This window comes from Neopelma chrysocephalum, unplaced genomic scaffold, assembly GCF_003984885.1.
Source record: "Neopelma chrysocephalum unplaced genomic scaffold, ASM398488v2 Primary Assembly neopelma1_60, whole genome shotgun sequence".
NCBI classification, from domain to species: domain Eukaryota; kingdom Metazoa; phylum Chordata; class Aves; order Passeriformes; family Pipridae; genus Neopelma; species Neopelma chrysocephalum.
The window spans coordinates 11406813-11463442 of NW_020897715.1; the positions used below are offsets into that span (position 1 = coordinate 11406813).

The window sequence follows — 56630 nt, forward strand, 5'->3', positions numbered from 1 at the left end:
CAGACCCTGAATCCTGTCCTGCCAATTTAATCCCAAATTATTGTGTATCTGTAGATAATCCCTGTCCCACCTTTTGTGCCTTCAATTCTATCTGCTGCCTACTTTCCCAACTCCACAGTAGGAATCCAGTGAGACTTACATACCTTTGACTTAACTGCCTCTATGCCTGCCCAATAAAAGTCATCATAACAACTTAAGTTGCTATTTTTGCTTTGATCTTTTTATGAGGAAAATGCACTATTAATTTCTATGGTATAAGATTCAGCATTTGTTTCTACAGAATGTTCCAACAGAAATAGAAACTATCAGTGAGGGGTGTATCTCTTCAGTAGCTCACAGAGTTAGTAATTTAAGGTGAACTTCCTCAGTGCATTTGTGTATCTCACACCCTTTTTGAAAATCTTCGTCTCGATCCAGGAAGGTGAGGTGTGACTTGGTATTAAAGTATTACAGATGTTACCACAACTGTACATGCTTTCCAACATCACTGATAGCATCCTGTTCTGTCATGTTGGTGTGCCTGTTTCAATTGTAAGTTCCTTAGGTCAAGGACTGTCTACAGGTCTCTGTTTACGTGGTAATTACTAAATCTTTATCCATCTTGATTAGTCCTTGGACATTACAATAATAACAAAGCAGTTAGGAATCATCAGGTACCTCAGATTTAAGTCAGAAGCATAAAGGCAAGGCCTCGTCATCCCTTGTGCCATTCATTCAGTCCTTTTTCAGCACAAGTCGTTTCCACCACCTCTCTCCCAGTAATCCCCATCCCTTCATTTTTCTTTATGTGGCTAAAAAAAAACAGGTAAGAGAATAGCCTTAAAAGCTCTTGGAACAAAATTGTCTTCTGAGCCCCTTCAGGTCCTTGACAACAACACAAAAACAGAAAAGTTCCTACAGAAAAGTAGGAACAAAAAAAGTGTCTGGTTTGGCAAAATGGTTTTGATCAAAACAGCTGCTATTTGCAAGGATTAGATCTGGTCCACTGTCCTACAGAGGTAAGAATTGGACAGTAACTCTTTATGATTTCACAGCCCCCTGTGTAGGCTGCCAAACTAAGCATGTTTTGGATGAAAGTCTGAAAAAGGGGGAAAAAAGAGCTGGCATCAAAAAAAGTTCTGGTGTCCACTTCCAGCCCTAATAGTTTTCCTTTAATCTTTAGCCAGGTCATGGGAAATACAATCTCCCTTCATTAAAAGCATTTAAGAGATCCTCTATTGGACTGTATGTGACTTGATATTTGCCCCCTTTATAGAATGAATAATGTGCATGGAATCTGGTTATAAGCTGAAAAATTGCCATGGAAATTTTTACAAACTTTCTCTCCTCTTTATCCCCAAAAGTAACTTGTTCATTTCTAGAGCTATTTTTCTTCCTTTGATGGTATGTGAGGAGTAAAACAAGGACAGCATGTATCTACCTGGAATAATACCTAAGGATTCTTCAAAGTTGTCCTGTATTTTAGTTCCCCAAAGTTCTCTTTCACTGTCATGTGGTCATCTAAGTTATTTTCTGTGTCCTGTTGTATGGTTACAGATATAAAAAGGAAAAAATAATGGTTTGCTTTCAGCTGGTGCAATAGAGCTTGAAATAATAAGTGAAAGCAGGTGATGAACAACTAAAATCTCAGTACTATACATTGCTTTTGCAGGCTTTTTCTTAGTATTTTTGAAATCCACCCTCCCACCCCCACATACATGTGGCGGTGTTTGTAGATTTTCAGCCTTGGGAGTGTTAGCAGCTGAGTTCTGTGTAAACTTTCCACTTTAGGGCATGAGCTCATCAACTTGTACAGCTAAACCACTGCTGGGCACTGGTCAGTGTGAAGTGAGGAGACCATGGGAAAACAAACAAGCAAACAAAACCCAGTGTCCTCTGGAAAGCATTACCTAATAAACAGACAAAAGAAAGTGATTTATTTGCTGCTTAGTGACATCTTAAATCAAATAACAAATGACATTAAAATTCTGTCCCTTAAAAGCTCAGTATTATTCTCTGTAAGGATATTATACACACTTCAATGACATGGTGCAAATGGGAGGATTGAAAGACAGCTTGCCCATCTGAAGTCAGGCTGTCAGTTTTGGTTTGATGGTACAATTTTCACTTTCTATTCTCTTAAAATAAACTCTTAAATAAATTTGCAGTTTTCACAGCTTTCTGTGTTCAGGCTCAGAGGTGGCTGTGCTTTGATGATAAAAGTAATACTTAGTTTTTACACACTATCTGTCATCAGTGGAAGACAATGCACTTCACAAAGTAGGTCAGTATCATTACCCTTTTACCTAAAGAAAAAGTGAATCTTTTAGATTTGAAGAAATTTGCTTATGATAATTAAAGTTGTTTTTTCTGTTTTTGTTGGTTTGGTTTTTTTTTTAACTGGGATTAGAGAGTGCTAATTATGATTTTGATTTTTTTCCTTATTCTTGCAGTAGATCTGTCCTTATTTTTGAACAGCCAAATTGAGGTTCTTGGTGATTGAGTGCAAATCACTGAATCCTTCTTTCTCTTCATATTATTGTCTATTTAAAATATTGATGGTAATTTGATTTTAATTTTAAAATATGATAAATATGATAAAATATGATAGTTCAGAGGAGATTAATAAAGTTAAATTTATAAGTAATGGTGAAGTGCTGTAAGATCTTTGCCTAGGAAGTGTTTACTAAAAGGCAGAGCAATACTATTCATCTGCTACAGCATTCTGGACTGCTCTTAAAATACTGATATTAAGCCCAGAGAGCCATGACTGTCTATTCACATTGGCCTCATTGGATTAACAAGGAGTGCTATTTTTTAAAAAAATCACTTTTTTATTATCTCCTATGCTACTCTGCTATGGTACTGGCAGTTTCTACATCTGCAGCAGGATCTTGGTTTGGATATTCTCTAAATCAGATTTCACCTTTATAGCAGATCTGTAATATGCTGAGTTACTTTCCTGAAATGGAGGTCCTGGAGCTGGAAAGAGGCAGCTGCACTGCATGCAGCCAGTGATAAATACTCCTAAAAAGCGTGTTACTACACTTGTTCCTCTATAAGCCACCTTCATATAACCTCTCCTAAGGCTTCTACTGCAGTTCCATGCTGGTCCTACAAGCAACAGGATTAACTAGCCCAGATGTCCCCGTTTTTTGCTGGGACCTCACACCCACCTACTTCCCTTTCCTGGAATAGCATGCCAAGGAGCATGATGGATCACACAAGTCCATCTGTTTGCTTTCTGTTTGGAAAAACAGCTTTCTACATCATATAGCCTTGTGTGCATATCCTCAGACATCTGCAATGTATCTGAAATGTGATGATACAGGAGCCTTATTTTGGCAGCATTCAATATTTTCATCAGCATTTCAGTACTGAGAGGTCTGAGTGCTTGCAGAGAGGGGTGGGTTGAACTGAGGATATAAAGTAGTTACAAGAAATGTGAAGGGATTTAAGGTGTGTGACTGTGATGGGATGCAAACTTTTAAAAATAATTTGATCCCTGGTTCTCACTGTGGAAGAGACATAAAGGTGCAGGGGAAGAGTCAAAGGGCTGGTGAAATAAATATTCCTGATGGGTGTGTATGCCTATGTTTCCCTGTGATCAGAAATTCTTAGCCACTTTTGTAGGATTTCCTCAAGAAAGAAAGGCCCCATATGGCAGAGTGGTAACACATAGGTCATGCATTCAAAAGGCAGGGCCAGCATGAACTCTCCTTAGTTTACAAGGCACTCCCTAGCTTAGTCCTTCATGGAAGCACAAAGTGACCCCTACGTGCTTTCTCCATTATGTTTTCCATTAGGTTTGATCACAATTACCCACTGGGATGGTATGTGGTGATCTCTCACCCATTTCTTTTTTCCCTACCCATATTAAAAGATGGAGATTAAGCCTGATAAGCTTTACTGGAGGCATGGGACCTCTCCTAAGGTTTCTGCTGCAAATCTGTGGTTTGGTCCTACCAGCAATAGGACTAAATAGCCCAGACATCCCCGTCCTTTGCTGGCTCCGAGTCTGACCTCACACGCACCTACTTCCTGTCTTGAAACAGCAGCCCAGGAGGGCTGGGAACAGTGAGGTCTGCAGGAAGGAATTAGCTGCTCTGTGGACCCCAGGTAGCAGACAGATTTTGATACCTATAAAAAAGAGAAGAATGAGCCTGACCACTGTGAAGCTGGAGTGCTGAAAAAGGAGAACTCTTGTTTCTTACTGCAGTCCTTTGAATTCTCATTAATCACTCCCTCATTTTCTCCCTAATTTGCTTTTTACCACTCCAGCCTTAGAGACCCAACTGACTTTTCCCTATCGTCTTCTCCATACCCTCAGAACCTACTTACTACTGCACATGTGTATACCGTGGAGATATCTTCAACGATTTCTGAATGAGTTTCTTGGTGTATAGTATGTTATTTTTATTATTTTTTTCCTTTGAATTGCCATATTTCTTGTGATATTATGCACAGAAAAACTTTTTTTTTTTGTGAGAACATCCTGCCATAACTGAAGTTACAAATGTAGGAAAATGAATCACTAGAATCCCAAATCTAATAAGAGAGTATGTGGAGAACTAATACTTCTCCTGTGGCAGTGTTTTTCATAGAGTGAGGTAAAACTGTCACCTAGTGGTCATAATAGTTGTTCCTGAATTACCATTTTCATTTGGATATAGCCAGAATGTTTCTTATCCCCAGGATGTATCACCTGAAAATATTAAGCTAAAAAAAATATATGTATCTGAAAGGCTTTTAGGTGAAGGGAAAAACCCTGGAATCTTTGGTAAAAAAATAAATGAATTTATGACTTTTTGCAGCGGAGCTGTGAAATCCCATTTTCCTCTCTCTCCCACAGTTTACCACAGTGACATACCACTTTCTGCCTTACTGAACAGCTGTGGGAGGCTGAAGATCAAGATAACTGAAACTAAAATAGGGCAACAAAAGAACCTCTCTTATTAGGTATTCTGCTACAGTCATTTTGCAAGTCGGTCTCAATTCCAAATTTCCCCTTAAAAAAAGCAGTAACACTTCACCCTAACTCATCCTAGAAGGTCAAGTTCTGTTACAGCATCAGTGCAATGCCACTGTTTTCAGTTGGACAAGCACAGATTGTGGGGGAGAATAGCCTTCAGCCTAAAGAAGTAGGTCTTCTCTTGTGCATTGACTTCAGCAAGTTGTAGTAAACCTGCAGGGATATATCAAGAAAAAGCAGGCCTCTAGATCTGTGTAAAAAGTGGGCCTCTAGATCTGTGATTACACACCTCTTTATAAAAAAGCTATTCTGCAATAAGCATATTGATTCTGTCAGAAGAGAGCTATGTGCATGCTAATGTACTAGTGTTTTGTGGGTGGCTGATTAGTAAAGGTGATACAAACACCGAGATAATGATGACTGGAGTGCAGCAAATAAATGTGAAAAACAGCAGGACAGGTACACGGTGTAATAAGAATATGCTCTTACAAAGAGGAAAACAGGCAGAGCAAAGTGCAGTGTTATGAGTTTGATGATTCAGTGGAGTATTGCTGCATACCATCAGCACCTGCATCTAGTATCTGTGATACTATGGACAGAAGAGGCTGTGATTCCCAGATTTTTGTATGAAGAGATTCATGTGTACTCATCAGTGAGGGAGCTTTTATGAAGCAATATCTCCTGGAGCAAATTGGCTAATATAATTCATAATACTTAGCAAAAAAACTTCCTGTCTAGTTCAGTTTGCAGATTCTGTTCATTATTTGTATTTCCTCAAGGTGTTGGACCCCCAGTTTTCAATCAGGATCCACTTATTCAAGGTGCTTGAAAACTCACAGCTTCAAGACAGCATCTGCCTTGTAATGCCTAAAGTTTTAAGTATATTTTGAAGCACAATGCTGACAGAGGCAGATTATGGGGACCATGAGGAAATTACAAGGCAGTCAAATCTGTGTAACCAGCAATAGTTTCATCATGTTCACACTCTTAAGAATGTAAGTTTTATTGAACAGGTGTCATTGAAGAAGTTAAGCAAAGACATTGAAAAAAAATGAGGTACCTTTCTGGATGTTTGTGAAGTTTCCGGACTGAGGACAGTACCATCTAAGGTAAATGTCAAAAAGCATGAGGTGAATTATTTTTAAGCTTAACACATGTTTAAAGACAGCTGTTATCTTTAGCCCAACAGAGAGAATAGATTTCTCAACAGTGAATGCAAGGGAGAACAGGTTAGGCTGTGAAAGCCTTTTTTTATATTCATTAGTGAAATATATCATAGAATCATAGAATCATAGAATAGGTAGGGTTGGAAGAGACCTCTAAGATCATCAAGTCCAACCCCTGATCCAACTCCAATTACTATATCATGGCACTAAGGGCCACGTCCAATCTCTTTTTAAAAACCTCCAGGGATGGTGAATCCACCACCTCTCTGGGTAGGTTGTTCCAATGCCTGAGCATATATTTAGCAGAGAAAATTCTTTGTTTAATATTTTCTGTGAATAGGTTTTGATCTGACTGCATAGTTTCCGTGTAAATGTATTTTTTGAATTTCCTTTCTAGTTATGACTAAATGCACTGCAGAGTTTTCTTTCCCTCCCAGTTAAATATGAATCAGTTTTTACTCTGCTTATAAAAATTTCAGATTTTTTAAAATTTTTTTTAATAAATTGGGGTTTTAAAAAAAAATATTTAGTGTTCTCTTGCCAATACGCTCATTCTTCAGATTTGTATAAGAAAATACACTCATTCTTTATATTTGTATGAAGAAGTCCCTGGGATATCTAAAGGCAGGTAGCTATGTCAATGCTCCTGAGAAAGTCATACAGCTCTAATGTGAAAACTTAAATTTCTATAGCCAACAGGATGAAAACAGAGGATACTGAAGTAATTTTAATTCATAACTGGAAGTAAGTTGGGCAGAACTGCAGAGCAGTCACACACTGAACCAAAAGGTCTATGATGGACACAGGATTACAAACTAGACTGTAAGTAATAAACCACCAATAAGAATAGGTGATGTTGACAGGATAATGTCGTCGTAAATCCTGAAACTTGTTGGGATGTAGAGATAGGTTAATACCTGAAACACCACTTTTAATGGATTCTATTACTAGGAAAGTTGTTTGAAGGAGGTAAGTGATGATATTTACAGTGTAATCAAATCTTACATCTCGCTGTTATGGGGGATGAAGGGCTTGACTTTGTTCCCATGAAATAACTTCCAATTAGAGATGCCCAAGTATTGATGCATATACAGAAGCTATGCTCAGTCTCAGGATTTGTAATGCATCCACTTTTTAGTACTCCAGTGCCATCCTAAAGATTAGGTGAACAGCTGCTCTGTGGGTGCACAACATCTGCTGGCGTGCTGTGCGTGTGAGCTCGGTGCTTGGGACTGTCTATAGTCATAAGATAACTACATTTATTAACTGCCTGATTAGAGCAGTTGTAAACTGTCAAGAGACTGGAATGTGTGTCAGGGTAAAATATAGCAGCAAAGGTGGGAGATGCAAATTTACCAAAATTAAATATTGCAGCAAGAGATAGCATTGGTAAATGTGGTTAAAGCCAAACCCTTTCTTTACGGGATGAACTGAAAAGTTGCTGACTTTCTTCCTGTGACTTTGCAACATCCTGGGGAGTTTAGAGGGCAGGCTTGCCTGACTGCTAAGAAACAGTCAACACAGCACTTTTGTGTGGAGGATGTCTGCAGCACAATACCAGCACAGTGCAAAGAGGAGTAGCAATTGCCCTGATGGAGAAAGAGGAGTGCAGGAAGGGACTTTCTGCTTTATTCCTTCTGTGCTGCTGAGTACAAAGAGTGTATTTGTATACGTGTGTATACATAAGACTCTTAACTCACATTATTTATCACAGTCCCAAAGTAAAACCCTTTTTTCTGCCTATAGCAGATCTGAATGGGGACAAAGAAAATAATCAACCAGTTAGCTACTTAGCAACATCCAGATCTGGAACTTACATGATTAAGCCCAGTGAAATTGCCCTGTAAAGGATCATAAAACCCTACAGCTAGACAGCAGGTTAGCAGGTAATATACTTCTGTAAACATAATATATCACATATAAACTGGCAATAATCTACCTTCAAGAGCTGATTTGTCATAGCATGAACCCCATTTGTGGACACTGAACAATATAAGCCACTTTCCAGTCCACAGAAAAAAGTCTTAAGAAGTAATGGCACTCTGTTTCGGGGCGGGAAGAAAGATCACTGGACAATATTGTACCTATTTTATGTGGGGAAATTCGGAGTATTATGGCTGAGTTGACTGGCTCTCTTCCTTAGTAAGTCACTGGACACTGAGGTTCCTTTAAAACTTGTTTGTAGCTGCTTGATATTCAGCTTTGATCCCTTGCACTCTAAAATGACATGCAGAAATGGAGAAAAGCAAGACTTGCATGCAGAGAGCACCTGGACAAAAGTGGCTGTTTCATAGCTGCTAGAGAGAGAATAAATAACCAGCTGTACTGGTTTACATGAGTAACATCAGTTTACATTTAGGAACTGCAATCAACTTAGAAGTCTCTTTTCTAAGCACTATGTCCTGGTCCTTGGGAGCTTAGCTCAATAGAAATGTGTGGCAAAAGATATTTCTGTGATCTAAAGGAAAAATCTAGTTCTTCTGATGCTACAATCAGACCAAGTACCCAGTCAGTCTTTGAAAATACTGAAGTAAGAGGTAGTAAAGAGAGATTTGCAAATGTACTCCTTTACTCTTACTGTAAAGCCAGTTCACACTTTATCTGGAAAGGTATCAGTCCAAAAAGTTTGAGAACTGCTATTATATAGAGGATAATTTATTTGACTTATTCCCAAAGGATATTTTGGGAAGGTGAGAAGAAGTCACCTCAACATGAGATACATTAAGATATGTCAGCTAATTTACATACAAAAAAGTGAACTTGCAAGTACATTTAAAAGAATATCAATAAAACATTTAGACATAAGAATGAAAAAATCTTCAATTGTGGTAGTTAAAATAAATATGACTAGAATTAGCAAGCATTTTATCCTTTTTGTACATAATTGCACTCTTATAGAAAATATATTTTAACTTGTTTTGTGAAATATTTTATGTTTGTTTCTGATAAAAGTAGCCAATGAGATTTGAGTAACATAATTATTTTACAGTATTTTAATGCTAATAGTCTTAAGAAAGAGAGAAATGCCATATCTTCAGAGTATCTTACGAAAAAGTAATCATAACAATTGTCTGAAATACAGAATTAACATATTTAGTGGAAATCATGGAATCATGGCATCATAGCATGGTTTGCATTAGAAGAGACCTTCAGGATCATCTAGTTTCGACCCCTCTGCCAAGGGCAGGGACACCTTCCACTAGATCAGGTTGCTCAAAGCCTCATCCAGTCTGGTCTTGAACACTGCCATGCATGGGGTATCCACAACTTCTCTGGGCAGTCTGTTCCAGTGTCTCACCACCCTCACAGCAAAGAATTTTCTCCTAATATCTAATCTAAACCTAGTCTTTTCTAGTTTGAAAGCATTCCCCTTTGTCCTGTCACTACATGCCCTTGTAGAAAATCCCTCCCCATCTTCCTTGTAGACTCCCTTCAGGTACTGGAGGGCCGTAATTAGGTCACCGCTAAGCCTTCTCTTTTCCAGGTTGAACAATCCCAATTCTCTCAAGCTTTCCTCATACGACAGGTTCTCCATCCCTCTAACCACCTTGGTGGCCTTCCTCTGGACCTGCTCCAACATGTCCATGTCTTTCTTGTGTTGGAGACACCAGAACTGGAAGCAGTACTTCAGATAGGGTCTCACAGAGCAGAGCAGAATGGCAGTACCTCATTCCATCTGCCAGCCACGCTGCTTTTGAAGCAGCCCAGGACACATTTGGCTTTCTGGGCTGTAAGCACACATTGCCAGGTCAGGTCCAGCCTCTCATCCACCATCACGCCGCAGTCCTTCTCAGCAGGGTCGCTCTTGATCTGTTCATCCCCTAGCCTAGATTGATACCGTGGGTTGCCCCAACCCAGTCGCAGCACCTTGCACTTGGTCTTGTTAAACCTTATGAAATTCCCATTGGCCCACTTCTCGAACTTGTCCAGATTCCTCTGGATGGCATCCTATAATGGTATCCTGAGTTATTGAATATGAAACTAACAAGTAAATTAATCATGTTAGTGAAGACTCTTTCTTAGTGGATGATCTTCTAAATTTATCACTCATTTCCATTTTCAGAACTGGGTCTTCCCTACCAATATCTTCTGCTATTTGAGGTATTCAGTGATGATTGGTACTTGGGTCACTATGTTAGTAAAGTGTGAATTAGAAAAAAGTGGCTGCTGACTGAAGATTGTTTCATTTTAGTTCAGAAATAACACTTCTCTTGTCTCCCAAATGTGTGCATCATAGTGTCAAGTGTATCAAAGTTACATTTAGAAGTGACTGACAAAACTAGAACCTCCAGGGCAAGAACAGTAAAGGGAACACTGGTCACAACATCTATTCCAGGAAAAACTGTGTTATGGGGTCAGTCACATTTTTGCAAGGAATATCACTGTTTCCCTCCCCAAGGAAGAAAGCAAAACAGGGGGAAAAAAATAGACCTATAAAGACTCATGGCAAGCACAGGTGTCTGAACAGACCTAGTGAGCTATGCTGCCCCAAAATCTGAAGAAATCCTCTGAGAAGTTTCTCTGTGTAACCAGTCTTTTATAAAGTATGTCTTTCCTTTTCCAGTGTTGTTGAATTGTTCATGTTTCAGGCCACAGTTCTTGTGGAAGATTCTGCCCCACTGTCAGATCAGACACTGAGTTGTAAATTACGTTTTCCTTCTGCACGTAAGTAGTATAAGGTTCCACTTCCATCGTGTCATTCTAGCAAAACAAAACCAAAAACTGTGAATGCAAGGAGTAGTTTGGTTTGGCAAAACTCAGCAAGCCTTTGATATGAACTGACAAAAATAACTGGAAAATAGTGCTCTCGTTTTTATTCCTCTTCCACTCAAGAAAAAGACTCCTCTATTGCTTTTTCTATCAAAGAATATGTGTTGCTTTTTCCGGCAAAGATTTGGAGGGTAAAACTGAGATATTGGTTCACTTGCCTCCTTTTCCTTCCCTTCTACACCACTTATTTTTTTTCCCTAAAAAAAAAATAATATGCTAAAGTCTTGACTACAATTGATTCCTCCATCAGTATACAATTTTAGTCTACAGACATGCTAATAAAAGTTATGTGATGTGACAGCAAGAACACTGGTACTTAAACCATTATTTTGCATTAACACAACTGCATCTGTCAGCAACAACTTGGAGGTAGGGCAACAGAACAGCAGGAATAATAATAACTAGAACTGGCTAAGTCTTTTCAGAAGCTGAAGCATCTTTTTAAGTTGATGACAGAATTTGAGCCTGGTGTCTACTTGAGGTGCACAGATACAATATAGTTGTAACACATCTTGTCTGCACAGAGATGCTTTTATTTGGATTTGGCAACAGAGAACAGAGAGATATCACTGATGAGTGAATTGCTCAGCTACACAGGAAGCTTCTAATAGCATAGGGAATTCAATAATATCTCCCAGTTTGCAGCTCAGCATTCCTTCCATTGTTTTATAAAATTTTTTGTCTTGAGTCTGGTTGGTTCATTGATTGTGGATTGACCATACTAGATATAGAGGGGCCTTCAAAACTCACACATTATCATTCTGGACATGAAGAGGGATATTCCTTTTCTCCTTCTGTCTGTTAATTTGGTTGTTTAATCTTCTTGTTTACTAATAGTTTTCTTAATATTCCTCAACCCATGTTATTGCCTCCCTTTTTCATTACTGCTTGGACAAGAGTTGTGGTTGGTGTGTCTGATATAGTTAGGAAGATGTGGTGGGCATCCCTCCTTGCTAAGATAAAGAAGGGTAGTAGTTGAGTGTTTGCTGTTGGAACATCCCTCTAGTGCTCCAAGTCAAAATTATGGTAAAATTAAGCTTTGTTTTGTCCTATAAGCAGCTAAGAACAAACATATAGGACACAATAATACCTGCTTAAAGTACAGAGTAAAAATCTATTGTTTTCTCTTCACTGATTATGTTTTCTGGACTACCAGAAGATCCCTGATTTGGTGATGGTCTAATCTGCATAATTCTCCTTACCTGTATAGGATCAGTTTCAGGAGGCTTGGTTTTGTGGCACAGTCTGTGAAAAAGAAAGCAAGTGTTAAAGCAAATTCCTTCCTTAGTCCTATGTTTGGCTGGATCACAGCTAGTTTTCTTTGATCAGAAGCATATGAAAAGTTTCTTTTTCTTGTCTTCAGGAGTAGAGCCATCTCTTTTCTCTCTCTCCCTGACTTTAGATCCTGAAATTATAGCATCCTGACTTTCTTATTTAGGATGCTTTCTTAGCATTATTCAGTGAAGGTGTGTGCAACGCACAGTGTCTGCCGTATAGAAATATTTGATGAAGTTAATTCAGTTATCCATGGCAGCACAGACTAACAGAATCATATGATTTCAAGACACAAAGAGTACTTTAAAATTTCTTCTAGCGCTACACGATTTTTCCTTAGCACCCTATCATACATACCTATTACTGTGGAGCTTGATGTAGTAAATGACAGCCATGAAGGTCATAATGCTCAGAAGACAAAGCGTAATGGAGACATACAGGATAGAGTTCTTTTTGTCTAAACACAAAGAGTTAGTTTGAGTTATATCTTCTTACTACTCATTTTCTGTATTGTTTCAGTATAAGATTAAAGTTGCTTTAGCACATACACACAGTTTCAGCATGCTTGTAAGAGAAATATAATGTCCTTCAGCAGAAGGCAAAGTCAGCAATGAAACACAAATGGAGTCTGTCAGAGACAAAAGCAGATCCCACAAATCCCACAGTGGACACTCATGATATTTTTTCACTAAGCCACACCTGAGCCCCTCTCAAGGATTCAGTATTTCTCAGCACTGCAACTCGTGCATAGTTCTCAAAAGAAACAAAAAAAGCAAAAACCAGAAACCAGAGGTCATAGAGTGTCAGATATTCACAACTCAGAACAAAGCAATTTACTTGTTTCTGCTGGCCACACTAGAGTTGGCTCTCTTTCTCTCTCTTACCATGACATTTAAATTTGCATCTGAAAAAACCTTGCTGATGTTCCACTTCTGGTTGGTTATGACTGCTTTGTCTCTGTTTCCGACAATGTTTTCACTATCAAAAGAATGCTATGACACATATATATCCCTCTTAGGGAAGAAACTATTAGGAAATAATGTCTAGAACACAAACGAGTGGTGATGTTTCTGGTCAAAGGCAGTTGGGGATGGTACTCTTGTCTTTATAGGACTTCACTGGAGCTTTCTATATCTTTTGTAGATTTTCCTTCCTAGAAGTAATGAGAGTTGAACAAGCTGAACAGGCTTTTGAACAGCAAATGCACAAAGGGAAGCTTACCTGAGGGACAACAGTCTATGGACTCACTCCAGCTCCCAGCTGGGTGGAACACCATGCAGGTTGTGTCAGTCACGTTGGTGTTACATGCTGTCAACCTGCTGAGAACAGTCACTGTCCCGTTGTCGTGGCTTTCTTCCTCAAGGGAGTAGTTGCTCTCCAGGAGCCACGAGACCTGAGCAGGCGGCTTCCCTGCCGCTGCCTTGCACACGGGCTTCCCGTGCTCATCACAGAAGAGGCTCAGCCTTGGGGGCACTGCAAAGCACCAGGAAGGGGAGAAACATGGAGTTAGTTTCCTGCAGCTGGGACAGGATGTTCTTGTTCTCTACCCAAAATGAAAGCAGTGAAAAGAGGAGAATGAGGTTGGAGGTGCCATCCCATGGCAACAGTGTGGATCCAACTCACAAGAGACAAAGATCCTGTCTCTTTTTTCCTTTTCATAGAATCATAGAATCAGCTGGGTTGGAAGGGACCTCCAAGATCATCAAGTCTAACCCTTGATCCACTACCGCTGCGGTTACTAGACCGTGGCACTAAGTGCCGCATCCAGTCTCTTTTTAAATATCTCCAGGGACGGAGAATCCACTACTTCCCTGGGCAGCCCATTCCAATGTCTGATCACCCTCTCTGTAAAGAAATTCTTTCTACTATCTAACCTAAACCTCCCTTGGCACAACTTGAGACCTTGCCCTCTTGTCTTGCTGACAGCTGCCTGGGAAAAGAGACCAACCCCCACCTGGCCACACCCTCCTGTCAGGTAGTTGTAGGGAGTGATGAGGTCTCCCCTGAGCCTCCTCTTCTCCAGGCTGAACAGCCCCAGCTCGCTCAGCCTCTCCTCATGGGACTTGTGCTTGACTCCCTTTACCAGCCTCGTTGCTCTTCTCTGGACCTGCTCCAGCACCTCAATGTCCTTCCTGAACTGAGGGGCCCAGAACTGGACACAGTACTCAAGGTGTGGCCTCACCAGCACTGAGTACAGGGGAAGAATCACATCCTTGGACCTGCTGGCCACGCTGTTCCTGATACAGGCCAGGATGCCATTGGCCTTCTTGGCCACCTGGGCACACTGCTGGCTCATGTTCAGCTTCCTGTCAATCCAAACTCCCAGGTCCCTTTCTGCCTGGCTGCTCTCCAGCCACTCTGTCCCCAGCCTGTAGCGCTGCAGGGGGTTGCTGTGGCCAAAGTGCAGGACCCGACTTGGTCTTGTTGAACCTCATCCCGTTGGAATCGGCCCAACTCTCCAACCTATCCAGGTCCCTCTGCAGAGCCCTCCTGCCTTCTGGCTGATCAACACTCCCCCCCAGCTTAGTGTCATCTGCAAATGATGCTTTTGGACAACTTTCCCGCATTCAGGTGAGCCTTACCACAGCCATTCTCCATATCCTCTGTTAGGATATGGGAAATTGTTTCACAGCTCTTGTTTCTAACTAGACAGTGGAAAACACGACAGCAGAAGGGAGGAGAGTTTTGGGAAATAAGGAGAAGGGAGACCCAGAGACACTATCAATGATATGCATGACAGTTTATCCAACAAGAATCACGGCTTTGAAGGGACTATAGAGATCATCTAGTTCCAATGCCCTTGCCATGGTCAGGGACACCTTCCACTGGACCAGGTTGCTCAAAGTCCCATCCAGCTGGGCCTTGAACTTCCAGAGTTGGGGCATCTACAACTTTCCTGGGCAGACTGTTCCAGTGACTCGCCACCCTCTCAGTACAGAATTTCTTCCTAATATCTAATTTAAAGCTACCTTCTTTGATTAAAAAAAAAAAAGCTCCATTTTTACTCCATGTTTCCCCAGTGCCTTGGGAGAGGAGCTTTGTATGCCCAGGCCCAGACAGGGCCCTTTAGAGAACTGTAAACAGGGAAGGAGTTCCTTACCCAGCACAGTCAGGTGGTATGTCCTGTGGAAATTCCCTTCTGGTGTTACAACTTCACAGATGTAATTTCCCTCCTGGGCTATCCCCACTTGCTGTATCTCAAGGGCAGGCCCCAGATCTGGTCTGAATGTCCAGTTCATGCTGTCACTGCAGTTTGTTCTGGCTGTTGTGTCCGTATCAGCCCTGTACCCCAAGTTGCAGGGGCCTCCAACCTTGGGATATATTTTCCACGTTAGCATATTTACATTTGGTTTGAGAGGGCAGGCGAGCACTGAGCTGTCACCTACAGTCACTGACACTTCGTTGTTCCCTGAAGGAGAGAAGGAAAGAGAAGGACGTGAGATGGTGCTTGGGGGTGTCACTCATAGTCCTGAAGTTGAGGTCAGTGCTTCACAGGGAAATGTCTGTAATGGTACATGCCAGCATGAACCGTGTCTGTGCTCATCTGCAAATTGTCTGTCATCTCATACTAGAGCTGCAGATTATGGAGCCAGTGGCCTGTCACAGCCTACCCTCCAAATACCATCAACGAATTTCCCACTGGGGTTCCTCTTAGTGGATAAGGCTCGATATTGAAGGAGGACCCTAATCCTTCCCATTGTCTTGGACAGTTCATCATCTGAAATCTACCTCTATTGGCAAATTCTTCAGATTTGCAACTCCTTTGGGTTGCTCACAGGGCAGTTGCCACTAACAGAAAATGGAAAAAATAGAAATATGACTACTGCATTTGGCCACATGATAATGACTTTTCTCTGGAACTGTTTCAACCAACAGAGTAAACAGCTTTTACTTCTGCATTCATACAAAATCCAAAAGTGTGGGCAAAGGCGTTTTCTGCACCTCTCAGACATGAAAAAAGCACAAATAACAGTGGTGGAGCTTTGTGCAGAGGAAGGATTTTGTCTTGTGTCTCAGGGATGTCTTTTCATCTTCTGAATCTTTGTGAACATACGCATTTACACTATGAGCGTACATAATGCGTACATATGCATTCACACTGTGGCTGTACTGTTTTTACTGCAGCAGTTCCCATACGACATGAATGTAAGCCCTGCGCATCTTTGTGCCAGGCACACAACTATGAAGGTATAAAATGTGCCCATATCCTTGTGCCTCTTGCTTGATAGGCTGAGATAACAGAGGGACCTTACTCAGTTGATGTATTAACAAGTGTTGACAGTGAGTATGGCTTGTTCTTGAATTCTGTTTTGCATTTGCTGGGAAACATTCTTTTTTTTTTCTTTCTAGACACTGACTCTTCTTTTACATTTTAAAAGATGACTATTGCTGGGAGACAGGAAATACTTCTTTTCTGGATCCATGAACTATGCATTTGAAGCCACTAGATGAAAAGCTTGGACCTAGTCCTCTCATTCTTTTTGGTAGTTATTACACTGGTTATTTAGGGGTGGAGAGCCAGACCACTATTATGGCTCCTCTGTGTATTGTGTTTGTTCAAGACTAGTCCCACCTCAGGATTGCTTTTTTTTTCTTATAGGTCCCTGAATTTCTTTTTAGCCAAGAAACTAATTTGCCTGGGATTTCTTCTTCCATAAGCTTTCAGGATGGATTATTTTTTTCACATACTGAACATAAGTCATGCTTGCATTCTTTGTATTGACCAGATTTGGGACACCTCATCTGCCTGTGTCTTCAGCTGACATATCCAAGGGTCAGGTTTCTAGCCCAAGATTAATTTCGCTCTTTGCTTGACCATTGAAGCCTCTCAACATGATGCCACCTTTGGGACAGTTGGTTCTTTTGCTTTGTTTCAATTACTGACATTGAGACCATTTCCTTTAAGAAAGTATTTTGTGATGGGTTTTGTTTGCAGGTAAGGTACATGTGGGTGAGCATTCCAGGATGAGAGGAAAGTTACCTGTAACTGTTCTTCAAGATGAGTTGCTTGTATGTGCATTACCATTGCCTACACTTTCACAGGCAGCCCACCCTCCTTTGTGAGGCACTTGTGAGACAGAGAAAACAAAAGTATGAGGTGCAGGTTGTAAACCAGCGTGAAGAGGAGGTGAAGGAACGGGACTTTTGTGTCCTTGGGCTCCTGCTGAAATTAAAACAAACAACCCTCAAAATTCACAATGTATGTATATGTTTTAATAACCACCTGAAGAAGACTTGTTGCCAGTAAATAATCTTTCTTTTTCAAAATCTCCTAGGTGCAACAATTAATGAGTTAATAGGAATAATACCCACAGCTGTCATCCAAGCAAGCCTCCATTTACCACCTCACTCACTTCCTCCTTTAATAGGTCACTGTTAACCTTTGGGACCATAAACCACTGATGTCTCAGTTCTCTGTGTCTCTGGTGGAACCCGAATTGTTCTTTCCTTGGGCTGAGTAATAGTTTCAGTGGCATTCTGAAAGCTGTATGTGAGGAGAAAATCAGAGTACTACTTTCAAACCATGCATTAATCTGGATGGACAACAGAAGTTATCAAACCTGATTTGTGCTGAAAAATAAGTTTTTCACAAGTTATTCCAAAAATGTTAAACCCCTCCACAAACCTTTCAACAGATATACTAAAGCAGCAATTGAAAATTCAGCTGGATATACAAAAGATTAGAAAGGCTAATTTTTGTGTGATTAGTCAAACCTTTGTCAGTCTTCCTCCAAGGTACCAGACCTGACTTTGTTGTTCCACTACCACCCACCCAGATCTGAAATTCTATTACCTCTGTTGTCTAGCACAATGTGAAGCCCAGTTCCTGAACATTCACAATGCTATAAGAAATTGTCTTAATGAGCATCAGCTTTAAATCATTAGTCAAATCACTGGCCTATTTGAGAAAACTACAGTTGGTTTTACCTTAATAATATTGTCTGAAATCTCATTATCTTCTTGAATCTAGGTGAATGAATCATTCCAGGTAAAACACATTTGCTTCTGTTTGGCTGTGTTCTTGGGAAATGACTTCCAACTTGCAAAATGAAGACAGTTCACTGCATTTTCACTTCTTACACATTCCTTTAAAGGTTTTTGCCCTTTCATTTTGTAGATAAAGTATCCTTTGGGTGAATACACTTCAACTGTTGACAGTGTATTTTTCTGCTTAATGGCATTTCAAGAGAATGTGAGGTGTGTGTCTTAAACTCAGATGATTTTACCAGGAGTGGAACTGAAGGAAGCCTTTTGTCTCATGACAGTTTCTGGATGAGTTCAATGAATGTCTCTGAAAATTGGAGAACAAAGTGTTTCCTCTCCTAGTTTAACATTGCCAAGAGTCTCAGAGCTCCGAGTCGTGCACAGTGTGGCTTACCTCATCTGAAAATGACTAAGCAAACCTTAACATTCAAACAGTTTGTGTGTTGGAGATGGGGGGGGGGGTTGGATAATATGTGCAAAGTTGAGCACGAATGACAGTGTTGTGCAAATTTAACTGTGTACATTTTTATTTACATTTTAAAGCAACATCATTTTACTTGTATTTCAACTCAGCATCTCCTAAAGCAACTCATTGTAATGCCCAAGTTCCTCAAGATAACAGCTTACACGCTTCAAGGCTGTAGAGAAAGAGGCAGTGAAAGTGGTGCTTTCTGCTATGCCTTTCTGTCATATTCTCCTCTGAATGAATCAAGTACCATTGACTTCAAATAAGAAGCCACATCAGTCAGCTTAAAATGTGCTGAATCAAGTTTAAGCACAATTTTAGGTTTACAAGTCATTCGTAGAAGGATTATGAAATCCCCTGTATCTTGTTATCAATTCAGAAGGCTTTTGGTAAGGCAAGAGCTTTTCCATAGATGGTAGATTAATTTGTAAAAAATCTTATTTATCCTACCCTTATACACATCTTTCTACTTTTGTAAAGAGGCCTTATAAACATAAAAGTTTAAATTGTTTTGACTTTACTGACCTCTTTCATTGCTAGAGTGCAGGTAAGTGGCATTAACGCAAATATGAATTGTGAACTTTCTTCCTTGATTTGCTTCTTTTCTCATACATGCTGCTATAAACATGATCTTTAGACTTCTTTTATGGAAGAAGAACTTATATGCCAAAAATTCTGAAAGCTTTGATTTATTTATGTTTCTGAAATGACTTTGACAACCTTCTCTTATGGTGGAACAGGGACTGTTTTTATCTCTGTAGAACAGAAATATATTATTAGGAGGAAGTGTTATCTTATATTATGACCCTATTAGCCTGTTAGCATTCTCCCAAGAACTGTCTCAAACTCCTACTGTCTTAGTTTTAAAGGCAGGGAAAGAAAAAAGAAGGTAAGGGAGCAAGGTATAACTGCAGAATCTGCACCTGTTTTGATCTTCTTCTGGTTCAATGTGGCATGGAAGCATTTTGTGTTGGCAAAGTGCTCTGGATACCCACTAAACTGAGTCCCAAAAGTGGTATAGCCAGGCTGATAGTTCTGCTGGGCATTTGGTCAGTAGCCCTTCTTGTCAGCGTGTAGGTAGTTACAGTGCTTCCATTTCTATGGATGCTCACTCATTACCGTGTGGTGCAGAAATCTTCCAGCATGCTTGCTATTCTCCCAATAAAGCATATGCAAAAAGAGAACTCTGCTTCACTTTACCACAGAGTGTAGTAATAAGTTCAGATAATTCAAGGTTTTGAACTGTGGTGAGCTAAATTCTTGTCACTCACAAGCAAAATAGGACTGGGCCTGGGTAACACTTGATGGGAAGCTTCCAAACCATGAATAATAATGACAGCCATTTTTCGTAACAGTTTCTGATGAAAAAAGGATTTTCCTTTCTTTCTATTTCAAGATAAAATATAATCTCAGAAAATGTCAAAACTTGCTGTTTTTTACTAGAGTTAGCTTTATTTAAAAGCACTGCAAAATTTATATTCTCAGAAATTAATATGTAAATAGCTATGGAATCCACCAGCACAAAGACAGGTTTTTGAATAGATATAATCCTCATCCCTATCCTGTCCTTCCTAGTCAGTTTAGCATTTCCTCCAATTTAGAGATGTTGCTAGGAGAAGTTGGACTGAAGTTGGACATGTTCTGCTCTCTCTTTCTAGTGAGCATACCAAAAGCCATATAAGTCTCTAAAAGTATATTTTATTAGATCAGAAACTAATATGTTAGCATGTGACAGCTCTACAGGGAACCCAGAATTGCTAGCTATACTTACAAAAATGAAAGGACTGAAAATAAATCTCCCCTGCTCTCTGTGCCCCCATAGAACAGGTTCTTTCCCTCATTCTTCTCTTGTACTCCATAAGCTTTTGATGACTTGTCAGGCTGCACATTTTTCACATGATCTCTTCTGAGCAACTTTTCCATAATTTCCATTACTTCTTGTGGGTCTACTCCAATCAAGCCCTTTGCCAGGATCTCCCTATATGCTTTCTTTGCCGTCCTTATGCTGCTTACTCCAGCCTGCACTCTTGGATATGTACTCAGCAGCTCTGAGGGAAGACACAATCTCTCCTTTCCTCCAAGAATTTCACTAAACCTAAAGGGTGTGTATCTACTCTGCAGGCAAACTAAACAAACAGAAGTATTTCTTGTGGTTAAACCCCAGCTGGCAACAAAGCCCCTCACAGCCACTGGCTCCCTCTCGCTCACTCCCCCCACAGTGGGATGGGGAAGACAATCAGAAAAGTGAGAAAACTCATAGGTTAATAGTTAAAGCAAAAGCCACGTGCACAAGCAAAGCAAACCAAGGAATTCCCATGGGCAGGCAGGTAGCTATCTCCAGGAAAGCAGGGCTATATCATGAGTAATGGTGACCTGGGAAGACAAATGCCATAGGTCCTTACATCCCTCCTTCCTTCTTCTCCAGGTTTTATGTGTTGAACATGGTGCCATATGGTGTGGAATTTAGTGTTGGTCATTTGGGGTCAGCTGTCCTGGCTGTGTCCCTTCCCAACCTCTCGCTGGTGGGGTGGGATGAGAGGCACAAAAGGCCTTGGCTCTGCATAAGTGCTGCTGAGCAATAATGAAAACATCCCTGTGACATGAACACTGTTTCCAGCAGAAACCCAAAACATAGCCCCATAGTAACTATTACGAAGTAAATTAACTCTATCCCTGCCGAAACCATCACAGTATGCCACTGTTAAAGAGGAAAGGTTCAGTGTTACAAGTGTTTCAATTCAGACCTGTCACTGCACCGCTGTTTTCTGGAATGGTGCTTTCATAATGTAAAATGGTTAATAGTCATTTGCTGAAGTTTCCTCCATGATAGCTGTTTGGTTTATGACCAGTGCATTAGGGCATATATGCCATACATGTCAGCATTTGTCTATTCAAACAAAGGCTCGGAAACAAACCAGCACATTCCACGGCTCCTTCTTTCAAGATGAAATCCCATTTTATAGCTGAGCTGAATTAACAGGTTGTCAGTGCAGCAAAGGCCTCGTTCTCTGTGGGCCTGCAGGAAACAAGTGATTTGAAGAGGTGTGAGCTATCGGGCTCACTTCTGTGCAGTGCTAACTGTAGGATGGTAGTTAAATGTCAGTACTGTTAACTATTTCATTGAACATAAGAGAGATTAAATATAACTACGTATTTTTTGTAAACAGTTTCTCATTTTCAGTAGTGTTTTTCACAAATGAATTGACTCTGGAAAACAGCAATCATTTTTTCTGTTAACCAAAAGGAGCAGAACTCGGGAGTCCATGCTGTCTGTCACAACGATGTAGAAAACAGACAAGTCAGGTTCTGGGAGTTCTGTATAGCTCCAAGCTGAACCATTTTACTTTGATTGTGAACAGCTTTCACCTTGGAGACTCATCTGACAGGTGGGTAGGATAGAAGGCCTTTAGATGAGGTCCTCTAATTTTACTCCAGCCTGTGAAATCCACAGTATTATTAACATTTTCTCTCCCTCATTTTCTCTCCTTCACTATTGAAGAAGACTTCAAGCCATGTTTGAGAAGGTTCTCAAGCTCTATTCTAGTGCACATTCCAATGCACTGACAGATTCCACTTCTATGTTTGAAAATGCATATATCCTTTCTCAGGAGAAAACAAACTCAGTTGAGAAGCTCACATTTGTGTTTCCAAAATGTGTTGTCATGCTAAAATAACAAAAATATCATCATGCTAAGATTTCTGTAACTTGAAAAGATTGGGGGAAAGACTTTGCTCTATTTTTTTCAGTGTGGTTTATGTAGTGTGTTTGACAGCTGTCATGAATAACTAGTTGCACCAGTTTCAATGCAGCGTCACTTGTTTAGTCATTCCTCCTATTTCCCAGAGATTTTCTCACAATAAAGGAAGAAAGAAAGATTTTAAAAACAGGAAAATTTGATTATGAAGCCACTAAAATTTCAAGGGGAATAACTACAAAATCAGAGAGAGCTACACAGCTTAAAAGTGCTTTTAATTGCTTTCAAACAGGAAAGATTTCTAGCTTCTGTTATTCTTCATAGCAGGTTTTAACCCACAGTAAAACTTTTTCTTGCCTCCAAAATGACTCAAGTTCCGTGACAACCTCTTCTGAAACTTAGCTGCTAAAGAGTTTTTCACACTGTAAAGGGATTGCTTCCTCAGCCATACTTCTCAGACATCCTATTGAATCTTTATTTCTTACAATAACAATTTACCACAGCATCTCCCCCTTACACCCCCTGTGGATTGTGACATATTAAACTCAGAGGTATAATGAACTGAAACAATGATCATACCAGAAGCAAACTACCAACTGTATCTTGGAATGAATGTATTATATGAGTCATAACAAGTCATAATCAAAAAGGCAGCACCAGACGATTGAAAGAGGTCAGATACAACACTGAGTTCTGCATCTGTTTTCCCCTTCTAAGTGCCTGTGACACTTAACAAGGCTTGTGTGGAGTAAAGTGAAAGATAAATAGAAGTGCTTTGTACTAGGGTAGGAATTGCTGACGTACTGGTAGACTTTTCTACATCATAGCTTTGTGACTCTGAAAACATAGTCACAACAGGACAGCATGTAAGCTAAAAACCAGCCCTGTGTTTCGGGTGAACACTAAGTAGTTTGACTACTCTAATTTTCATGATAGAAATACATGAAATAGCTGACCTGAGCTCATATGACTGTTTCTTGAAACTGAGATCACAACTTTTTCAGCATGGATGTATCTTTAAAAGGACACTTTAAGAGACTTATACCTTAATCATTAGTTTCACGCTCACGCTCTTTTATCCATACTTATTATTTCTTGAAAATATCTCCTATTCCCATTTCCTTTCGTTAGGCTTTTTTCTTATCTTCAGATATTCTTTTCTTCCTCATAGTTGAATTCTTATTTTGTTCTCCTTTTAACACATTTCTTTTCTGCAACTATTACCGCATCACTTGCGGTACTTTTCTTGCCCCCGTTACTTTCTTGCTGTTTCATACAAGCCGAAATAGCAACCTTACACACTTTGTCACTGGTTTTCCAATATGAAGTGCCCACAGCATGGCTGGATTTTTTTTTATGTTGCAAACTTCAATATGACTTTATATGTTGCAGAAAGGTGAGGACACTGACAGAACTCAGTAGTGATCCCCAGGTTTCCGTCTTCCCATTCAAAGTGGAATACACCTTTGCACTCGCCAGTTCCAGTTTTTCATTTTTCTATGATCTTTCAATTCTATTAAGCTTTCTCCAGTATAATTTCAAGCAGTCATTCAAGATAGCTAATTTTGAAGGAAAAGAAAAGATGTTAAAGCGCATCTAATTAGGAAATGTGGTTTGATAGTGTCCTCTTCAAAAAAATTAGGCTCAAGAATAGAAGGACAACTGTAGGGAAACATGATGGATTAAGAACTGGATTAAGGAGAGAAAGCAAAGGCAGTGTTAAAAGGAGGTGTCAGGTTGAAAGTAGCTTGCTAATAATGTTTCTCAGCAGATGTTTTTTGCCATAACTGCATTTAACCTTTTTACTAATGGCATTGGCTGTGTGAGGAAACTTGTTAAAAGCAGGAAAAATATAGTGTTATTAGTATAAAGAATTGATATGTCATACTAAAAGGACCAGTTGACCTCGATGAGTAGAATGACAGATGTGTGCTGAAATTCAGCAGCTCAAAATATAATAATAATAAAAATAAATAATATTACAAATTTAGACTGGAACTTAGAACAGAGAATCTTGCCTCAATCAGGATTAAAACCAGCCTTTCAATAAAGTGGGTGCTTTTTTTGGTGCTCAAATTGTTTATGAAAAGTGTTTTGTGATACGTCTGCAAAAAAAAAGAAGGCAATTTAATTTTATTTCAGCACTGCAATTTGATCCTGTAAATCAGTGATTACTCTCAATTAAAGGGGTTATGTCTCAATATAAATATGACTTTCTAGAAAAAAGGATAGATACGCTTCTATAATGAAGGAATTTGTTGGTGTTTAAATGATGTATCAGTCATGCAGCTTAGAGAACAAACACCGTTGGCCAAATCCTCAGCTGATAAAAAATCATCACTGAACTTAACAAGCTGTCACATATTATATCAATCTGGTTGTAAACTTTCAACTTGGTGTGGCAACTTCTATGTGCAAAGATCTTTGTCCTTGCAGAATGTGAGCTGGAATGGATGAGGGGAAAAAGGATTTATACTGGATGTCAAAGTGCCTTGGGTAGTATCTCTTTCCGAGTAGCACTGTGACACCATGTGTAACAAAGTGCCTCCAACTTCTCAGCATAGAAACAGATACAGATTGTTTTATATTTGGTTCTGTATGCTGAACTTGGCCTTTTACTGTCTGCCACATGAGAAGAAAAACAAAATAGTACTGTTTATTTATGCTTGAGAGGCGTTTTCCTGCTATTCTAAACAAAAAATAGATCATTGACTGCAAACAGCAGCTTGTATGCCTTCTTTTTCATAGTTTGCAGAAAGCAGATAAGGGACTGCTGTGAAAACATGGCTATAATCTCACTTTTATATAGTTAAAATCTCAGTCATACCTTGTTTAGTGCTTAGCTTTAGCATAGTGGTTTTTGCCCTAGCATTTTCTTATTCAATACAAAGATAAGGCAGCACAAGAAGATCCCCTATGCTTGTTTTCTTATGAATGGTTGTACTTATAAATACAAAATATATCAATTGTGAGTTTTAAGTAGCACATACCTCTACAAGTGCATTCACAGTTTAAGCAAATCTGCTTGCTTTGTAGTTCATGGAGTATGTGGTCAGCTTGCAAGACTGAACTTCCTTTTTTCCATGGTTTTAACACATCCAGATGCAAATGCATTCAATGTGTTTGGACCACAGTACAGTAAAATGTTGGTATCACAAGGATGTGCTTTGAAGATTGAACTATGGCAATTTAGATGTGTTCTAAGAAAAGTTTTGCTTAGTGGAAATTCAGTACGAAATTCTGTTTTAAGAATTTGGGTGAGAAAACCCATCCTTTAGGATTCAGATGTTTTTAGGGTAAAAAAAGTCAGAATGATTCCAGCACATAGTCCCAGGGGGCAGCAAAAAAATAGTGAAATGGAGACAACTGTAAGATTACCATAATAGTTTTTTTAGGCTATGATTTTTTGTATCTGGTGCAAGACTCCATCACAAACTAGAAAAGAAGGCAACAGAGACAGAAGCACTGAAACATACTACAACAGAGACAGTAAAAATGCAATAAAACACTAGTACCATAGTGAAAAAGAATTTACCAGCTTTATTAAGGAAAGAAACTAAATGACAGTAGTAGCATTCAAGAAGGTTAAGTATGTAGGTAAACTTGAACTGTACCTAGGTTGCTCTGTAAATCGACTTCACTTTTATTCATCTCATGCTCTATAATTCCAGCACTGATACAATATTACTGACTTCGATTTTTTACTACTGATGAAACTGAACAACCATAGAGAATCACATCTCCTTACTGACAATGGATTTCTTGCAGCTTCCTCTGGAGCACTTGGACATATCTATTGTCACAAGATACAACTGCAGATGCAGGACTTAACAGCCCAGCACTGCGAATGTTATTTCAATAAAAAGAGATTTGTTGCATGAACTTCTCATGGAAGATCTTGCCTTTTCTTACCACTTTCCTTTGGAGTATGTACACAACCACTTGAGTGTTCTGTGTGCTAGAAATCTTCAAAGTATTACCAAAAAGATTTTTATTTTCTCTACCACTACTATGAGGATTGCCACAACATGATTGTTAGTAGAGATCATGCATCAGCAGCCTCAGTAGCATATTATCCAATTCTACCTGAGGGCAGATGCAACCATTATGAAGCAACCTCAGCCTTGCTTCTGAGCTGCCCCTTCTGCTGTTGTAAAAACTAACCCAATCGCATAAAACAACTTACTAAGGAAATGTTAAGGAAAATGTTAATGGAGATAAAGCCTGGTTACACACAACAGTTTTTGCATGACCTTATTTAGATTAGAGTAGCTTGCTCTAGTCTTCAGAAGGGGGGACATAGTTCCTTCTGAGCTTCATATAACACTAAAATTCTCTGGATAGAATGCACTAATTGGATCAGCTTGACATATTTAACCTGTGATCTCTGAAGAAAAAAACCCCTTGTCACTAGATCTTGCTCAGAAGAATCACCCTAACAATGAAGGAAACAAGTTTAAGAGCAATGTTAGCTAAAAACTTCCCATCAAATGTGGGCTGCTTTTTATTGGGAGCAGGATGCAGGGTGGGGAGGAGGTTTCAGGCATGAAATTACATTTTAACTGAACACCTTTTTCTACATTCTTTGAAGGGCAATATAGTCGATTAACCAAGACACCAAGAAGTTGAAAACGAAATACCATAGGTGAAAAATGTCCACTTTTTGGCATTGGACTTTTAAAAATATTTCCAGCAAAGTCAGTTTTAAAAAAGAATTTTTGCCAAGTTTATTCCCCTTTGTCTCCCCATTTTCTTCAACATTTTGTGGTGTATTTATACTCCTTTATTTTTTGAGCAGCTATATTCAAAAATGTAGGCTGTCTCTGATGCTTACCATAATCTATCTGCATGATCTTGAGCAGGTTCCTCAGTATTCTTTTGAGATAGTTCTTTATCTACAGAAAAGCGACAGGGGTTTTTTCCTCCAGTGTACCTGTTGTGAGGTTACTGATGCAAAATTTAATAATTTTTGTAAAGTATTTCAATTTTTTCCAATGGGTAGCACTGAGGTAACTATTTGGGATCTTTCATTATCACCCAAACACATTATAGACAGGTATTCTGTCACTGCCAACAATGACTGCAGCTGTTTTGTTTTAAAATATCATGAAGGAGACATTTTTATTTTCTGGCCAAGTGGAATGGAATAACTCATGTCCACACAGTTTAGTTCTTCTGTCTATAATAGGAATGGACACATGCACATTACATATTATTCAGAGATGTCTCTAATTTAATCTGGATCTCACAGACCTATCTGCCTTCTCTCTCTATGCATAGACAATTTAGGCTTCTGGAACTGTTGCCCAAATTCCTAGATCCACTACCAAGTTCCCGGCGTGCTGTATGGCGTCTGGAAGAGCACAAGCTCTAGAAATGCAAGTGAGCAGTATGTGGGAAACATTAATTGCTGTAGCTAGACAGTATTAAAAGTAAGTCAAGTACACTAAAAGACAGAAGCTTTGGAGTGCCACTACCTTTGGCACAAAAGCCTTTCCCAACTTGATACTGGGCATGCCCCTTAGCCTCAGAACAAAATTCCAGAAGCTGCTCCCTACTGTCAGAGCATCAGGGGTCTTCCACTACTTCACAAAAAGACACAAGAGATTCCTGCCCTATTTCAGAGTACCTGCAGCCTCTCTTCAGCCGAAACTGCATGTCCAAAAGCTTCACATTCCCAAAAACTTGGTCTGGCATATTTTTAATATGTTAAAAGGATCAGCTTCTCAGATTATGTGGATTTTGAGTTGTCAGTAAAAAGGCTTTTTGTGACAAATGTTACATTCCCAGCTGAGTGCCACTAAATAGTTTCCTACCTTGAAGTCACAAGGATAATGCCTGGCAGCTTCGTGACCACTAAGCAAAGAGGAACAGGATTGGATATTGGGAAAGCATGTTATAATTGTGCTCCATAATTTTTAGCACTTAATGAGAGCCACAGAACAATGAATAGCTTCTACAGAAAGAAAGTAGCTGTGCATATTCCCCGATCTTACATCCCAATGGACAATTGGTTCCAGTTAGACTCACCTCCTGATCTCATAACAATGATGGTGAGCAGCACAAACATATACACAATCTTCCCAGAAATCTTCATGTTGGTTCCTGCTTTCATGCCTTAGGCAGCTCCGTCACTCCATCCATCCCGACACCAACCTAACTGTGGTCATGGGGAGCGTTTATTGCTTGCCAGTGCATCCTCAGCAGTCAGTGTCAAGTGTTTCCTCTCTCCCTTTCCAACTCCTCTCCTAGCTGTGCACGGTCCTGATCAACTGGCTCCTCAAAGCTGGAGAGGTTCCTCCTTCTGACTTTTCAGAGCACTAGGCTTCCTGTACTGAGAGCCTGGGCGAACACTGAGGAAACAGACTGAGTGATTCTGCCTTCCGTTCATTGGCTCTCCTCGGGAGGCTGATAAGTGAAGATAAACCCTGCAGCAGAGTTCAGAAAGGGTAAAAGCAGAGGAGATTATGCAAGGCTGAGCTTAATATCAAAAAGGAAATGTTAGTCTTGGGAAGCTAGAGAGAAATTTATTCTTCATGTTTGTCATGTCTGTTACTACTACTACTTCTTCTTTAACACTTCTTTGGCACTACCTCCGAGACAATTCTTCCTTATATCTTCCTCAAGAGAAAAAAAAAAGGCAAAAAAAAAAAACTGTCCCAAGTCTTTTCTGTAAGTGACATTTTTAATTATTTCTTTCTTAGCTGCTGGCAGCACAGTTCTCATCTTGAACAACAAGTCTATCCAGATCCTGAGAACAGAAACTGAGTTTTGAGGGGAAAGAAAAGTCTATTTTAAATTCTATTCAACAGAAATGAGACAGAAACTGAAGGTGGCCTACATCTTTCACTTAAAAATTGGTTTGTTTGGGGATTTTTTTCAGAATGCTCTTGTAAGGGTTGTTTTAAAATAATACTGTACCTGTTTCTCCACTTCCTCACTGAGCTACTAATTTCAGATTCAGAGTTCTGTCTCCCTTCTTAAGCCACAGCACTTCCTCAGCACAGTTCTGTGGGTCAAGGAGACAAAAGGCCTCAGCTTTTTGTCTTGTTTGAAAGCTAGGAGTCAGAGTAATTACCACTGAGGACAGAGATATAAGAAGTAAATACAGAAAAGAGATCAAAGTTGGCAGGAAATGAACTGCTTAGGCACTAGGACTGCACACCATGTTTGAACTCTGCTGATGACTGCAGTCTGATATTCTGGTAATTTTGTTTGATCAGACTGGTGTTCCAAAATTGTCTGCATTGATATTCACTGGAACAGAATAGTGTGAGTTAAGGTCTTATGTAAATAAGTAAAAAAAATTTTGATAATGATCATGTAAAGAAAATCATGTAAGACACAAATTTAGTTGGATCATCTTGGTCCTAGGATCACCTCATTGGCTATAGTTTTTTGTGGGAGGGTGTTCTGTATATTTCCCCCCCTTGATTTTTTAAATACAATATCACATTTTGACACTCCTCCGCACTGTTCTGAGGTTTTCAATGTGCTATTTTCAATAACATTGGTTTGTTTTCTGAGTATTTATCATTGACCTTGGAATTAGTAATGTGTGTGAATAGATATCATAGCTGTATCTTAGACAAGGGCATGGAGAGGAAGAAGAGGTCTTCATGTAAGTAGAGATTAAGACACAAGGCTGGAGAGAGAACATGTAATCAGTATCAGGCCTTCAAGGTAAAGAAGTGGTGCTCAAATTTGTTGCAAAGACAAGAGGAAACTAAGGTGGTATAAATGTGCAGAGGTAGTGCATTGGATACAAGATTGATGCATAAATATAAAAATTTAAAATATTCAGTGGGATAGAGGAGATTTTGGAAAAGAACAAACTCTTTTAAACAAGAAAAGTCCTACTTTAAATTGTCATCATGAAAGATCTTTGCTACAGGAAATTCATTCAGAACCAGAAGTTAGACAGATGGATTCTTTTGGTAGGAAAATATTATTTAAGACACCATTAAGACTCTTCGGGAGCAACTTCTGATTGAAGGCAGCAGAACTTGGGAAGTGCCACAGAAGTCTGCGGCAGGACATGACAGGAAACATAAGTTTACCACAAGAAGTGACGAGCACTTTATTTCTTAGTCACAGGAGCCTGTTCTCTAACTTGCACAATGAGAGCCAGGATCCCACGACATAGAATTCACAGGATCCTAGAATGGTTTGGGTTGGAAGGGACCTTCAAGATCATCTCTTCCAACCCTCCTGCCACAGGCAGGGACACCTTCAAGAGCAGGTTGCTCAGGGCCCCATCCAGCCTGTCTTTGAATACAGCCAGGGATGGGGCATCCACAACTTCTCTGGGCAAAATCTGTTCCAGTGTCTCACCACTCTCACAGTAAATAATTCCTTTCTTATATCTAATCTAAATAAATACCCTCTTTCAATTTAAAGCTGTTCCCTCTTGTCCTACCACTACATTCCCTCGGAAGCTCCCTCTCCATCTCTCTTGTAGGCCCCCTTTAGATACCGGAAGGTTGGTATAAGAACTCCCCAGAGCCTTCTCTTTTCCAGGCTGAATAACCCCAACTCTCTCAGCCTGTCTTTATAGTACAGAGGCTCCAGACCTCTGATCATCTTTATGAACCTCCTCTGGACTCGCTCCAGCAAGTCCATGTCCTTCTCATGTTGGAAACACCAGAACTGGATGCAGAACTCCTTGTGGGGTCTCACCAGAGCAGAGCAGAGGGGTAGAATTACCTCCCTCAACCTGCTGGCCACACTGCTTTTGGTGCAGCCCAGGATGTGTTTGGCTTTCTAGGCTGTGAGTGCACATTGATGGGTCACGTTGAGCTTCTCACTCACCAACACCCCCAAGTCTTTCTCCTCAGGGCTGCTTGCCCCGACCCAGGTGTGGGACCTTTCACTTGACCTTGTTGAACTTCATGAGGTTTGCACAGGCCCAGCTCTCAAGCCTGTCAAGGTCCCTCTGGATGGCATCCCTTCCCTCCAGCATGTTGAACACACCACACAGGTTGGTGTTGTTGACAAATTTGCTGAGAGTGCACTCAGTCCCACTGTCCATATTGCCAACAAAGATGTTGAACAGCACCAATCCCAATATCAACCCCCGGAGGAACACCACTCATTACTGCTCTCCACATGGACATGGAGGCACTGACCACAACTGTTTTAGTGTGACCATCCAGCCAAATCCTTATCCATCGTGTAGCCTGTGCCTCTCCAGTTTAGAGACAAGGATGTTGTGTGGGACAGTGTCCTATGCTATGTACAAGTCCGGGTAGATGACATCAGTTGCTCTTTCCTCAGCCACCATTGTTGTAACCCTGTTGTAGAAGGCCACCAAATTTGTCAGGCACTATTTGCCCGTAGTGAAGCCATGTTGGATGTCACAAATCACCTTTTTATTTTCCATTTACCTTGGCATAATTTCCAGGGGGATCTGCTCCATGATCTTGCCAGGCACAGAGGTGAGAATGACCAGTTCCCCAGGTCTTCTTTATTTCCCTTTTTAAAAGTGGGGGTTGTGTTTCCCCTTTTCAGTCAGCGGGAACTTTACCAGACTGCCATGACTGGTCCTGAGAAAGACCAGAGTGTGAGAGAGGATGACCCAGATGGAGAAATAATGCACGTAGAGGAGTGAAATTTGTCTGGGTTTGCTGGCTGCATCAATTAGAAGTGTGGTGTGCATTTGATGGAAAGGAGAAAAAGTGGAAAGAAAACTGAAGCCTGAGACGTAGTTGAGGAGGAAGACATTGTCAACAAAGTGCAACTAAGGATACATTTTCAGTAAGTTCCCATTTCCACACAGCAGTAGAGAAAGTCAAGCACTGTTTGTTTAAGGTGCTATGCAGAACCATCACAGCCTTGCTGGAGGCTGAACTTTCCCTGCCTTCTGAGTTCTGAGAGCACAGAGCTAGGTTCTGCCTGTGGTTTTCATTGTGGGTTATTGCAGAACTATTTTATGTTAATTATCGTAATGTCATCAGATATTATTTGACAGTCTCTGTGATCTGCTCTGTTTGAAGTGGTTTTACGCAGCTTAAAGTCCTTGCTGACAGCAGATTCCATGCTAGTAACTCATTCAGCAAGAAGAGCAGGAGCTGTAAAGCTGAATTTTAATCAGCAAGGTGCAGACAGAAATTCATCCCAGGAACTTCAATTCCAATGGTGACAGGAATATCAGAGTGCTAGAACCCCATCTGGTATAAACTTAAGCTGGCCTGGTCTTGTTGACTTCACCTGAAGCTACCATGACTTTCTCCATGTGTAGCCACTTGTAGTTGGCTTCCCGCCAAACCCCACAGACTACAGAAGAAAAGCTCCCTGAAGAGAGAGAAGAAAAAAAACGGAATAGGAAGAGCTATATAAAATATATATATTTTACATATGTTACAGATATACAATTAAGGTGCTATGTACATATGAACACAGGAACCCCAAATCACTTCCCAAAGGGAAAGAGGGGAAGGGAAAGAGGAAAAAGGACAAAAAGGGACAAAAATGGACAAAAACAAAACAGGTGTGCACAATCGAAAAAACCCGGTAACCAACAAAATAAAGAACTAGCAAAATCTCACCACTTCCCTTGAGAAAAGCAGGACAGCCGGACGCGGCCCAGCACTCTCCCCTCACGCGTGACAGACAACAGCAGTCACTGCAGGCCTCAGCTCCAGGTAAGCAAGACCGAGACAGGGACCTACCATTCCTAAACATTGCTGGAAGAAGAGAGAGAGGTCTCTCTGACCGACTTTATTTATACCTCACATTACGTAAAGGAATAGCATGGAATACTTCCATGGTCACTTCTCTAGTTCCTTCCTGGTTACAACCCGGTCGCCAGGAAGGCCTAGACTGAAACTATCACACCATGTAAGAATTCTCCCTGCTGTCTCTTTCTGTGTCAGCTGAGGATCCTAAAGGTAGAGACAGCTCAACAGGCTGCAGATAAATGAGCAAATCCAATTATCTCTGAAGCTGAAAATGGTTCTGAAAAAAAAAATCATGATTTTCTGTGTATTGACAGATCTGTTTTGCTCACTGAGTAAGTACTCACCCCATGAAATGCAATGGGTTTGTGTGGCAACTTGCCAAGGAAGTAAAATTAAGGCTGGATTACATTATGCAATGGCCTAGTTCAATGTATATGGCATTAAAACCAATTCAATTCTTTCAGAGATATCAGTGTGTGTTACACTTGTCCCTGAATTTCCTGCCTTTTGATGACCTTAGAACCTAGAACTTGTTATAACGATGGAAAAATAATTTCAAAAGTTTTATTTGCATGCTCAATAACAAAGGACATTAATTTTCTATATGGAGGTATGAGAAAGAGAAAATAAAAGTATTGGATAGCATCATTTCTTGTGTGGGCAGATGCAAAAGTTCTATATCTACTTAGCTGATGCACTTTGCTCTGACTGGCTGTTCCTCCAGCTATTCCAGTCCTTGACTCTAATAGAGTTCATCCAGTCTACCTGGAGCATGATTGACAGCTCTGCCTCAAATTTGGTTGTCTCAATGTGTGCAATTGCAGACTGTACTTTCAGCAAAGGCCAAGAAGGCCAGCGTGCAGTGGTCATTTCCTTGCCCATTGATCCCACCACATGGCAAGTCCTCTAGCAGAATGGCATAATGCAGCAGCCTGGCTATGGAGATATGATTTATAAACTTTGTGGCAGCAAAGTGGCATGATATGCTTATAAAGCAGCTTCCTGGTTGTTCTGTGGTTGGGTATTGTTTATTCCTGGAAACACCCACACACCTGAAAGTCCTAACGAGAATAAAGTTTCTTTTACACAACTCCTATTGGAGGGTAGGTGAGACTGAGGTGAAGCCCACACTCCCAGAGTCCTTCTCCCTTCAAGGAAGTTTGCATTTAATAGCAAGACTGAAACTGGAGGACCTGACTTTGAATTCAGAGCTGTGGTGCACACTTTACATACATGTGTAGCTAAATAAAACATTATGTTTCAAAGTACTCCTGAGGGTGCTGAATGTAGGAGTCTGCAGCCTAGTCTGAAATTCTGCTTCCCATCACTCCTTGGAGTCCTGTCCTAATAGCTTCTGCAGGCCATGTCCATGCTGTGCAGATGATGACAGTGCAGAGCTCCCTGAGCTGGCTGTGAACTGGCTTCAAAAATAGATGTTGTGGAGTCAAGACAGCACAGCACTGCATGTAGCCAGGGCACAGAACCTTGTTCATGCAGCTAACTGCTACCCAGTGGAGAGGAATGAGTCCCCTGTGCCATGCAATGAGCTATCAGGTTACTTGGAGCCAGTTGGATCACTGACATACACCAAAGGCACACAAGCTCCTGCTGGTATGAAATGTTGTGGCTCTCTTAAAATTAGCGTTAAGAGCATTAAAATGTATGATGTCCACCTGCCCCAAACTCCTGCACAGGTCACAAGGCCTGGGAGATTCATCTTATGATTACATTGTGGTTATGTTCTACCCTACCTCCCAGCTGGCTCCCAGCTTGAACCCTGCTCCAGATTGGACAAGGAAGACTGGGCTTAGTTGCAAAAGAGCACTGAGAGCAGATGACTGAAAAGTGGGGAGGAAGTGAGTCAGAGGACCAGATGAACTGCATGAGGGGAAAGGAGCTTGAATGTCCAGATGAATCCTAACTCCCCTCTGTGCTGGAAGTCCAAAGCATTAGAGTCAGTACCACTTTTCTTTGGTCAGGAAATTGCACAGAAATGAGGAATTTTTAAGGCTCTTCTTAAACAAGAGGAAGAAGATGTTTCACTTCTCCAGTTCCTTAAAATACGGATATACTTGGATTGAGGAATGAACAGGATATCTTCACTTGACAGCAAAGCCTGAGGCTATTTTTTTCCAATGGAGATTCTTCCTAGCAATCTCCCAGGACAGGCAAGCTAAGGATATAAATGAGGAAGTTTTGCATTTGGACACCACTGGCAGCACTTAATGACGTGGCCTGGAAATCTGCTAGCTCAGCTAGTTTGGGATTAACCTTGGCACAGCTCTGCACGTCGTGCTGTGTCTATTATCCCCAGTGTGTCTGCACAGAATACTAATACTGTATGTGATATGTCCTCCATTATTCCATGTCGCTGGACTAAGAAAACATGAGAAATTTGTGAGACATTCTTCTCTCACATAAGTCAATGGAAATTAGTGAAAAGAAACTGGTGTATGGAGGTATTTGCAGGGTGTAGGGGCATTTATTTCATTTTCTGCAACAGACGCTACATGTGTAAGCAGAAGCAGGAGATTCTTCTGTCTGATTTGGGGGTTTGGACAGTTATTTCTGTCTTATTTTGCAATAAGGCTGAGAGAAGATAATTTTAATGGAAAGGACATTTCTATCTCTATTGAAGAAATTCAAGTCCAGCATCAGATCATTCACAGAAAATACAAGATATTTTCTAATCTTCTGAACTTAGGTATTGGTTTAAATGACAGTACATAAAGCTTAATATTTGTTTCAATACTGTGCCTGCATTGTTCTAATTTCTAATGTTTCCACAACTCATGATTATCTCTTTTATGGAGGCTTGCTTGTTTTCTTATTTCAGCAATATATGGTGGTAAAGATGCACGTGGCCCATTTATGCAGTGAATGTAAAGTTACTTCCTTTTCTTGCCTTGAAGTTGGCATGAGGTGAGGTAAGTCTCAACAGTTGTGTTGGGCATAAAATACTTCAATTACAATTGGTTTAATTAAGATATGCAAATCCAAAAGAATGTCTAGTATAACTCCAGAAAGGTCAGTTTATTCATCAAGCCTTTATATTTCCTGATAGTCTCAATTATTTTAATGTGCAGGATGGAATTTCCTGATTTCATGGTGCTGTTCTGGATGCTTTTTCAGGAAGGTAGATTTGATCTGGGGGTTTCAGGATAGTCCAGAGGTAAAGATCTCTCTTCCAGTTTTGCTGCTGGCTCATTCTGTCACCTTCCCTTTTTATAAGTGAATTGTAAACACTGCTTCTGTCTCAGAGAAGCTCCAGTCCCAAGGCTACATGTATCTCATACATATAATGCATATATTATGAGGGGGATGCATACATTGGAAACTGAGAACAAACCTGCTTCTCCCATGTAAGCAGACAATAACTTAAACAGTTCATTTTTTCTGATGCTGATAAATGACTAGGAATTAGCCCTGCTTGTTACACCAGAACAAACAAGGCCTGTCTGGGACAGGGAAATACCAGCTTACAGTTTGCAATGTATGATTAAGAACAGCAACAGGGAAGGTGTGGGGGCAGTGGGGTGCTGTATGGCATCTATACAATATGAAAAATTGAGACTTGATATCCCTGAAAGTTGAAAAGTAATTTCTCAACTTGCTGGCCACAAATCATATCACTGCAAAAGAAATGCATTTGCTTGGGTAGTTTTACTTTGTAACAGCAATGGCTAAAACATGAGATCTAGGAGCCATATGACTCCAGCTGGAGTAGAACCCTAAATATCACTTAATTTCAGAACTTGGCAATACTGGTAACACTTCAGATGAAGAAAAGAACATGGTAGAATGCTGGTAGTGACAATAAATTTTGCTTTCTATGTTTTAAATAGGTCAGAATTTCTAAATTAGATATTGGTGAATACAAGTGATGACATTTGACATTTGCAACTCCCTAGTGCTTGGCAAGCCTGACTGAACAGTAAGAAGAAGGAGGCAATCAGTCAGAAGATGAAAAATTGTAATTTGGGGACTAACAATGACGTGTTTCCACATGCGGCTTTGTTCTTTCTTTAGAAACTGCTGTAGCTGCTCTTTGGGATGAAAATGCTGAAAGTAGAATGAAACAGCACTAAAATCCCCTAAATGCTGCAATTTGAATTTGATGAGACAAAATTCTGGTACTGAGCAGAGCATCCTAAGCTTCCCACTTTTGGCTGGCTTTCTCAACCCTGTGCCCTTTGATATAATGGGAACTTACAACTTGAGCCCTGTAAAAAGCAGCTGTTTACCCTGATAAGCTATAAATACCAAGAGTAGCTCACTAATGAGTTTGGCACAGCTGTCAGGGAGTGTGCAGCAGGGGTATGGCAGATTTTTGTTCTCACAAAATCGCCTTTTCAGTATATTATTGTGATCCAAATACTGTCTAAACTGAGCACAACTTCAGATTAAATCTTCTGTGACTAAATATTCTGCTTGCTTTCAGGGTATGTTGAGATATAGATGTTATTTACTTCATTACCCAGACCAGCTGAAGCTTCCCAAATTTTCTCTGCCAAGACTTGCTTTAGTAATACCATCTAGAAGACAGAATGACTATACATGAAATAGCATATATAGTTAATGCCTTGAAATCACTTTTTGGCACATATTAGTGTTTGATTTCTGTGAGAATCAAGGATCTAAACCTAAGTCCAGAATGATCAGAACAAACAAACAAACAAACAAACAAAAACAAACAAACAAAGGCAACAGGCTTTGTACTGTACAGACATACCAAATCTTTTCATAGGTACAGTCTGGATGAGTAAAAATAATGATCTGGGAACTCAAATTATGTGACTGTTCTAAAAATAACAGGCCTTCAGACAGCTGAAGTAACTAATACTTATTACATTGGACTTTCTGACTGATAAAGTTGACCACCCATACCATCTGCAAGAAGAATTCTGCAGAGTTACAGCTGCCTTTTCTCCATGGTTGAGTATCTCTGCTGATAAATGTGTCATGAGGTCCTGTTTCACCAGAAATACTGAACAACCGGAAATTACTTTCGAAGTAACATCTCATCTATGATTCAGAGTTCTCCCACTGTATCTACTTACATTCCACCCTACTTTTCAGCTATTGTAGGATCTATTATTTCTTCTAGAGGAGAAAACTGTCCCTTTCCCTCCATTCTATCCCACGGGTTTTGCTAGAATTCACAGTGATCTGAAATGTCTCTTTCACAGCTGTTTCAAAACATGGTGTCTGACAATCATTATTTTTCTCATTGTCCAGTGCATAAGACCAGGCAGTTGGGATAACACGCATTTGTGTGGGTGACCTCAGTAGATTTAAAAACCCACTCTAGTTACCCCTTCATCTCCACCTTGTGGTCAAAACAGATGATGCTGCCCTCTTTCAGAAACTCATTTTAGGATGGAATTAAATACTTTATTCAACCCAGAGAAATTTGCATATGGGGTGACAGTATATTCCAAGGTCTACTTTTTGTGAAACTTGAGGAGAAAGCATGTACCACCACATGATTTTTACCTAACATAATTCCTTGTATAGGTATGGTATAGTAACTGGTCATCATTATATGTAGGTTGATTTTAAAATATTTAAATTGAAAAGTTTTATTAGTTTTTTTTTTTAGTCCATCATGACATTCATCATGACTCCTGTGAAGATTCATCTTTCTCTGAGGAAGGTAAGTTCGCTCTTCTGTACATTTGAGAATAAGAAAAGTGAGAAAATATAATTTAATGAGATTTTTTTCACATTAAATCTAAAGAATTAAGAATTAAGGCATCAAAAGAATTCATTCTTGAACTCCATGGCATAAAACCCAAAATAAGCAGAATTGAATCAGAGGAACAATGCCTCTGATATACTTGATAGCTGTGATTTAAGTCCCTGTTTTCAAATACAACATAGAGTTTGTAGTTGCCTCTCAATGCAGTTCATGTAAGTGGGCCAGAATACAGGCACAGTTTCTACTGTCACAAGGTACATATAGGAAGTAGTTTCCATAATTCAATATTTTCCCTGATGGAATGGGCTACCTGTCTGCAAAAAATGAGACACTGGTTTAGAGGGTTGTTTGTGCTTGCTCTGCCTCTTATCATATTGTGTTTTGATGACATTATCAGGCAACAAATGAAATGAATAAACTCTATTTGATGCAATGTAAGATAAACTACTGATGTAGAGATATTAAGCAAAGTACTTAAAAGGAAAAAGTTCATATGCATGAGTGGAAATACCAGATGCAGTAAAAATAAACAAGGGCCAATCAGCTTGCTGATGGAAAGACAGATAGCAGTAAGTGAAGGTTAGGCAGGCACTACTTATTTTTGCATAGTTACACTAGATGTATTGTGAACATTTTCAATCTTATCCTGAAGATCTGGCACTGAACAGTCCCTCATCACTGAGATCGTCCCAGACAGGAGATTCTTTGGCATTGTTGGTCAGACTAGAACTTGTAGATTTTTAAATCCTTTTGCACAGGCTCTCTGCAGGCTGATTATTATTTGAAGAATGAAGAAACGGAAGCAAGAAACAATTTTAATTGTGAATAAAAGTCTGGATGCTGACAAAGCCTATATGAAGCCCTAGCATTATGATCACTTTAAGTGCAGGCCTCTGGACCAAGACTGTCCTGGTCAGTGGTAGCTGTAACTGACACACAGCCTATTTTACAATCCTAGAAATAGCAATTTGTACTAAAAATACTGCCTCAAATATATTATTAACTCCTTGATATAGCAGATATTCCTGTATTTGAAATTCTGCCCTTTTACTGTTGTAAATGGAAACTAACTCTGACTCTAGTAGTGTTAGTAGGTTTTCAATCTCATTACTGAGAGAAATCTGGATGAAAGCATGGCTGCAAACCCTGATAGATACCTCTTAGCCTTGTCAAGCTGGGCACTATAAAAATCTTTTTAAATGGTAGCTAAAATCTTCACTGATAATGGGATAAGCAACAGTGATTGCAACTGCATTCTTATGTCATTATTTCTTTAACAATTCTTTTTAATTCAAAAGAAAAAATATCTAAATCCCTAGTAGTATTAGAAGAAAAGTTTCCATCTTAGAACTACATGCCTGAATGAGATGTCAGGGCTCCATATAATGGTGCTGTGAGCAGAAATCATCAGTGAGTGGTGACACCATTTTCCTTTAAATGTCGTGTTCAGAAAATCTTGTAATATTTTCATCACTGAACAAGAGACATTACAAAGAGATGCAGTCCTTAGAACTACTTTTTAAGCACTTACTGAAAAACTGTGTGTATACTCTACATCCTCAATAATATTTATCTGGTATTTAGTTTTCATAAGTTTAATATTTAGTTCATGAGATAGGTTGTAAGTTTTGTAAGTTTGACACTTAGTTCTCATAAGCTTTTACTCCTCCCTAAAGTCTGTTGTCCTAATGCCAGCATGAAGACAAATTTCAGAGGACCTAGGTCTCTGGTCAGCATCCAATTATCCTGGAGCATGTTTATCTTTGGAAGAGCAGTTCTGCATTGTGACTGCTACTGATACATCGGGTTAATGCAGCTCTTATTCCCTGGTCAGTTGGGATTTGGCCTACGTGCCATTTCAGGATGTAATGTGACCCTTCCTCAACTGGTCTCCACAACTTCTGTATCCCATACCTCATTTAAACACCCGGGGATTCTGACCTGGTCTCTGATGTGATCTCAGTGTCTAAGACCATGACAAAGTTAGGAAGAAACAGCCTGGGCACAGAGCCCTGGCCCTGGTGTGTAACAGTGCCATGTTCCAAAGAGCAGCCTCACTCACCCATTGCACTTGTGGTCCCCTCACACAAGGGACAGGCAGTTTTTGCACTTAATATTCAAGCTTGACTTTGTCTCTGTCTCAGAAGGATCTTCCACACAGTCTGGCTTGTGCCAGATTCCTGTTGTGCCAGTACAACTGCAACCAGTCATTGCTCTCTCTTCACTACTGTGCTCTGACACCCCATTATTATGGTGGCTTAGGTCCTTGAAGCTGGAGAGCTTCCACCTCCTGCCCTTTTGCAGAGCTGGCTTCCTGTACCTTCTGTGCCTTGCCTCTCCTCATGGGGCCAATTTATGGCTGATAAATCCTGCAGCAAAGCTTAAATGGGGTAGGAGTCTTTTCTTGTCTGTGTTTCATATCAGAGGGAGTTTTTCTTTTTCTGAGCTACTGGAAGAAACATATCCTTCCTTTAGCACTGAAAATGCAAAAATAATACAGTTCCTCCCCAGTGCTTCTGCAAAGTGATAAAAATATATGGTTTTTTACATTTGTGGTGTTGATGCTTTTTCCAGTGAAGAGGTGACAGGCATTAGCAGGAGTGGAGTTCTGAGCCCATGTCCTGAAAACTGAAGGCATCCTAGATGCTTCAAGATAACACGAGGAATGGGGCAGAGATGATGGACACCTGGCACATTCTTCTCAGGTTTGGGAACTGGTACCAATCCAGTTCCATATCCATGTTCTAGTGCCTACTGTCTATCTCTGGAAAATTTAACACAATCAGAAGCAAAACCACATAGCCTGGGGGAGCCTTGAGTACTTGTCAGGCCTATTCGTCTATTGGAAACTTGCCTAAGTGAGAGGTTGTACTGGAAAGAACCCTGTATTATTTTAAGTTGCTTCTCCCCCTTCCGGAAATTATTTGTAGGCCTCACAGGATATCTTAGGCTTCTGTCCTTTGCTGTCCATCTCCAAAATACTAAAGAAATCACCTGACTTATCTCAGTGGTAGAGAGTTACTTGTTTAGATACCTGATCAGCACTCTGATTTATAATAACCAGGTACCATTCTGCTGCAGCAGAACCACTTTCACTGTGTGAACTTGTTTATGGTTATTTAAAATATATATTCAGGACAGTGTAGCTTTCTGCTACTGAATTCTTTGTGGCTTTCGATCATGCAGTTGCATTACCACAAAGAACAAATAGCAACTGAATCTAGTTTTGTGAAGTGCTTACTGTGCTGCTTCTCAATGCAAAAGGAAAATGTTCTCTTTGCTCAGATGACTGAGTTACACATCACATCTTTTTTTTTTAAAGGAACTTTTAAAACACCCTTGTTTTAAAACGCAGTTTTACATTGCTTAGAAATCTACACAAGCACACACATAAACCTGTATGTCTATGTGGTACCTCTTAGTATATTTAAGTTTTCTTCAAAATACTTAATAAGACATGGATGTGGCTGTGCAGAAGCCTCTTTTAACTGACAGTCAAAATACTGATGGTATCAGGTGGAAATCTCATGCCTATATTCTTCAGATATACTGCTGACAAGAGAGTGGCTGTGAGGGAAAGAGCATGAGAAATGTCAGGGGGGCAAGGAATGTCAAAAACCCCAAAATCAGATTGTAGTAGGTTTGTCTCTGCCTCTGCCTCTTGCTGTATGTAGTCATCTACATGGTCATTCTTCTGATCATAAGAAAAGAGTGCCCCCCAGGGCGGGCCACCATGCTGGGCAAAGAGAACAAAATAAAGAGGTTTTTATCCAATGCAGACATGTTTTGGCTTCTGCGGAAGTTCACAACAGTAGTTGCAACTTCATGTGTCTCAGTGATACAGGACAGAATAAAAATGGAAACAAACCTATCCATAGCATCCGCTTGTTTCACAAGAATAGTTTCATTTATTTATGTCCCAGAAACAAGAGGAAACATAGAATTTCTTTGTAGAAAAAGCATTCTTACAATTTCTCCCCTCTGGAGGGGCATACTCACTGAGAGATTTGAGGCCTCACAGACAGTGAGATACTAAACACTTAATAAAATTGAGATTTTTCTACTTTGAACACATGTAATGAAACATGTAATGAACCTGTGCAGCTCTCTTCCTCATCAATGGCCAGCTCTGTGCTGACAGGCCAGCATATGGGGCTAGCTAGAAGTAGTTGCCACTGGTAATGGTGTTGACACAGGTAGAGGCAAAAGAGGCTGATGCATGACTTTCTTAGTCATTGGCTCTCCTGGTTTTGGCCCATTTTCTAAGTGTCTCTATGGGGAATACTTCTGTAAGTAGAACCCAAGAATCCCAGTGCCACAGACCCCCAGGACAGCTACTGACCCACACAGGGCAGCTAAAAATTAGACTTTGTCTTCCCGGCTCTTCACCTGTCATCTTTCTGGCACACAGTCTTCAGGGTAATGTGACATACAAGGAAACACACTTGATAGGTGAGTTTCTAAAGCAAGCTCCTTCTGCTTCACAGTATGGGGCATATGGGCTAAATAGGCATACTTGTTTGTCATTTTCCTCAGTTTCCTTGCTGCTCTTCAGCAGTGTTTGGGATTTGGTTTGATGATCATAGTTATAGGTTTCTTCTTTAGATACTTCTATGGGACTTTTCCTCTGACCCCTAGAGGCTCATAGTTTTTTCTGTCATAGCAAATCTAGCAATCCTAAATCCCCCTGATTTGGGAAACACAACGAGTGTTCTTCTGTTTTGCTTTTGATAAAGGGCTGTGTCACTCTGTCTCCATTTCCCTTTTCTGAAATGGCAGGCCTAGTCCTCTGTTTTTATTTTGCTCCTACTTAAAGGCTTTGAATTGACTTGAATTTGAATTTATATGGATCTCTTCTTGTCTTTAGTAATCCTTCTGTTTCAAAATGATATAATTGCTTTTGCCAAGACTCCTGGGGTCTGGGTCCCACACTCACATATCTGTGTATAAAATCTTACAGCAACACTAGACTATACCTGTGTTTTCATCCTCTGGATGTTCCTTTGGGAAGAAAGGAATATGCACGAATGTCTTCTCTGGGAAGAAAGATTCAGTGAATAGAGCAATGCATATATGAATTGTGCTTTTACAAAGTCCAGTCCGCTGACTAATTTTGGGCAGGCCTTTATGGGACTCAGCACAGCATATCACTAACAGAAAGGCAAACACTGTAAAACATTAACCACCTCATCTAAGATATGTCACTGCTACAGGTTTTTAAATGAAATATTATCCACACTTTCTGGTATGGTTGAAAAGTTATTGAATTATTGATCTAAATTAAAAAGCAAAGGAAAAAAAATAAATATCAGGCTAGGGCAGATATCTACCACAGATAATTCCAGCCCAAACTCATAACATTTGGTAATATTATAAACTGTAAAAAATAGGCTTTTATAATGGGAACTGTGGCACACTCTTAAGAGTTCACTGTATCAGTCCCATCTACAAGCACCCACCCAAGCTTCTGCACAGTACTTGCATAAGCCTACTTGTGAAAAAAACACAGTATACTTTTATCAGAACAAAAGGATTTTCCTCCTACTCATGTTTCAGGGTGTTCTTTTATAGATTAAAGGTTTTTAGCCTCTTTTTTTATCTAATCTCTTTCCAAAATGACATGTTTCACTTAGCAGAATGTCCTGCAGCCTCTCCTATGACTTCCATCAGTCATACTAACTGAAAGAAAAGGGTCTATGGGTCTGTAGCATAACCAAAGTCCAACCTTGTTCCAGACTGCAGACTTCCTGTTTGCTATTGAGCAGGTAATCACATGTAGTTTTCTAACTACAACCCCATGCATATTAGAAGTGCTATTGTGTGAGTAAATATACTGAAGACTAAGAGGTGCAACTAGCAAGGTACTGCTGGCTGGGGATAGGTGGAGCAGAGGTCACTAGGGAACTCACATGCTGAGAAGATGCGGGTGGAATTTTCAAAATCCTCTGATAGACAGATACACTGAGTAAAACATAAAGAATCTGTGGTTACAGATTTGCTGCCTTGCAAATAAGCATGTGTGGCAGGGGAAGACTTGAAACTTACTGATCTCGGTTTGTTTTGGTAATGGAAAGTTAGAAGTAATGGCTGGTTTTCTCACAAGAAGCTCCACCTACCCCTTGTTCACTTTGTACCATCAGTGTACATCAGAAAAATAAGCGTACATCAGAAAAAAAAGCACAGAAAATCATACGTTAAATACACATTATTAAAGGTTTAAATATGAAGTAGTTGGAAGCAGTAAGAAAACTGCATAGTATATGTGCATTATTGTACAGTCAATCACAACGTGGCAGTGTACACAGACCACAGGGAAAGACTATGCAGACAGAATTAATGAGGGGCTTCCTTATTTTGCCCATCTGTGGCTGAGCCTTTGCTGGAATGACCTGCAGCTGAGGCAAACTAGGTCTGTAGGACCCAGTACTGGTACTGGTGATAGCTTAATAGGGTTGTCTTTCACTTGCTTGACACAGATACCATGCTGAAACTCAGAGCAGTCTCTTCTGCTGTTCTGAGGTCTGCTCTCTTTCTTCCTTCAAGAGAGTTCAAGAATGGATTATCTGCAAATCATGATGAAGCGCCAGTTTGCTTATGATCCTCTGCTGTCCAGAGTGCAATGCTTGTTTCTTTTATTTCTGCAAATAAGGGTGAGGTAGAACCTGGGTTCATGTTTGAAGAAGAAACTAAAGATCTGATTAAAATAAACTCCCAAATTCTAGAGTTACATGGCAATTTCAGTTGTCTCAAGTCTCAGGCTGTACTGTTCTTCAAAGCAGTATTAGGAATGACTGTAACATAGAGCAATAAATCACCCAGGACTGCATCCACCAGCATAATGCCAAATGCTACATTAGTGTGATGCCTTAAGGTCCTTTTGATTTTTTTATTTTTCTAATTTTTATAAGTTTTATGAGTAGCTATGTAGAAAATGTAGGTTTTAGAAGCAGCAACATTTATTCCCTTACCCTTACCCCTAGCATAGTAACTACACACATATCCCAACCCTTTTACCCCTTTTACCCCATTCCATGCTCCCCATATCAATTACCCCTGAATTCCATTAGAATATTTAGACTTCTCTTCAAGATAGGCCTCTTCTGTATAAGAACATCTAATCCTAGCCTGAACTGCAGAGTACAGTCAAGAACTGGGTAACCGTGTGCCCTTTGTGCTCCAAGGAAGACCAAGTGATGCTCCTTTAGGCATCAAGTGCAATATTTTGCTGCTATGTCATGAGCTGACATGCAGAATAATTAAGCATCTGGGTGAATGTGGGAGGAGAAATGCTCTTCTCTTCATCTCCAACCTTTTCTCTGATTCAAATGTTGACTGAAAAAGTTATTTCTCTTACATTCGCATGGGAATACATTTATTGATATGGCTCCACATATTTTTTATCTTGTTATTCATATCTTGGTGCATGAGACTACAGAGACTTGCTAATGTCCTTTCTGACATGTTTATTACATGTAAAACCAAGGCAACAGTTCAGGGGAGGATTTTTGCCTGGAAACACCTGGCAGGACAGGCCTTATTGCCAGTGCTCTGACAATTTGGGCACTTTGGCACGTCTTACTGCCTCATGGACATCAGGGGACATTGAAGCAAAAAGATGTAAACTCATAAGAGTTACTGAACTTATCCAGCCTTATTCAGCCTGGAGCAGGTAGATCTACAGGTTGGTGTGACAGCTTGTCAGTGGGATGACACGGGTTTGTATCCTTTTTCCAAGCGTCACAAATACTCTGAAGTGAGACCACCTTTCAGTTGCCCAGTGTGTCTGTTCATCATACTCGAATGGAAGTAGTAGGGGCATGGAGAGGCTTGTACTGGAGACTTGTAAAACTGAAATGATGTTAACATAGAAGAAACACAGCTGGTGATGCTGCAGTGGCCTCTCTGAGATAAGGTGGCAACTGAACATGCTATGTGAAGGGTTTTACGTAGATCTTTGGGTCAGGCTAACCAAGTGACAAAAAACTGATTCTGTGATCTCTCAGTAGAGCATTCCTGCTGGGGAAGGACTGAAACACAAAAAAATGCAGTTCTCATTTAGAAGTGAGGGCTGAAAAGTTAGTGCAATCTCTGAATTTGTTAGAAATTTCCTCCCCTTCTTGAGATGAGTGGTGGAGTTGTTTGGTTTTTTGTGTTTGCTTCGCTTTGCTTTGGTTTTTTGAGGAGAACAATAGTTTAAAATGGATATATGTAGAAAAAAAACAAAAGTCCCACTAAAAGGCAAACAATCTCCTTCTGCTGTTGCGGTTTAACCCTGGACAGCAATTAAGCCCCCATTAGGCACCTATTTACTCACTACCTCCCTCGTGGCATCAGGGAGACAATTGGAAGTGTAAAAGTGAGAAAACTGGTGGGTTGAAATAAAGACAGTTTAAAAGTAAAACAAAACTGCATGTGCAAGCAGAGCAAAACAAGGAATTCATTCACTGCTTTCCGTGGGCAGGCAGGATTTCAGCCATCTCCAGGAAGGCAGGGTTCCATCACATGTAACAGTGACTTGGGAAGACAAACGCCATAACGCCAAACAACTCCCAGGGTGTCCTGCTCCCACGTGAGCTCATCCACAGATCACAGTCCCTTTGACTCAAGTTCACACTGGAGTTCCAGCCTGTGCAGCACAGCAGCACAGAAACAGCAGCGATGTCCTGGCCACCTGTCAGCCCAGGTGCATCACCAGTGCCATTATCCAAATGTTCCCAGGATCAGCAGAGTAAGGTGATGGGCAGCACAGCTCTACAGCCAGCAGGGAAAGCAAAAAGCCATCACTCATAAGCACTAGGCTCAGGCAAACAAGCCCCATGGAAGCACAGGAGCCTGATGATTAACATCTGAACAGCAATAGCAGCTATAACCTCAATCCAGCACATTTCAATCAAATTTGTCCTTAACATGTAGTGGACACACCATTAAGAAGACCAACGTACTGTGAGAAAAAGGATAGAAATGTTCTTAGTTGCTCTGGTAGTTGTCCAGGAGACTGTGCTGAAACTCAGGCTGTAGAATGCTAAGGTTGCTATATCCTCTCTCCTGTAGAAGGATTTTGAGATGACTTTGAGAGTAAACAGAGGAAGGAGTAGGGCCAAGGCTGGTTACAGAACCCTGTGGATTCTGGTATGCAAGTCTGATCTCTTTGATCCCTGATGGGAAACTGCAACCAAAGATGTGACATATTTTTCTTTTTGGCTGGAGACCTGACCAAACTGGAGAAAAAGTAAAGACACCTAGCGAACAGAACTTAAAAAGAACATGTCCTGAATACCATGGACACTAGTGGGCTGTTGCTAACCGAGGTCACCCTATGTTGGTACTTCTGAAATTTTGACTTGCCCTGAATTTCATGAAGAGGGGAAAGGAAGATGAGTCTTCTCTGTGTAGTCCCTTTGTCTGTAATATACTTAGTAAGAGCCAAGCAGAGCTGTGGCTTTGTCGATGGTCCTACCCTACAGCAAGGGTGCTGGTGGAGAAGCTCTGTGCACATAGGTTTGTGTGTGCAGGTGCTCAGGGCTTGCTGAGCTGCTGTAGAGATAAGATGTAGCTGAGGACAATTTGCAGGCAGGCAGTTGACATGCACTGTGGAAACTCAGATACCAGGAGAGCCACAAATATCAGCTAAAGTCAGTGTGGTTTTCCGCTTGCTGGCCTTTGGGTAGTTAGTTTACCATAAAGAATTAACAGTAATTTTGTTGACTTCCGAATTGTTTGTTCTTCTAGCTCTTATCTCTGAATTCATTCACACTGTATGTCAGCTCTGCAGAATGCAGACTGTTGGGACCAAACAGCTGTGTGTGACAACAGATGGATAGAATGGAGCTGGGTCTGTAAGAGTGAAAGGAGCAGTTCCATGGTGCTGTGCCAGCAGAATCATTGTCTGTATCCCGCCAGTGTCCTGCAGAAGCCTCCCCAGGCAGTGATTTACACCAGGTTATGGGCTGCACCAGGAGAGGCTAAGAGGCAGCAAGGTAGTGGTATTAAAACCTGCACAAGAGAAGGAGTGAAGTGGCATGGCATTTCCTCTTATGTATAAAGCTAGAGAACTACTCCAAATCTTGGTGTGCTGAGACTGAGAAGCATGATCTTTTTATTACTGGTGTTTAGGCCCTGACAGCTGCAGTTGCTGGTTCAGATGTAAAATGAGGCTCACAAAGATTGAGATGGGGTCAGGCACAGGTAGAAGCAGTGAATGAACAAAGTTCTAGATCATGTTCCACCTTAGAGTTCCTTGTTCTCTCTCCTCTCCTCCTCACTGCATTTGTCATGCAAACCTAACTCAGCCTTAGACAGGTATTATTCTATGGTTCAGAGGCTTAGCCATGGCTGTATGTCATCAAATGAAAGATTAAACTCAAGGGCTCCCTTGTGATAGGACCAGTAAGATGTGTTTCAAGAAATTAACATTAGAGACCTTGTGCTCTGTGGGATGCAGTTCTCTGAATTATGCAAAGAGGTAAATGAGTGTGACATTTAGATCTCAGGATTGTAATAATTTCTATGCTTCATGTAGCAATAACTGCCAAAGCTCAATTATTCTCTCTGTGAGACACTTCAAAATTCTTATAGCAAAAGTGAGAGTTGCTCAACTTTACCTTCAGTCCTGTGTGACCATTCTGGGAAGGTTGCTCCTCATTACACAAGACAATTTCTTCTTGATTTATTTTATTCTGTAAGAAATGCTACTTAAATACTAGGATACAAAGTATTTAAAATTGAATGACCTCAGTTTATACAATATGAATTAAATTTCTAATTGCATATATGTTAGACTTGGTCTTCTAAAAAAAGATCAAAACTTGCATGAGCAATTACAGCATCCGTAGTTGCACTACAGAGAGAGGTGATGGAAGACAGAGCTGACAAAGGTTGGGTAGGATTCACCCTGCATGCTGTGTTTCTGCACAGTCACATATGGCTGCATTGTAGATGTTTGCTTCCTTCTCCTGAACAATTTGGTACCGGTGAGTTCTTGCTGCATGTCACGTTGCTGAGCAATATTGGGACTTCCTTTCATCTCTGCTAAGTGCTGAGACACTTCTGCACATGGAAGCTGCTGTGCTTGGTACTAGATTCTCATTGTCCTAGGAAACAAGACAATACTCTTAAGTGGGAGGAAGAAGCTGTTGTGGAAATGCACTTTTGGTTTCTAGGAATGTAAAAACAGAATTTCCCCCCTTTATTTGATAGAGAAACAAAATACTATAAGGCTTTATGTCTGTGATCTCACATGAGCATGACCAGAGATTGCCATGCTCCATATGTACCTGCTAGCACAGAAGGTGTAGAGATGAAAAACAGCCTGCAGGAAGAGGAGGCCCAGGAGGCTCATAAGGCTGATGACACAGTGAAGAAAGCTTCCAACCTCTAAAGAGAAACAGTTGCTCATTAAGGTACATCTCAAAGATTGTATTTACCTTGTGCCTCTGTCAGGATTTCATCTTCTGGACAATGTTTTCTTTGTGCTTTTCTTCGGAGGACACCCTAAGGTAGCTACCTTCACCACCTAAAGCCTCCACCTGCCAGCCAGTCTTTGGAAGCTGGAAGCTGCCTTTCAGTCTTTCTGTCACAACCTACGCATTACCCAACAATTAGCAAGATGTAATGGCACCACAGGATTACAATAAATAGATCTGGGTGATCATACCACAGACATCTTGGTGTGTCATGAACTTGTGAATAATCCTGCCTTTCCATTCAGCCCTGGAGGTGGGAGGGAAAACCACTGCATCCATCTCTTTTCCTAAAATTTCACAAAGGGCTTTACAGTTCTGACAGCACTCCTGTTTATCCTGTCTCCTCCCAACAAATTTCTCACTGGAAACTTAGCTGCACAGTTCCTGCTGCAATCTTGCCAGTGCCACTGATGTGCATAAACAGAGGGCTAAACAGGCTTTTGAACAGCAAATGCACAAAGGGAAGCTTACCTGAGGGACAACAGTCTATGGACTCACTCCAGCTCCCAGCTGAGTGGAACACCATGCAGGTTGTGTCAGTCACGTTGGTGTTACATGCTGTCAACCTGCTGAGAACAGTCACTGTCCCGTTGTTGTGGCTTTCTTCCTCAAGGGAGTAGTTGCTCTCTAGGAGCCACGAGACCTGAGCAGGCGGCTTCCCTGCCGCTGCCTTGCACACGGGCTTTCCGTGCTCATCACAGAAGAGGCTCAGCCTTGGGGGCACTGCAAAGCACCAGGAAGGGGAGATGCATGGAGTTAATTTGAACAGTTGGGCTGAGAAGTTCTTCTTCTCCACCCAAAATGAAAGCAGTGAAAAGAGGAGAATGAGGTTGGAGGTGCCATCCCATGGCAACAATGTGGATCCAGCTCACAAGAGACAAAGATCCTGTCTCTTTTTTCCTTTTGGACAACTCTCCCATGTTCAGGTGAGCCTTACCACAGCCATTCTCCATATCCTCTGTTAGGATATGGGAAATTGCTTTACAGCTCTTGTTTCTAACTAGACAGTGGAAAAGGGAACAGCAGAAGGAAGAAGAGTTTTCGGAAATGAGGATAAGGGAGACCAGACCTACTATCAATGGGTTTATCCCAGCAAGAATAATAGAATCATAGAATGGCTTAGGAAGGGACCTTAAAGATCATCTCCTTTCAACCCCACTGCGATGGGCAGGGACATCTTCCACTAAACCAGGCTGATCAGAGCCCCATCCAGCCTGGCCTTGAATGCTTCCAGGCTGGGGCATCCACAGCTCCTCTGGGCAGCCTATTGCAGTGCTTTCCCATCCTCTCAGTATGGGATTTCTTCCTAATGCCTAATTTAAAGCTACCCTCCTTCAATTAAATAAAAAAAAGCTCCATTTCTCACTTTATGTTTCCCCAGTGCCTGGGGAGAGGAGTTTTGCATGTCCAGGCCCAGACATGGTCCTTTGCTAAGGAAGGAATCCCTTACCCAACACGGTCAGGTGGTATGTCCTGTGGAAATTCCCTTCTGGTGTTAAAACTTCACAGATGTAATTTCCCTCCTGGGCTATCCCCACTTGCTGTATCTCAAGGGCAGGACCCAGATCTGGTCTGAATTTCCAGTTCATGCTGTCACTGCAGTTTGTTCTGTCTGTTGTGTTTGTATCAGCCCTGTAGTACAAGTTGCAGGGGCCTCCAATCTTGGGACTTATTTTCCATGCTAGCATATTTATATTTGGTTTGAGAGGGCAGGCGAGCACTGAGCTGTCACCTACAGTCACTGACACTTCGTTGTTCCCTGAAGGAGAGAAGGAAAGAGAAGGACATATGAGAATGTGCCAGGAGATGTCATAGCCTCGGAGTTGTGGTCTGTACTTTCACAGGGAAATGTCTACACTGGTACGGGTAAACATGAGGCTCTGTCTGTGCCAGCCCAAGAACTGCATCTCTCTTCTTAAATGGGAAAAGATTTCCAAATTCATGGCTGTGTTCACATACATTTAGCCTTGTTTTCAATCTCTCCCTAAGGCAGCGGATAAATGACATGACTGGGAAGCAATGTCTGAATGAGCTGCAGAGCCCATTTCTGTGGGGAGATCTCCCAGCTTGCTTTTCCCTCAGCATCACTGCCTAGTACAGCAGGAAAATGAATGTCTGGAGATATTAGTATTCTGTCATTCATCTTTCTTTTGTTCTGGTCATAAGCCACCTTCCAACTCAGGTCAAGCACAGGAGGCAATTTCTGCCCTGTGACTCCAAAGCTTATATGAACCAATTTCCCTGATTATAGTGGTGACAGTTAAAATAATTGAGGAGTATGGCATTTCACTGGAAAGTATGCATTCATGTTTCCTATCAGATTAAGAGATTCCCAAGAGACTCAAGGTCATTCCTCTGTGACCTGCCTCACCTGTGCTAACAAAAACAAACAAAAAAAACAAACAGAAATTTGCAAAATTAAAGTAGAGTAGGGAGGGGGGGAAGTATTACAGCTGCATTCGCAGATCCCATATTTTTGACATTAGCTCTGGTGAGTATTTAACTGAGTTTGGAGAGGGGAAAGAACCTTTGCATTGTCTTTTTAAAACTTTCACCTGGACCTATTGTTGGAAAATCCCAGTATGCTTCATTTGTCAGGACAAGTCACTGATCCCTAAGAGTAAAGCTTGACATGGTGCTCAGACTAATCATAAAACCTCCCATCAATCGTGGTTGTTAATGAATTTGTTAATTATAATGAAAAATATTATACTCCATGAAAATCATTACCAGTTTCCATCAAATCATTGAAAAGCCCAAGTTCAGCATCTTAGTGGTTGACAACAGAAAAAATCAATTTGCAGCTAGAAATGTTTTGATTTGCAGGTTATTGGTTTTCCATCAAAAAGCCCCTTCAGCAACTTGTAAAGATCCTTTCCACTAGATTTTCCCTTCCCAAAGAAGATTGGAGTAAACATCCCTCTGATACACTGTCCTTTCCTCCTCTGCCCCCAGCAGAGACTTGGTACCAAGTAGAATCAGAAGTACCTGTAGCGCCTCTGACCGCAGTGATGGTGAGAAGGACAATGGTGTAAATGGTCTTGTGGACAACTTGCAAAAATGTTGCTCTTGCTTTTGTAGGTGATGGGGGTTTCTTGCCCCATCCAGCTTGCTGTGAGCTCCCCACCATGCCTTGCCAGTGATCCTGCAGCCCAAGTCTCTGTTCTTCCTTCCCTCCTGTGACACAGTTTGAAATGGATGACACAACACGGTTCGAGAAGGACTGTAGGTCTGAGTTTATTCAAAATGGCTCCCCCTATTTATAGGGGGGAGAAGGAAGGTTTTGGAAATGGGGGCGGAGACTTCACAAACAAGGGAAGGAAATGAGGGTACAAGCCTTGAAAGGGAGAGCATGGGAGTTCTACCCAAGTAGGGTAAAGGAAGAAGGACATGACCAAATATGGGGATTCTGCACTGCAGCAGAATCCAACCAATGGGAAAACAGTAGTTAAACATGAGGGAAAGAACATTATAAAATTGAATAAAAACATGGGCGTACAACATGTTCGAACGGGCATTAACACAAGAAAGTAATTTCCTCAATCAAGCAGTCTTTGTTCAGGTAATGATATATCTAATTGGTTCATAGCACACTCTCTTCTTCAGAATCCTCAGTTAAGTTGTCTTGAAGTCTTTGCTTCCATTCCTTGAACTTTTCCTCTTCATCGTAGATACTTCCAACACTCCTGAGAGCCCCACAGTGCAGCTACAAAGAGACGGTTCTTCTTCCTAGCATGAAGCTTTCTCTGATGAGAATTGATGAACAGAGAGGAAATGGTCTTAGCATTTGCATTTTGACCAATGACCTTCTGTCTAATGTTACTGTGGGAGGAGAAACTCTACAGCAAAACTTGCACAAAGCCTAAGAGGTGTGATTTTTCATATCTGATCTCGTCATTAACAACATTTTTGACACTAGACTGTCATCTCCCATTAGAGATGTTTATTGGCACAAATCAATTATGATATCTAGCAGCTCAAGTTAGGGGACTCAAAGAGGGACCAAGAATGATGAAAACCCTGGGCAGTTATACTTGTACAATCTGAACTCCCCATCTCTCACTTGACAGTCTGGACCAACAGCAATATTTGGGGCTGGGGTCTTCCCACTCTTCACTGGTTCAATGTTTCATTACCAAGTGGTTGCTACATGGTCATCTTCATATCCTCTCAGGTCGGTTTTGGTGGGGCTTTTGGCCAGTTCCATAGTCCATATTGTAACATGGTTGTTACAATTCATATCACAGAATCATTTAGGTTGGAAAAGACCCCCAAGATCATCAAGTCCAATCTCTGACTGGTTTCTACTTTATCAACTAGACCATGGCACTAAGTGCCACATCCAGTTGTTTCGTAAACACCTCCAGGGACTATGACTCCACCACTTCCCTGGGCAGTCCAATGTTTAATCACACTTTCATTGAAGAAATTCTTCCTGACGTCCAACCTGAACCTGCCCTGGCACAGCATGAGGCTATGTCCTCTTGTCCTGACACTTAGTTACCTCGGAGAAGAGACCGACCCCTACCTAGCTACAACCTCCTTTTAGGTAGCTGTAGAGGGTGACAAGGCCCGCCCCCCAAGCACCCTTTTCTCCAGAAACACCTCCAGCTCCCTCAGACACTCTGCATGTGACATGCTCTCTAGACCCTTCACAGCTTTGTTGTCCTGCTCTGTACACACTCCAGCACACGATCCATGGGATCTTCACTCTAGCAATTAATTTTTAAGTAACATTTAGGCAACTTTGTCTATTCTATTATTAATGTTCAGGCTGTTAACTTCAAGTTGCATTATAATCCATCTTTGACTTACACAACATAACTGTATAGTTTAGATAAAGTTGAGTTTGCAGCCTATCAATTCTAGCTTCTTATTTCAAGCAAGCACTTGGCTACTTTCAAATAACATAAAATTTCAACACTTGCAGTGAGAATTTAAACATTAAGAACTCTCTGCCAACCACTACAGTCACAGCAGATTTATATGTTTCCAGGGCTGTGTGAAATGTGGCCGGAGAGGCTTCTTTAGTTCTGGGGTCAAACAGATGCAAGACATCCATAAATGGAGGGAATTACCATCCCAAATAATGAGTGCCATTTAACTGAGAAGAGGCATAGCATCCTTGAATGACTCAAAGGAAAAGCTGGGTGAGTTCAAAAACAAAGTTAGGCAATCTCTGTTCACACTTCTTATATTCAAAAAAGACAACAGCAGCAATATACTGAAATCCTCATGTCTGCTGGCTGTTGTTGCTGCAGTTATCCTTTCCAAAAAGCCACTTTGTCAAACAATTTCACACAGCTACCTGCACCTTGTTCAATGCAGCTTCTGCTTCAGCACTGTGTGGTTTGGCTGTTCAGTGCAACAACCATTTCTCAGGTATAGAGGCAGGTCCAAGATGCAAAGATCACATTTAGATCTCTGTGGTGGGAGTCATACCATAGTTTCAGCCATATAGTCTGTGGGTAAGGTAGCTCAGCACTAAATGGCAGAGGCAACAAGAAACTATGGTCCAAGTCACAAAAATGAGAAGCTTTCAGGGTCCCAGTCACTGTGCATTTAACTGGGAGCAATACACCCATGCACCTGGAAGAATCTAGGGCCATTTTAGAAAGTAAGACAGGAAAACTCCTGATAAACAGGCAGAATTCCTTACAGCAGGTGATGCAACCTAGTCCTCTTATCTTTGGGGTAAACTAATGCTTTTGGGTTTGGGGTTTTTTTGCTAAAGATTCTGCCTAGTCTCTGATATTCAAAGTGATGGCTGGAAAATCATTTTCTTATTTTTTAATAAGCCTTTTGGGTTTTGAGTCTTTGGATTGCAGTCTGGCCACAACACAGCAACTTACTGCATAACTGTGAAGAATGGAAAGGTTTTATATGGCAAATTTGGCATGGGAGGACTGATGTATGTTTTTTGGTTTTGGAAGCCCAAACTCTCAGTCTGACACCAGATCTGGAGCCAGACAGCATGGCAGTATTGTGGCAAGAGGACCACTGCTGTGCCCCAGGTAGCTGATCCAGGCTGTTCCAGGTCCTGCTGGACCTGTTTGTTCTCCATCCAACTCCAGTACAGACCTGTGGAGCTGGTTTTAAGTGTCCTTCACTGTTAGATTGCTTCATCCTCAGCTCAGAAGGCTTCTGTGTTTTGAGACCCTGTTTTACTTGAAGTCATAGATCACCATGAATGATAGCATGACATCCTGTTTCCTTTATCCTGTTTCTTGCTTTTGTTTTTTTTTCTGCAAGAGCCCTGTAAAGGGTTCTACATGTCCATCATACCCCTAGCAGAGGGACTTACCCTCCCCCTTCTGCCCCCATTACGGACATATCAAGTGCTGGTTTTAGCTATCCTTCTGGTACGTGGCTGCTCAGTTGTTATTAGTGGTTCAGCCCCTGGAAGAGTAGAGTTTTGCAAAAATTGGCTTCATGCTGCTGCTGCTGCTGCTGCTGCTGCTGCTGCTGCTGCTGCTGCTG

The 56630-nt window shown here is 40.8% G+C and overlaps 2 protein-coding genes across 4 annotated transcripts; both read right to left on the bottom strand.

Moving 5' to 3' along the window:
- Positions 1-10068: 10068 nt before the first annotated feature.
- LOC113966428 (cell surface glycoprotein CD200 receptor 1-A-like) lies at positions 10069-33218 on the bottom strand. Of its 3 annotated transcripts, none has more exons than XM_027681114.1 (7): positions 31120-33218; positions 28339-29317; positions 15263-15571; positions 13384-13635; positions 12520-12619; positions 12090-12132; positions 10069-10818 (listed from the first exon to the last, which is right to left on the bottom strand). In XM_027681114.1, the coding sequence occupies exons 2-7, from the start codon at positions 28421-28423 to the stop codon at positions 10696-10698; spliced, it is 912 nt and encodes a 303-aa protein (XP_027536915.1). In that variant the 5' UTR covers positions 28424-29317; positions 31120-33218; the 3' UTR covers positions 10069-10695. The 3 variants fall into 3 exon arrangements, with proteins under 3 accessions (XP_027536915.1, XP_027536916.1, XP_027536917.1); XM_027681115.1 differs by lacking the exon at positions 31120-33218 and having other exon boundaries at positions 28339-28929; positions 29230-30536; XM_027681116.1 differs by lacking the exons at positions 12520-12619; positions 31120-33218 and having other exon boundaries at positions 28339-30536.
- A 16377-nt stretch (positions 33219-49595) lies between these two features.
- Positions 49596-53440, bottom strand: LOC113966430 (cell surface glycoprotein CD200 receptor 1-B-like). Its single transcript, XM_027681120.1, has 4 exons — positions 53139-53440; positions 51601-51909; positions 50622-50873; positions 49596-50061 (listed from the first exon to the last, which is right to left on the bottom strand). The coding sequence occupies exons 1-4, from the start codon at positions 53278-53280 to the stop codon at positions 49907-49909; spliced, it is 858 nt and encodes a 285-aa protein (XP_027536921.1). The 5' UTR covers positions 53281-53440; the 3' UTR covers positions 49596-49906.
- Positions 53441-56630: the final 3190 nt, after the last annotated feature.

What these genes read in the sequence shown, in the direction of transcription:
- LOC113966428 (XM_027681114.1), bottom strand. Translation starts at nt 28,423, where the DNA reads ATGAAAGCAGGAACCAACATGAAGATTTCTGGGAAGATTGTGTATATG. An exon ending in CATTGTTATGAGATCAGGAG is followed by an intron (nt 15,572 to 28,338) that starts GTGAGTCTAACT and finishes TCTCTCCTTCAG; the next exon opens with GGAACAACGAAGTGTCAGTG. An exon ending in CTGAAACTGATCCTATACAG is followed by an intron (nt 10,819 to 12,089) that starts GTAAGGAGAATT and finishes TTGTTTTGCTAG; the next exon opens with AATGACACGATGGAAGTGGA.
- LOC113966430 (XM_027681120.1), bottom strand. Translation starts at nt 53,280, where the DNA reads ATGGTGGGGAGCTCACAGCAAGCTGGATGGGGCAAGAAACCCCCATCA. An exon ending in TGCGGTCAGAGGCGCTACAG is followed by an intron (nt 51,910 to 53,138) that starts GTACTTCTGATT and finishes TCTCTCCTTCAG; the next exon opens with GGAACAACGAAGTGTCAGTG. An exon ending in CATAGACTGTTGTCCCTCAG is followed by an intron (nt 50,062 to 50,621) that starts GTAAGCTTCCCT and finishes GTTTCTCTTTAG; the next exon opens with AGGTTGGAAGCTTTCTTCAC.